Source organism: Talpa occidentalis, unplaced genomic scaffold (genome assembly GCF_014898055.3).
Source record: "Talpa occidentalis isolate TD23 unplaced genomic scaffold, MPIMG_talOcc4v2.1 talOcc4.6, whole genome shotgun sequence".
Taxonomy (NCBI): Eukaryota; Metazoa; Chordata; class Mammalia; order Eulipotyphla; family Talpidae; genus Talpa; species Talpa occidentalis.
This window is the reverse complement of record NW_023604972.1, coordinates 39,717,220-39,788,470: the sequence shown is the minus strand read 5'-3', so window position 1 is coordinate 39,788,470 and position 71,251 is coordinate 39,717,220. Positions and strand designations below refer to the sequence as shown.

Here is a 71,251-nt window from a genome sequence, read left to right as displayed (position 1 = left end):
AAAGATACCACAAAAAGAGGAAATGATAGGCTATGTCGTTGATGAATAAAGATGGAAATATCCAAAAAGAAAATGCCAACAAGTTACATTAAAAATAGCATGATCAACTGGGAGTTATTCCAGGGATGAACTATGGCTCAACATCTGCAAATAAGTCAACATGTTATATTCCATCAACAAATGGATGTATAAAAACCATATGATCACCTCATTAGGTGCAGAAAAAGTACCTGATATAGCTCAACATCTACTTGATTAAACACTCTCAATAAAGTGGGAAAATTAAGGTCATACGGCAGGACACAGTCAAAGTGAAAAACTGAAAACTTCTTTTAAGAAGAAGAACGATAAAAGAATGCTCTCTTGCCACTTTTATTCAACGTGTTATTACAAGTCACAACCAGAGCATTGAGGCAAGGAAAAAATGCAAAGTCATTCAAGTTGGCAGGGGGAAGTAAATCTGTCATGATTTTTAGATAACATGATCTGATTCATAAAACCTTTTAGGAAATATTGATGAATTCAGTGTAGTTGCCTGAGGCAAAACCAACATGCAAAATTTTGTTGTTTCTACACACTAGTAACAAACAATCAGAAAGAAAAATTAACAAAGCAGTTTCACTTGCGGCTCCATCAAAAAAGAATAAAATATGAGAGAAAAAGTTTAACAGAGTAAAGTAATTGCATACTAAGAACTCAAAGGAATTGATGAAAGAGAAATAAGGCACCCAAAATGGTAGGATTCTATGCTCAATGAATGGAATATCATTATTAGTAAAATATCCATGGGCTTATTGTCATTTGTAAGAAAGCTTTGCCTCTCAATGTCCCTGGGATTTACTAAAACTTTCTTAAGGGCATTTTATCATTACATATCTGTCTGTGAAAAGAGTTTACCTGGTAGTGAAACCACCAGATCTTACTTTAATACAGTGAGAAACCTCCACGTTGTTTTCCATAGGTGGGGGATCTGTCTACATCTCCACCAACTGTATATGAGAGTTCCTTTTTTTTTTTTTTTTTTTTAATTCACATCCTCTTCCTCACTTGTTGTTTCTGGTATTTTTTTATGGACCACTCTCACAAGTGTGAGATGGTATCCTAGTGTGATTTTAATTTTCATTTCCCTGATGATAACAATGAAGAGCATTTTTCATGTATCTGTTTACTATTTCTGTGTCTTCTTTGGAGAAATGGCAAATTAACTCTCTGCCCTTTTTGGGATTGGGTTAATTGTTTTCTTTTTATTGAGTTGCAGGAGTGGTTTATGTACTTTGGAATGTTAGTCCTTTTTCACATATATGGCATGCAAATATTTTCTCCCTTTCAGTATGGTATCATTATGTTTTACTGATAGTTTCTGTTACTTTTAGTTTGATGTAATTCCTTCTTTCACATTTGCTTTGTTTTCCTTGACTTTGTAGACAAATCCCCCAAAACATCTCTGAAGTCACGTCCTTGAGAGTTTTGTCCACTTTTCCTAAAACAACAGAATTTGAATCAGCTATTACAAAATGATTTTTCGCCATTTGTGACAATTTGGATGGAACTAAGCAGGATAATCCTAATCCTAAGTAAAATGATTCAGGAGAAAGACAAGTGCAGATGGTTTCATTTATAAGTGTAACATACAGAAATGAAATGAAGGATAACACAAAACAAAGCCAATAACAAACTCTTGCCATCTGACTGCAAAACTGAAACAACAAGAAAGGGAGTATGGAGGGAAGTGAAACTGGAAGGTAGGGAGTCCAATGGAACATATTATATCAACAGTATTGTTTGGTCTATGGTGGAGGGAATGGTGTGAAAACATCATTTGAAGATGCTTGAATCAATAGCCCCTAAACGAATTCAATGTTGTAAACCAACTTCAAATCAATGAATGTAATTGGTAGGAACAAAATGTGTAATTACATACAGATCAATTTTAAATACTATTGAGAGTCTAGAAATCAGTCTTATGATCAATGGATTCTTTTTTTTTTTTTGACAAGAGTACAAAGCAATTCATTAGGAAAAGCATTGTCTTTGCAAGAAATGGTGCTCGGAGACAACTGGATATCCACAGGCAAGAACAATTTTGAACACTGCTGTTCAACCATAACCCAAAATTAACTAAAAAATGGATAAAGTACGTAACTGTATCAGCTGAAATGATATAGTTCCCTTAAGAAAGTTTTAGCAACGCTAGTGACATTGAGAGGCAAAGCTTTCTTACAAATGACAATAAAACACATCAAGAAAGTAAAGAAAACCCACAAATAGAAATCATTAAAGAACTTCTTTTTTTAAAGATTATATTTATTTATTTATTTATACAAGAACCGGGGTACAGGCCAGATATGCAGGAGGGTAGAGGATTCACCAGAGACAGGGCAGGGAACAGAACAGGCAGGCTGACGAAATACACTGTTGAGGGGAGCAAGCGGGTGAGACAGGAGGGGTCTGCTGCACCATGTGGGACCTTCGCGGCAGGGCGGGATGGAACCACCACTGCAGAGGCTGTGGGCAGCATCACAGTGTGGTGCTCAACCGCCTGGGCCACCAGGGCATGCCCCGTTAAGGAACTTCTATCTAGGACAAATAAAGAAGTATTACAACTTAGTAATAAAAACTACAAGGTAATTTAAATAAATAAATGGTTATATCATTATAAATATTTCATTTATAATAACTTTACCCTACAATGCCTCTCCTCTTAACAAGTATTTATGGATAACTAAATTTCAATGTGAAAGCAACACTTAAGAAGCACCAAAAAAAGCTAGTACTCTCTGAAATTCCATGACAGACATTTATTTATTTATTTGTTTTTGTTTATTTTTAGGTAACATTGAGATGCAACATTGTATATGATCCAGGCTAATAGGTTTTCTTGTCAAAAGAACATATATTGCATGATTCCATTTAATGTTTTTGGGTTTTTTTTAGATTATTTATTTTTATACAAGAACCTGGGTACAGGCCAGATGCACAGGAGGGTGAGAGGATTCACCGGACAGAGAGCAGGAATAGAACAGGCAGACTGAAGACATACACTGCTGAGGGGAGCAGCGGGCGACACAGGAGGGGTCTGCCTCGCCACGTGGGACCCTCAAGGCAGGCCGGGATCCAAAACACACTGCAGAGGCTGCGACTGCTTCACAGTGTGGCGCTCAACGCCTGCGCCACCAGGGAGGCCCTGCGTGATACCATTTAAGAAATTGTTCAGATGACACAAATCTATAGAGACAAAACCACATGATTCTTGGCTAGAAAGGAGAGACACAGAAATTAGGCAGTTCCAGACAAAGCATAAAGGCTTCTTTTTGGAATGATAAAATTCTCTGAATTTAATATCATGGAAGCTGCAAAATTCTCTGCATATACTACAAAGGACTGAATTCTACATTTTAAATCAGCAAATAAGTGGTATTAGAATTAAATATTAAGAAAGCTTTTATAAAACCAAACAAAAACAATCTCTTAAACGATTCCAGGTCAATTGGAATTGGTTGCGCAAGAGTTTTCTCTTTATTTCTTCTGGCAGCAGAAGGCAGACAGTCATCACTCCCTTTCCATTGTTCTTGATACGCTTCTAAAATATACTGTGTATTTTAGGTGACTTACACTTATAAGGTCATTAACTAAAGAAATTGGACCCATTTGTCTACGAACAATGTCATGTGCTTTTGCTTTCTTCACATGTCACACCAATAGCCTGATTGTTAACTTATGTTGTCTTTGAGGTGTGGCAGCTATAGTTTAACTTTCTGGTTGATTTCTCCAGCATATAAATGTGAGCAACGCCAGAAAGGAGAAAACAATATTAAAAGGAGCTTCACATTTCACCAGGATGTCTATGAAATGGACTTCAGCTCTCCTGCTGCTTCAACTGGCTTGTTACTTTAGCTCTGGGAGTTGTGGAAAGGTGCTGGTGTGGCCCACCGAATACAGCCATTGGATAAATATAAAAACAATCCTGGATGAACTTGTTGAGAGAGTTCACAAAGTGGTTGTTCTGACATCTTCAGCTTCCATGCTTATTGATCCCAACCAACCATCTGCCATTAAATTTGAGATTTATCCTACATATATCTCTAAAAATGATTTTGAAAGTATTTTCAAGACTATGGTGGATGACTGGACATATGTTGTGCCTAAAGACTCCTTTTGGCCATGGTTTGCAAAAGTACAAAATATCCTTTGGAGATATTATGATGTTATTCAACAGTTTTGTGCAGATGTAGTCAAGAACAAGAAACTAATGAAAAAACTCCAAGAATCAAGATTTGATCTCATTCTTGCAGATGCTGTGGGACCCTGTGGTGAGCTACTCTCAGAGCTGCTTAAAGTACCTTTTGTGTACACTCTACGCTTCACACCAGGATATGAATTTGAAAAGCATGTTGGAAAACTTCCAATCCCACCTTCCTATGCACCTGTTGTTTTGTCAGAATTAAGTGATCAAATGACATTCATGGAAAGGGTAAAAAATATGATATATGAGCTCTACTTTGACTTTTGGTTCCAAGGAATAAATTACAGGCAGTGGAATGAGTTTTACAATGAAATACTGGGTAAGTCATGTTTTTAGTTGGTAGAGTTATGTCTTACCTTCCAGTATAGTGGAAGGTAATGTTTTATAATTATATAGTCAAAGGAATTTGTCCATTATGAGTGAAGTGATGATTGCTAATAGGAATGATCACTCAATCTCAAAACTATCATGGAAAAGTTTATATTACAGGATAAATTGGAACCCTGTGTTCCATGATTATTGTAAGACACCTAAGGGATTCAAGAAACTCAAACTAAATACTGAGTATTTCTTGCCATATCATATCCAGTCTTGCTTATCTCTTTGAAACCTTGCTTTTTTTAAACAGAATTTTTAAGTCCACAACAATATTGATTGCACATTTTGCATATAATCTCTGCATACATTGATGAGTAGTTCCCCATTATCAACATTTCAAGAGAAGTGGTTCACTTTTACAGCTGATAATCCTATACACCACATCATTTAAACTTCACCTTCCTCTGTAATGGTGTTGTACATACTATGGATTGACAACTTCTAATAATATGTATTGACCTTTATTATAAAATACAAAGTAGTTTCACTACTAATAAAAATCCTCTATGTTGTACCTTTTTATCCTACATATTTATGAAATACACTATTATTCATCATAGAGAAAGACATTACAAATTTTATTAACTAATCAAAACAGACAGTAGATGTTACATATTTCTGGCAAGCATTCCATGGAGCATTGAAGAGACTGTTTCTTCTGATTTTTTTCTCAGTCTATTTATATGAAAAATCAGCTCTTTTCCCATATATTCTGGAGAACTGTTTTTAACAATAAAGAGATAGTGGCACTATCAAAAACTCAGACCTATAATTTGAATTTTTGCAATTACTACACATTCTAGGCGCTTACAAATCATCCCATCGAAAGCTTAAAACCTGGCTGTGAAATGGAGATAGAAGTTTCCAGCCTTTTTTGAGAACTGTGCTTCTCATCAAAGAGACAGTGAACAAAATTAAGATCACCACTTATTTTTCCATCCATCTTAAAAATTTCCAGTTTTGATTTGCTATTATCATTAATTCTTTGAAAAATGTTATTAAAATACTAACATGAGCCAAATACAGCAGTAAGTACAAAAAATCAAAATGAACAGCTTAATAGGGAAAACTGATTCAAGGGAACTGGTTTCTAACTGTAGAAACTCAACTTACAACGAAAAGTGCTTCCATTTGTTAATCGATGGAGCTCAAATAATAAAGTACATTTTACCTCTGCTACATATGCAGCTTTACAAATTAAACAACTGCAAGCTTAATTCCATGTTTATTTAGGTTGAGTAATCATTTGTGCTCATGAATGTGCTAATGTAATAGGAGAGATAAAAGTGTTGACATACAAATTGTTGTTCCAACAACAAAATCCATTTATCCAGAAACAAAAATCCCAAAAAGAGTGCACCAAAAATGGTCCTGATATATCAACATATACACCTTGACAGTGTATTTGAGAAATGCATAAAAAGGTTCATAACTCTCTGTATGTCTTTGGAAGGACCTCCACTCAGTCCTGCCAGAGGGTGAAACAACCTGAATTCCTTTGGGAGAAGTAAGGCTCCTGTGATTTTCTGTACTTGCTGGGACACATTAGGGGCACAGTCTTTCTAGGCCCTTGACCATTTTATTGACCTTATATAAGTTTGTTAAATAGAATACATATAAAATAACAGTGTTCATTTATTTTGCACAAAAGTATCTTAAGCTTATATGTAATCTATACATATTTACATAGGCATAACAAGTACATTTTTATATATTAAATTTTTATCATATATAGCTTTAGTATACTACACACATGGTACACAATTTTACGTCTTTGTCTACACCATTCCAAGCCCCTTTCAGAAACTTACCAGGTATTTAAATTAAAATATACTCATTTCCTTTACCTTTGTTTATTTCACCCTTCCAGGGAGACCCACTACATTAGCTGAGACCATGGGGAAAGCTGAAATGTGGCTCATTAAACCTACTGGGATTTTGAGTTTTCTTGCCCATTCTTACCAAATTTTGAGTTTGTTGGAGGACTCCACTGCAAACCTGCCAAACCCCTGCCTAAGGTAACCTAGTACACTTTGTTTTACTTTTTCTTGCTTGAAGCTCTTCACTAATATTTGATATTACAAGGAACATCACTCCTGAAAAAGAAAAATTTCCATCCCAACAATATTTGCAGCCAACCCTATTTGTTTCCCGCTGTCACTGTAGCAACTGCTCATTTGATATTCGAGAGTTTGACATCTTAGAGCACCTACTAAACAGGTCTTTCTTGCCACACCACAAGTCTGTACAAAATCTTGTCCAAGACTTACAGAACGTTGGCTGACAAAATAAGCACAGAGAAAATGCACACTGCATATATAAGAAAGACCATCAATTCTGCATTTTTGTTCAACACTGGATAATTTCTACCATCTAGTATCTGAAAACTGCCCTTAGTATAAAAATGAAAAAGAAATATGTTAGCGTAAAGATGATATTCCTTATGAAGGAAAACAAAGGCTAATACATTGTAAATTGATATCATTTCAGGCAAAATTTAAAAACAAACATCCTTTCCGAAATAGTTTTATGAACTTTTGGACATCCTGTTGCTTTCCAATGGGTAGCAACATAAAATGATGATCATATTCAAGGCTTATACTCTCACCAAATTGAAATACAAATATTAACTATGTAAAGAATCTTTCATAAACTCTAGCGCCTGATGTATAATTTCTATAACAAAATTTCATTTTTTCAACTTTATTGTGGTATAAAGGATATGTAAAACTGTAGGACTTTTAAAGTATAAACCATAATTATCTAGCTTACATATATATTGTAAGAGGTTTCCCTTTGCGTTAATTAACACATTCATCACTTCACAAATGTGAATGTGTGTGTGTGTGTGTGTGTGTGTGTATCCACTCCAGCCCATTCATGAATGCTGATTAAAGAACATCTGTAATTTCAAGTTTTATTTTGTTAAACTTACTCTTACTTGATATTTACGTAGGAATATATGTTACCTCCTCCTTCAAATTGAGACCTCCTTAAGCTTACAAATGTGTCATTCATGGTTTGTTTGCTTGTTTGTTTGTTTGTTTTTGCAAAATTCAGTAAGGATTCTTCCACATAGGAGACACTCAATTAGCTGTCCTTTTTTAATAAAGGTGTGTTCTTTTTTTGTTTGAGTTAGTTATGTTTAGGACATCAATCCCTTGTCTGATATATAGTTTACAAATAGCTTGAATATAATAATGATTTTCTTTTTCATTTTGCCATGTAGCAGATTTAGATCAATATAGTCCATTTGTTAATATTCTTTTTTGATTCCTTTGTTATAGGAGACAAATCCACAAAGATCACTGAGGTCAATGTCAAAGAGATTATAATTTGTTTATTTTCAATGTATCTGATGGTTTCATTTCTTATATATTTACTATTTTGAATGAAATTTTGTATATGGCTTAAGATATTGGCATGGATTCATTCTTCTGCATATTGCTGTCCAGTTTCCCACACTATTTGTTATTTCCTTTCTCCCTTCCTCTTTTTTTATTTATTTTTATATCATTTTTCATTTTTGCACAATATATGCATTTTCAGCTTGGTTAAACCCACATACAATTCCATCCTCCTTATTTTGACACTAATCTCTCTTCACCCCCTCCCCACCATATTATGTCTCTGGTTTATAGTTGCTTGTTGATTTGGATTTTTACTTTATTATAATTAGGCTTTTTCCTGGTCCCTTATTTAGGTTTTCTAAATTCCTGCTATGAGTGAGATGATCTGGTATTTTTCTTTTTCTTTCTGACTTATTTCTCTGAGCATGATCCCTTCCAGCTCCATCCATGTTGCTGCAAATTGCATGAGTTTGTCTTTTTTGATTGCTGAGTTATAGTCCATTGCATATATTCCATTGCATATATTCCATTGCATATTCCACACTTGATCCAGTCATCAATTTTGGGCATTTGGGTTGTTTCCAGATCTTAGCCATTGCGAATAGTGCTGCTATAAACATAGGGGTGCAGGTGCCCTTTTCCTCAACCTACTAAAGATGGAACTTCCATATGATCCAGCAATTCCACTCATAGGTATTTACCCAATGGACACAGAAACTTTCTACCTTGCTCTTGATTCCTTTGTTATGTATTAATTGCCCATACATCTGAGTTTATTTCAGGAATCTCTATTGTTTCTGTTGATTTGAGTGCCTCTTACTCAATTATCATTCAATTATCATTCAGTTCTCCTGAATCCACTGATATAATTATTCTTGATTTGTTGTATAGTTTGATATTATAAAACGTGGCACCTTCATTTTTGTTCTGTTTTCTCAGGTGTTTTAGGCAAATGTGGTTTTTCATGGACCAAAAACATGGGTATTTTTTTTTCTATTTCTGTGAAAATCATCATTGAGAGCTTAATAGTGATTGTATTAAACTACCTGTTCCTTTGGTAAAATATAGTCATTTGAACAATGCTGATTTTTCCCATGCACAAGCACAGATATCTTTCCATTTGTTTGTGTCTCCCCTATTTTAAGTGGATAACAGCACAAGAGTTTGAAAGCATTCTAAACTCCATGTTTTTACTCTCCTTTATAGACCTGTTAAGTTTCTGCTGCCGCAGTATTTTCTGTGCCTCAAAATTTCAGTCATTATTTCTTTGAATAAACTTTCTTCTTTTTACTCTCCTACTGGGAGCCACATTATGCATGTTTGCCTGAATGACAGTGTTTCACATGTTCCCAAGACTTTTTTCACTCTGTCTCACTCCTTTTTTTATATATAATCTGATTGTATGGCACTCACGGTATTGTCTTAGAATTTCTTGATCCTTTTGCACTTTCTCTAGTTGGATTTCGAACCATTTTGAAATTCTCATAGCTATTATGTCTTAATTCTTTGACTTCTGTTGGGTCTTATGTGCTATTTTCTAAGTCTTTTGAAATTCTCCTGTAGCTCATGCATTGTTTTTATGAACAGGATAGCACTATATGACCATTATTTTGACAAATTATATCCAGTAAGTCAATTAAGTCCACTTTATTAATATCTGCCCAGAGTTTGGTCATTTTTTAAAAAGTACTTCTCAGTTGCTTCATTTTCTGTGACTTTTCATTTTGGTTTTTAGACATTAGATAATATAGCCAAGTCTTGAAATCTGACACAGGGGTCTCCTATAGGAGATGAAGATTTCCAGACTTGTGTACAAGTTCCTTCCAAGGATAGCTTTATAGTTAGATGTATGCTGTTTGTTGGGAGGATGCAGCTGGTGTCAGCTGGCTTACCTGAAGGATTTCAGTCAGGAGGATTTCAGTCAGCTCCTGCATGTTTGTCCAATTAGAACCTCACCTTGAGCCACAGCTTTTACTATATGCAAATAGGCCCTTTTCAGGAAAGGACTTGGTGTTGGACAATCCTTTCTGTTCCCTGAGATATGAGCCTTAGATAGTGAGCTGTGGTTGTCCGGGCCAGCCGGGCAGATCAATGGGGTACCCGGGGGAGGAAGCAGGGGCTTGGTATGGGACAGGGGTATGCAAGGAGTGGAGACAAAGCCAGGATCATCACCAGTCTCATTTATTCAGGAATGTGTACAATGTTATATAGGGTTCAGAGGAGGAGGTCTCTCGTTATCTCTAGCAAGGAGAGACCACCAATGCAAACAAGCCACAGTAGCAAGCAGGGGGAAAGGTTCAGTCGTCACAATAGGAAACTTGAAACCTTCCCTGGAGCTAACATTCAGTACCTGCTTCAGGCAAGAACCCGGATGTTCAGGTCTGGGCCTCAGGTCTGGGCCCCAACATGTGGTAAGTTGAATCCACTGAGAACTGACTTTTTTGTTTACCAAGGTATTATGATCAAAATAATCATTAATAGTAGTTATTGTTTTAAGTTGCAAAAAAATTACTTGAACCCTTCAGAATGATGTGAAATTTTCTGATTATTACATAAAGAAAGATTGCTCAAAAATTACTTGCTTTCATTAATTATTAGATACTCTCATAATAACTGTATTTCCTTTATGAGAAAAAAGACATTTAGCAGATTGTATCATGGTTCTTAAAATGTGTATAATCTTTTACTTCATAATATATACAAGTGAAACTACATAAGAAAAAAGTAATGAAGATACAGAAACAAAAATGCAAAAACAATAAATGATGGTAAAAGAAAGATGGATCTATACTATTTAAAGAACTATGGAATCATTAAATGACTGATATGCACATGAAATCTAATAAGACAATTTTCCTTTTGGATGGAAAGAAATATACTTTGGGATTATAATTTTCTGAATATATATTATATATGAATATTTAGTTATGCAAATAGAACAAAACACTGGAATGAAAACTTGAACATTTGCAATGAGGTTATTTCTGGGTAGAATATTGGTATTTTCTTTCTGTTTCTTTTTTTCATGCTTTTCCAAATGTTCTTAAAATGAGCATGAGTTATTTTCACAAGGATATCACAGTATGATCAGTTCATGTCAATGTTAATCTGTATATGGAGCTTGTATTACATAACACTGTAGGGACAATCTACCACAGCATGACTTTAAGAATGCAATTTGGGGCCCCCCTGGTGGCGAAGGTGGTTGAACTCAGTGCTCAGTGCTGTGAATCTGTCCTCAGCCTCTACAATGCTGGTTCGATCCCACCAGCCTCAGAGAAACACATATGACAAGCAGACCTCTTCTGTCTCGCCCGCTGCTCCCCTCAGCAGTGTATTTCGTCAGTCTTCCTGTTCTGTTCCCTCTCTACCTCTGGTGAATCCTCTCACACTCCCACGCATCTGGCCTGTACCCTGGTTCTTGTATAAATAAATAAACATAAATCTTTAAAAAAAAAAGAAAAGAAATTATTGTGGTGCAGCATTGGGGAAAATATGACAAAATTTATGGTAAAGATTAAAGGGATATAGGACAGAAAGACATATACAGTCATGCATATAATTAACATTCTTATTGCTCATATAGGGAAATAAAATATCAAAAATCCGGGCCTCCCCAGGTGGCGCATGCGGATGAGCGCCGCACTGTGAAGCTGTCAGCAACCTCTGCAGAGCTGGTTCATTCCCCGGCCGCCTGCAAGGGTCCCATAAAAAAAAAATCAAAAAGCCAAATAAACTAATTCCTTAGGAAATGAATTTAGAATAAATACAAGTGATTAGTTGACTGATAATAATAAGGAATTAAAGAGTTAATACCTTGATGTATGTCTTCTTTCCAGAATCTACATTAGCAATTCTAATGGTGTGAATGAAGAGCCTGGGTCTATATTGTCTAACAGCTTCTACACTGCTGTGCCCTTCCCTCATAAATTACTCATACTAGTAACAAAAAGTGAGAGTTCCTCCAAACTGAAAATACAATTACCATATGTCCCAGCAATGCCACTTTTTCATATATATCAATGCCACTTTTGGTATACTTAATTCAAAGCAAGATCTCAATGAGGTTGCTGCGCATCCATCCTCATAGTAACTCTATTCACAGCAGTCAGTGGAAACAACCCAAGTATACAAAGTCCTGAGTCAACAAACATAATGCTGTTCACACACAAGATTCTATGAACTTTGAGCATACAATGCTGAGTGAAATGGGCCATTTAAAATATGACAATTACTTAAATGATTCCAATTATATGAACTCTAGAGGAAGCAAATCCATAGAAAAAGAGTACAGTGATGGTTACCAGTGGCTGGTAAAGGGTCAAAGGGAGATCTATTATGTAATGCCTAGAGAATTTCAGTTTTGCAAGAGGAAAAATGTCTGCAGATTGTACAACCATGGGAAGATACTTACACCACTAAACTAAAATCTTAGATATTATCAAAAAGTAAATGTTATGTTATTTATACTTTGCCACTTTTTGTAAAAGGCACTGTTCTAGTAAGGATTGCTGAGCAATCCTTCTAGTACGGTTGCTGTGCTGTTGCTCTTTTGTGATGCAGCAAATTTTTCCTTCACAAGAAATGGAAGAGTTTGCACAGAGCTCTGGAGAAAATGGTATTGTGGTGTTTACTCTGGGCTCAATGGTCAGTAACATGCCAGAAGAAAGAGCGAATGCAATTGCATCGGCCCTGGCCCAGATTCCACAAAAGGTTAGATAAAGTATCTTAATATTGGACAACTAAATGTGACCATTAACTCTGCAGTGGATGTGGATTTATGCATGAATGGTAAATTATGAAGATAACTCTGCTTTCTTGCTGACATAAGCTCAAACCAAAATATACATGGCAGGTGTTAACACAGTAAGAAGTATGTTTCATGTGGCATTACTGTTAGGGTTGAAATTAAATGTAGGTAAGAGGCACAGAGTGAAGATTTGCTATTATAATGGTATTGTGTGAAGATATTGGAAACAGAAATTCTACACTGTCATTTGTTACTTTTGCAAGAATTCTGAGTGCAGGGTACATAACCGATGTTATCAGAAAGGATTAAATTTTAACTGCAACCTGAAGCAGAAAAGCAATAAAGTTTGAAGGCATCATGCAATTTGGGCTTCTCAGTAATTCAGGCATCTTTCCCCTAAAACTTTTGGAACTAGCCTGTTTGGGGTACTGGTCATGGCACTATTCAGATGAACAATGGCCAGGCTTCACAAGCTATTTCCACATATACTCTAGCCAGACACAGTGACTAAGAATATGAAGAAGAGGATATTATAAGGTGAACCCTACATCACCTGGGCAGGAAAAATGGTACCTCTACTCGTGAGACATACAAGTAATTTCCTTTCCATTTTATAATTTCCTTTCCTTTATATTTTATAGAACACACCTCATTCTCTGTGTCTTTGTGGAGTATTGTTAGTTTTCTACTGGAACAACTTCTACTTAGCGCCTGAGCTAAATTTTTGCCAGAATCAGAAGTTGCTTTAAAAATGCATAGCAAAACTATGTAAAACACTTGTAAAGTATAATGCAAGTTAAGAGTTTGGCTGGGGAATTCCAAAATCAGAATCACTGTTAATAGCGGTGGAAATCCTGAGTTATAGGTCTCATGTTAATCAATGTTGTTGATGCCATGTAGTCCTCACTGATATATTAACAACCAGTAAAAAAAAATTTAATACATCACAATTTTGGTTTATTTCACCATCTCTGCTGTTATTTAATATAGCCAGCAGGCTCCTCTTTTCTCCATTTAAGAATTTCCAAACTGAAAGCAGAAATAACACTCTAGGTTAGAGTGAAATATTACCTCTTGAAATTTTTCTTGTTATCGGTACCAAAAATAAGTTACTGTATTTTCTACCAGAGAAAATTTGTAATACACGGAATTATTTAGTTCTCTGAATAAGTAGAGTGCATAAATTGGCCACTCACCTCCACCAACACTCCCCCTTCCTTTTGTACCCCTGCCTTCCTCCCTCTCCTCATTGCCACTGGAAACCAGGATGTTTTTCACCTGGATTATCTGCTGCCTAGTTCTCCCACCTTATTTCTACTTTTTCCTTTCCATACCAGTATTCAGTGAAAATGAAAAACAATAGTACCTTTTGCATATAAAAAGATGTAAAGTGCCATAAAATAACTTATGGAACAAGTAGACATAAGTAAACTTCATTCTGTGACACACAGAAGAAAGAAATACTGAAATGCCACACTGGAAGATGACAATTATATAATAAATAGATAAAAACAAGTAAGTGTGACGATTGTAGCAATGTCCTGCTCTTTCTGCCCTAAAATTATACTGACTAAATATCTCTAAAATACTTGAATTGATCCAATATAGACAAATATTTGTCTAATACAGACACCACAATGTGTGAAACATCATGATTGTATCCATTCTTGAATGAATATTAATGCCAATGTGGTCTATCTATTATTCCAGTTTTAATAGTATACTCATATTTAATGCTTCTTCTCCTATTGCATACCTTGAGAAATGCACCTAACTAGATAATTCCTTAACTTCTGCAGAATTCAATCATGCTCTAATGTTGTAATCTGACTATTGAAGTAAGATATTTTCTTTACCTTAACAGGTTCTATGGAGATTTGATGGCAAGAGGCCAGATACCTTAGGGGCAAATACGCGACTATATAAGTGGATCCCTCAGAATGACCTTCTTGGTAAGACTCTGAAAGCAAGCACTGAAATAAGGGTAACTACAACCAGAGTGCTATTTCACATGGAAAGAAATATATGGAACATTGTTATTGCATAATATAAATATAAAATTTAAGTGCTTTATTTTTATATTGCAGTCTTATATGGAAAAAAATAAGACCTAACGGTTGGAAATTTATGATAAACATATTCATTTCTTTTTTTTTTTTAAAGATTTATTTATTTATACAAGCACTGGGTACAGTCAGAAGCGCGGTAGGGTGAGAGAATTCACGGAGCCAGAGCGGGGAACAGAACAGGCAGACTGACCAAGAAATACACTGCGGAGCAACAGGCTAGGCAGGAGAGGTCTGTCGCACCATGTGGGACCCTAGCCCGCCCAGCGGCTGGGGATCAAATCCCCTTCCCAGCCCAGCACTCAACCACTGCGCCACCAGGGGAGGTCAAACATATTCATTTCTTATGGCCAGAATCAAAGTATCTTTATTTCAAGTGTGATTTTCATAGAAAATTTTATAAAAACTATGTGGATTATTCATTTTTTTGCTCATTTTAGTAATTTGTCAGCTGTTTACACGTCATACTATTTGCAGGATCGATTCTCACACCTGCATATGTGCACATGCTTCACTCACCTCCACCAACACTCCCCCTTCCTTTTCTACCCCTGCCTTCCTCCCTCCCCTCATTGCCACTGGAAACCAGGATGTTTTTCACCTGGATTATCTGCTGCCTAGTTCTCCCACCTTATTTCTACTTTTTCCTTTCCATACCAGTATTCAGTGAAAATGAAAAACAATAGTACCTCTTCTATTACCAGTGACTCTAAAGGAAATCAGATTTTAAAAATTCTCTAATTTTTATGGGAAAATAACCATAGAATTAAAATATCTCATTGTCATCTTTTCTTCTGATGACTCCAGTGTCACCAGAGTCAAACTTCCTGCAAACTTGATGTCTGCATATTTGAACTAGTGATTTCACTCTTTGTTTTCATGGACTATGTCCTAATATGTCATCTTTAGTTCTTTATTTCTCACAGGCTATTTTTTTAATCCACGTTGTTCTTGTGAATGTGTTCAATGCCAAATTTGTTCACCCACAAATCATCAACATTGCTAATTTACTTCTCTGAAAGGTAAAAATGCTTCTTGCTCTGAGATCTGAAAACCTTCATGAATTTTATATGTAATGTGTTATCTACACTATCATGAAACTTTCAGTGCCATATATTACCATAATCTCACTTTATCTCTCAGACTTGTAGTTAATAATATTCTGAAATCTGTGCTCAATTTTAGGTCATCCTAAAACCAAAGCCTTCATTACCCATGGTGGAACCAATGGCATCTATGAGGCGATCTACCATGGTGTCCCGATGGTGGGCATTCCCCTGTTTGCAGATCAACCTGACAATATTGCTCATATGATGGCAAAGGGGGCAGCTGTCAGAGTGGACTTTGACAAACTGTCAAGCACAGACTTGCTCAATGCTTTGAAGAAAGTCATTAACAACCCTTTGTGAGTATCACAATTTTTTAATGGACAGTATTTGTACATAGGTTCTTTTGTCACCTATAAATACGAGTTTCACATTTTTATGTAATAATTAGGAAACTATCAGTATGATATTACCACCAGAGATCAAATATTTTTCAAGTAGACATTTAGTTTTTTAAATGTATTTTTTGTTGTGCTTTAAGCAATCTTGTTTATTTTTTCACAATATAGGATTTCTTCCCTCAGGGGTGACCACTATTGTTTTCCCACCGCTTACAATCCTCTACCATGCTGTGCTCTCTTCCCCACCTTTTCTCTACTCTATGCCTCTCCCTCCATCTCCCTGCCTGAGCAGAGGCACAATTAATACAGCCTGCTACGGGAACAAAACACACAGACCAATAGAACAGATTTGCATGACCAGAAATAAACTCACATATATATGCAAGTGAATCTAGGACAAAAGAGTCAAAACTATACCCCAGAACAAGGAAATCCTCTTCAATAAGTGGTGTTGGGGAAACTGGACAACTACATGCAAGATAATACAAGATGTTGCCAAAGTATTGAACATGTAGAGGCACATAGTCCAAACACCATATCTGAATTTAATTCTAAACACGATAGGAAACAGTTGGAAATTTTGAGCAGGGGTGTGTCCTCACTGCACATTTATTTCAAAGCCATTCTGATGGCATTATGGGAAATATCAATAGAGGGAGAAAAGAGAGCAACACAGGGAATCAGTGAAGAGTCATTTCACACATGATAATTCTAGAAATGCTTAATAAGGATCAATCTAAAAGTTTGTTTCGACATATTTGTGTATGTTTTTCTTGGTAAAAAGATTTAATTATGCCTCCTTATATGATATTTTCCCTTTTGGAAATAGTTCTCATTCTGAATATTCTAATTTTAAAGTGAAGCTCTTCTGTGAAGACCCAATAAAACAAATACTTCATTGCAATGACATTTATTTTGACTCATATGTATGGATTTCAAAAACTTTTAAGAAATGATATCTTAGGCAAATTAGCTTCTTTCCAATATCTATAAATTTATGTTTCTCTCTAGGTATAAGGAAAATGTTATCAAATTATCAAGGATACAGCATGATCAGCCAATGAAGTCTCTGGATAGAGCGGCCTTCTGGATTGAGTTTGTCATGCGTAATAAGGGAGCCAAGCACCTGCGGCCAGCCTCCCATGACCTCACCTGGGTCCAGTACCACTCCTTGGATGTGTCGGGTTCCTGCTGGCCTGTGTGGCAACTGCTATGTATGTTATCACAAAATGTTGTCTGTTTTGTTACCAGAAGTTTGTCAAAACCAGAAAGGACAAAAGGGAATAGTTGCTTCTCAGTTGGTATGTCTCACACAGGGTGCTCTAGTTTATTCCTGCAAGGAATTGAGGGATAAGTGTCCCTTTTTCTTGTTATGTTTGATTTTTTCTTCTAATTTTATGTCTCAGACCAAAATTGTTTTTGAGAGATTTATTACCCAATTGAGAGTTAGAGATAAGTCATTCCAAAGAGAAAATAGCTGGAGAAGACTAAAGAAATATAAAAATGCATGAGTTACATTATACAAAAATGAAAAATGATGTAAAATATAGAAAATAAAATTATTGAAAAGATAAACTCATGCCATTCGCAGCAACATGGATGGAGCTGAAGGGATTATACTCAGTGAAATAAGTCAGAAGGAAAAAGATGAATATCGGTTGGTTTCACTTACAGGAGGATCATAGGGGAACCAAATAAGGGACCAGGAAAAAAATAAAAATAAATGAATAAAGTTAACAGGCAACTATAAGTCAGAGACATTCTGTAGGAGAGGGAAAGGGATCAAAACAGGGGAGGAAAGAGCACAAAGGACTATGGTGATGGTGCACGCCTGAATTAGTGGTGGGAATTCTATAGGGACTACACCTGAGAGGAGAAAGATTACAAGGCACAAAAATGAACAATGATGTAAAATATATATAAATAAATAATTTTAAAAAAATAAATATTTTTTAAATATATGTGTGATGTGATGGTGGGAGACTTAGTAGGGACCACACATGAGCGGAGATATCAAATATTGTACAAAAATAAAAAAGCAAAATAAGAAAATAAAAAAGGTTAATTAAAATAAACACTCATTTTGCTATATCCTCACGTGGTAGAAGGGACAAATGAAATCTCTGAAGTCTTTTTCTGTAAGGGCAATAATCCCATTCACAAGGACTCCAGTCCATAACCTATCACCTAGCAGAGGACCCACCTCTAATACCATCATATTAGGAACAAGGTTTCAGCCATCTGTGCTCTGGAGTGATATAAATGTGCAGTAAAGGCAAATACTGTACTATACAATTAGAATAGTTTAGTTATAAAATGAGCGCTTAAATAGATACTTTTATAGGCTCCATTAAAAGTATTCTTACATTTAACAAATAATTCATAAAAAAAACAAAACTTTGTACCTCAAAAGGATACTATCACAAAATAGAAAATATTTCAGTCTTATCTAATATCTATAATATATAAAGCACTATTACAGCTTAATAATAAAGACAAATAAGTTAATTTAAATAAATTAATAAAAGCTTATTGCCATTATTTCATGTGGAATAATCCTATCTTACATTTTTATAAACATTTATCGAGGCCTATATTCCAATGTGAAAGCAACTATCTAAGAAGAATCAAATAAAATAAAATAAAAACACTCGATGGAGCAACATGGCGGCGAGGAGACACTGCGAGTAAGATCTCCCATTAAAAAAAGTTAATAGGGAGGAAAAGCGGCAGGTCCCAGTGAGAACTGCGACACGGAAGATAAACGGGTGACTCCAGCAAACTACCCGAAGAAGAAAGTGGCCATAAAAGAGGACGAGAAGGGAGGGAAGCGCAGAACCCTGCTCCCCTCCCCCGCCCACAGAGGCGGCACTCTCCGACTGGCAGAGAGGAGGAAACAACAAACCAAAACAACCCACAAGAACAGACGCAGCAAGCTGGACCGTGAGTGGAAAGGAACTATTGCAGCCACCACACCCCGTGAACGGGAGCTGAGGCGAACCCTGCAGGATCCGCCGCGGCGGTGAGTGAAAGGCTCCGGGCGCCATTAGAGAAGAACAAAGACCCCGGGAGACGCGCACACAGCCCGGGCTGCCGGTAAGCTGGCGCGGGAAAGCGGCACTCTCGGCGCGCTTGAAAAGCAAGTGCAGACCTGTATCGCGGCTGCCCAGGTCCCCGCGCCTGCGACCTAGGCTTGCGGGGAGACGACCTAGGCTTGCGGGGAGACGCGCGGAGGTCCTCACTGAGGTGAAGGTCCCTCCCTGAGTGAGCAGGAACCAGGCGCCCAGGCACGGGAGCCGGGTGCAAATGGCGCCATTCCTGCGCCACTGAACTGGGCTACAGCCCGCGTCCTGGAACTGAGGGCTTTGAACTGAGACCCGGGGCACGAAAATTCAGGGCGTGGGTTCTCCACGATGGTGGGGCACAAGGCAGACACAGCACCCCAAAGCTGTTGAGGTGTACCCTACCATTCCCGCTCTGTTCCCTGTCCCACGGGGTGGGGGGGGCGAAAAACAGCCCCCCAAGGACAATAGGAGAGATCTCTGGCGCCACCTAGTGACCAAGAAAAAAAAAAGTCACTAACACCCCATAGAACAGGATTTCTTAAGACTGCTTGAAAAGGGCAGAAGGCTTCTGCAGTGGCCAGCCGGGAAGTTATTCCACGCCAGGCCCCTTCCGACCAACAGTCTGAGCCCACAGAGGGAGCAGGCACCCACGTCCGGGGCAGACCGGGGGAGCAGAAGAGTGTGCCTGAAACCGGAGGCGCAGGGACTGCATCCCGCTTCGCCATTTGAGAACAGGGACATTTCTTCAGTAAAAACTGCCTAAAACCAGCAGAAAGCTCCCCCAGAAGGCAGAGATGGCTCCTGGAAGAGCCAGAGGGGAGCGGAGAAGTTCACCCAAGATGCCAGTCATTCCGAGCATCACAGTGTCCCAACACATACGACAAATTAGAAAACAGACAGTAGGGAGTAGAAGAACCACACGCAACCTAACAACTCCTCAGGAAAGAAGCACACCACAAAAAGAAAACCACTCCCCAGATTGCAACGACAGCAACTTGGAAGAACTTCTGAGCCTTCCAGAAAGAGAATTTAAAATTGCCATGATTAAAAAAGTGATAGATCAGAAGAAGGAAATTGAGTCCCTAAAGAGGGAAAACAATGGTCAGAAGAATGAAATTGAGTCCCTAAAGAGGGAAGTAAAAGAAATGCAGGAGATCAAAGAATTAATGGAGGAACTAAAGAACTCCGGGAAAAGCAAGGAAAGCAGAATAGAAGAAATGGAAGAACGAATAAGTTCTCTTGAAGACACAGAAATAAAAAGAACCAAAACAGAAAAGGAAAGAGAAGTACGAAGGAAAAAGAATGAAGAAAGACTTCGAGAACTATCTGACTCCATGAGGAAAGGAAATATAAGAGTTATAGGAATTCCAGAAGGAGAGGAGAGAGATGTAGGAACAGAGAAAATATTCCAGGAGATAATTGAAGAGAACTTCCCAAATGCGAAGAAGGAGCTGAAAATTGATATACAAGAAGCAAGAAGAACACCAAACTTCCACGACGAAAGGAAAAACACAGCAAGACACATAATAGTAAAGCTCCCAAGAATCCAGGACAAGGAAAAAATAATGAAGCTGACAAGAGGGAAGAAACAGATAACATTCAAACGAAAACCAATCAGGCTGACATCAGACTTCTCTGAAGAAACACTACGGGCAAGGAGAGAGTGGAGGGACATAGTCAACAGACTCCAAGAAAACAGATGCCAACCAAGAATACTCTATCCCGCAAAGCTCTCCTTCCTCTTTGAAGAAAGAATATGGACTTTCCCAGACAAACAGAAACTCCGGAATTTCATTACGAATAAACCCCCACTCCAAAAAATACTACAAGGAATCCTAAAGCCAGAACCTCAGAGGGACGAATAACAACGAAAGAAGACCAAAAAAAAAAAAAAAAGTTATTAAAAGAATAAATAAAATCAAAGGAAAGACAAACATAATGGCAAATACAGATGCTAACATATCAATATTAACTCTAAATGTAAATGGACTAAACTCTTCAATAAAAAGACACAGAGTTGCAGCCTGGATTAAGAAACAAAACCCAACCTTTTGCTGTCTCCAGGAAACACATTTAGCTACAAAGGATAAAAATAGGCTCAAAGTCAAAGGATGGAAAACAATCCTACAAGCAAATGGGCCAAAAAAGAAAGCAGGAACAGCTATACTTATATCAGATAAAACAGACTTCAAACTCAAAAAAATAAAAAGAGACCCCAATGGTCACTACATTATGATTAAGGGGACAATACTTCAAGAAGAAATAACACTCATGAACATATACTCACCAAACGAAAGAGCACCAAAATATATCAGACAACTGTTGTCCTCTCTGAAAACAGACATCAGAGAAAACACATACGTAGTGGGAGACTTCAACACACCACTATCAACAATGGATAGATCAACAAGACAAAAAATAAGTAAAGAAACTAAAGCTCTAAATAAGGACCTAGAGCATTTGGGCTTAACAGACATCTATAGAACACTAAACCCAAAAAAAACGGAGTACACATTTTTCTCAAGCGCACACGGATCATTCTCCAGGATCGATCACATACTGGGGCACAAGACAAACATCAACAGATACACCAAGATTGAAATCATACCAACCATCTTTTCTGACCACGAAGGCATCAAACTAGAAATAAATCATAAAAAGAAGGCAAGGAACTATCCTACCTCATGGAGATTAAAAGCCACACTACTGGAAGACCACTGGACTAATGAGGAGATCAAAGAAGAAATTAAAAAATTCTTTGAATTGAATGACAAGGAGGACACCAATATCCTAAATGTATGGGATGCAGCAAAAGCAGTAATAAGAGGAAAATATATAGCAATAGAAGCTCACATCAAAAAACAAGAAAGAACTCAAAGAAACAACCTAATCTCGAAGCTCAAAGATCTAGAAAAAGAACAACAAAAAAACCCCAAATCCAGTAGAAGAAAAGAAATAATAAAAACCAAAGCAGAAATAAATGAAATTGAAACTAAAAAAACAATCCAAAAGATCAATGAAACCAAGAGCTGGTTCTTTGAAAAAATCAATAAAATAGACAAACCCCTAGCCAGGCTCACAAAGGAAAAAAGGGAGAAAGCACAAATACACAGGATCATAAATGAAAGAGGAGAAATCACAACGGACACAGCAGAAATCAAAAGAATAATCAGTAACTACTATGAACAGTTATATGGAAACAAGTTCAACAATCTAGAGGAGATGGACAAATTCCTACAACTCTACAATCACCCAAAGCTAGATAAAGAAGAAATAGAACACCTAAACAGACCAATTACAAGCAGCGAAATTGAAATGGTAATCAAAAACCTCCCCAAAAACAAAAGCCCAGGACCTGATGGATTTACAAATGAATTCTACCAAACATTCAGAGACGAATTAGTGCCTATCCTTCACAAACTCTTCCAAAAAATTGAGAAGGAAGGGACAATACCAAACACGTTCTATGAAGCCAATATTACACTAATACCAAAACCGAATAAGGACAACACAAAAAAGGAAAACTATAGGCCAATCTCCCTAATGAACACTGATGCAAAAATACTCAATAAAATTTTAGCTATCAGAATCCAACAATGCATCCATAAGATAATTCACCACGACCAAGTTGGATTCATTCCAGGGGCACAAGGATGGTTTAACATCCGAAAATCAATCAACGTTATCCAACACATCAACAAAAAGAAATATAAAAACCATATGATAATATCAATAGATGCTGAGAAAGCTTTCGACAAAGTGCAACACCCATTCATGATAAAAGCCCTTGAAATTCTTGGGATACAAAGAACATACCTCAACATCATAAAGGCCATCTATGACAAGCCAACAGCCAGTATCATTCTCAATGGTGAAAAGCTGAAAGCAATTCCATTAAGATCTGGAACAAGACAAGGATGTCCACTCTCACCACTGCTTTTCAATATAATACTGGAAGTCCTAGCCAGGGCAATAAGACAAGAGAAAGACATCCAAGGAATCCAAATAGGAAAAGAAGAAGTCAAACTATCACTATTTGCAGATGATATGATAATATACATAGAGAACCCCAAAATCTCCACAGAAAAACTAATTCAACTCATCAGTCAGTTCAGTAAAGTGACAGGATACAAAATCAACACGCAAAAGTCAGTAGCCTTCCTATACACAAACAATAAATCTGAAGAAGAAGAAATCAAAAAAACCACCCCTTTTATTATTGAAACAAAAAAAATCAAATATTTGGGAATAAATCTAACAAAAGAGGTAAAGGACCTATACAAAGAAAACTATAAAACACTGTTAAAAGAAATAGAAGAAGACACAAAGAAATGGAAAGACATCCCCTGCTCATGGATTGGAAGAATAAACATTATTAAAATGGCCATCCTACCAAAAGCAATATACAGATTCAATGCTATTCCAATCAAAATCTCAATGGCATTCTTCAAAGAAATAGAACAATTATTGATGAAATTCATATGGAATCACCAAAAACCCCGAATAGCCAAAGCTCTACTGAAAAAAAAAGAAGGAAATGGAGGCATCACACTCCCAGACTTCAAACTATACTACAAAGCCATAATCATCAAAACTGCATGGTATTGGAACAAGAACAGACATACAGACCAATGGAATCGAATAGAAAATCCAGAAATAAACCCACAGATTTATGGTCAACTAATCTTTGACAAAGGAGCAAAGACTATGCATTGGAGCAAAGAAAGTTTGTTCAATAAATGGTGCTGGGAAAACTGGGTCGCTACATGCAAAAGAATGAAGCTTGACCACTACCTCACACCATACACAAAAATCAACTCAAAATGGATTAAAGAACTAGACATAAGACCTGAAACCATAAAATACATAGAAGGAAATATAGGCGAAACACTACGGGATTTGCACATCAAAGACATCTTTACAGACACATCACCCAAAGCAGTGATAGTGAAGAGAAAGATAAACAGCTGGGACTACATCAAATTAAAGAGCTTCTGCACAGCAAAAGAGACAATAACAAAAACAAAGAGAAACCCCACCAAGTGGGAGAACATTTTTGCACCCAACACTAATGATAAAGGACTGATCACAAAAATCTGCAAAGAGCTGATGAGACTCAGCAACAACAAAGAAAATAACCCAGTCAAAAAATGGGCAGAAGAGCTAAAAAGAAACTTCTCTGAAGAGGAAATGCAAATGGCCAACAGACATATGAAAAAATGTTCAACATCACTTGCAATCAGGGAAATGCAAATCAAAACTACCATGAGATACCATCTCACACCAGTGAGAATGGCACATATTAAAAAAACTAGCAACAACAAATGTTGGCGAGGATGTGGAGAAAAAGGAACTCTTCTGCACTGTTGGTGGGAGTGCAAACTGGTCCAACCACTATGCAGAGCTGTGTGGAGATTTCTGGACCTACTAAACATAGAGCTTCCATATGATCCAGCAATTCCACTCCTAGGTATTTACCCAAAGGACACAGAAACATCAATTCCAAAGAGCACCTGCACTCCTATGTTTATAGCAGCACTGTTTACAATAGCTAAGCTTTGGAAACAACCCAAATGCCCAAAAGTAGATGACTGGATCAAGAAGATGTGGTACATATATACCATGGAATATTACTCAGCATTCAAAAAAGATAAACACATGCAATTTGCAGCAACATGGATGGCGCTGGAAGGGATCATGCTCAGCGAAATAAGCCAAAAAGAAAAAGAAAAATACCGGATGGTCTCACTCATAGCAGGAATCTAGAAAACTTAAATAAGGGACCAGGAAAATGAATATAAGAAAGTGAAAATCAAAATCAACAAAAAACTATGAACCAGAGACACTTTTTGGGGGGTGGGGGGCGGGAGGGGAAGGATTGGGGTCAGAATGGGGCGTTTGCAATTGTATGGGGGAATATAAAAATAAAATTTAAGATTAAAAAAAAAAAAAAAAAAAAAAATATAAGATGCTATTCAGCACTATTTACAATAGCTAAGCTTTGGAAACAGCCCAAATGCCCAAAAATAGATGACTGGATCAAGAAGATGTGGTACATATATACCATGGAATATTACTCAGCATTCAAAAAAGATAAACACATGCAATTTGCAGCAACATGGATGGCGCTGGAAAGGATCATGCTCAGCGAAATAAGCCAAAAAGAAAAAGAAAAATACCGGATGGTCTCACTCATAGCAGGAATCTAGAAAACTTAAATAAGGGATCAGGAAAATGAATAACTATAAGAAAGTGAAAATCAAAATCAACAAAAAACTATGAACCAGAGACACTTTTTGGGGGGGGGGTGGGAGGGGAGGGATTGGGGTCAGAATGGGGCATGGGCAGTTGTATGGGGGAATATAAAAATAAAATTTATTATAAAAAAAAAATAAAATAAAAAATAAAAACACTCATTTGAATTCCATCACACCTATTTTTGTTATTCATTTATTTATTTGTTCATTCATTCACTGTTCATTACTCATTCATTCGTGTGTTGCAACACTGCATACCATCTAAGCCAATAGGTTTGCATGTCAAAAGAACATATATTTCATGATTCCCTTACAGAAATTGTTCAGATAAGGAAAATCTATAGAGAATAAAACTAGCTGTATTCTTGGATAGAACGTGGGTAAAAGAGAATTTAGGAAGATCCAGCAAAAGTGTAAAGGTTTCTGTTGATGAAGGTAAAATGCTCTGAATTTGATATCATGGAAGGTGCAAATTTCTATGAATATACTATAAAAACTGAATTCTACATTTTAAATGCAGCAAGAAAATAGAATGTGAATTAAATATTAAGAAAACCCTTATTAAAAACAAACAATATCTTATTCCAAGTAATTTGCACTCAGCTGCACAAGAGTTTTCTTTTTATTCTTCTACCAGCAGATGGCAAACTGGACCTTTTCGCCCTTTCCACTGTTCTTGACATTCTTCCAATTCTATAATTTTGTAAATAATTATTAATTCTTTAATTAATTCTTCTATATACGAATCTATCATTAATTCTTACCTGGCGATAACACTACTAATATTCAAAAAGATACTGAACCTATTTGTATACAAACAAGGTCATATATACTTTTTTTTTTAAATAATAAATTTTATTTTTATATTCCCCATACAATTGCAGCCCCCCCATTCTGACCCCAATCCCTCCCCTCCCGCCCTCACCCCCAAAAAGTGTCACTGGTTCATAGTTTTTTGTTGATTTTGATTTTCACTTTCTTATAGTTATTCATTTTCCTGGTCCCTTATTTAAGTTTTCTAGATTCCTGCTATGAGTGAGAGCATCCGGTATTTTTCTTTTTATTTTTGGCTTATTTCGCTGAGCATGATCCCTTCCAGCACCATCCATGTTGCTGCAAATTGCATGTGTTTATCTTTTTTGAATGCTGAGTAATATTCCATGGTATATATGTACCACATCTTCTTGATCCAGTCATCTATTTTTGGGCATTTGGGCTGTTTCCAAAGCTTAGATATTGTAAATAGTGCTGCTATAAACATAGGGGTGCAGGTGTTCTTTGGAATGGATGTTTCTGTGTCCTTTGTGTAAAGACCTAGGAGTGGAATTGCTGGATCATATGGAAGCTCTATGTTTAGTAGGTCAAGAAATCTCCACCAGCTCTCCATAGTGGTTGGACCAGTTTGCACTCCCACCAGCAGTGCAGAAGAGTTCCTTTTTCTCCACACCCTCGCCAACATTTGTTGTTGCTAGTTTTTTTAATATGTGCCATTCTCACTGGTGTAAGATGGTATCTCATGGTAGTTTTGATTTGCATTTCCCTGATTACAAGTGATGTTGAACATTTTTTCATATGCCTGTTGGCCATTTGCATTTCCTCTTCAGAGAAGTTTCTTTTTAGCTCTTCTGCCCATTTTTTGACTGGGTTATTTTCTTTGTTGTTGCTGAGTCTCATCAGCTCTTTGCAGATTTTTGTGATCAGTCCTTTATCATTAGTGTTGGGTGCAAAAATGTTCTCCCACTTGGTGGGGTTTCTCTTTGTTTTTGTTATTATCTCTTTTGCTGTACAGAAGCTCTTTAATTGGATGTAGTCCCCGCTGTTTATCTTTGCCTTCACTATCACTGCTTTGGGTGATGTGTCTGTAAAGATGTCTTTGATGTGCAAATCACGTAGTGTTTCACCTATATTTCCTTCTATATATTTTATGGTTTCAGGTCTTATGTCTAGTTCTTTAATCCATTTTGAGTTGATTTTTGTGTATGGTGTGAGGTAGTGGTCAAGCTTCATTCTTTTGCATGTAGTGACCCAGTTTTCCCAGCACCATTTATTGAACAAACTTTCTTTGCTCCAATGCATAGTCTTTGCTCCTTTGTCAAAGATTAGTTGATCATAAATCTGTGGTTTATTTCTGCATTTTCTATTCGATTCCATTGGTCTGTATGTCTGTTCTTGTTCCAATACCATGCAGTTTTGATGATTATGGCTTTGTAGTATAGTTTGAAGTCTGGGAGTGTGATGCCTCCATTTCCTTCCTTTTTTTGCAGGAGAGCTTTGGCTATTCGGGGTTTTTTGTGATTCCATATGAATTTCATCAATAATTGTTCTATTTCTTTGAAAAATGACATTGAAATTTTGATTGGAATAGCATGGAATCTGTATATTGCTTTTGGTATGATGGCCTTTATAATAATGTTTATTCTTCCAATCCATGAGCAGGGGATGTCTTTCCATTTCTTTGTGTCTTCTTCTATTTCTTTTAACAGTGTTTTATAGTTTTCTTTGTATAGGTCCTTTACCTCTTGTTAGATTTATGCCCAAATACTTGATTTTTTTTGTTTTGATAATAAAAGGGATGGTTTTTTAATTTCTTCTTCTTCAGATTTATTGTTTGTGTATAGGAAGGCTACTGACTTTTGCGTGTTGATTTTGTATCCTGCCACTTTACTGAACTGATTGATGAATTAAATTAGTGTTTCTGTGGAATTTTTGGGGTTCTCTATGTATATTATCATATCATCTGCAAATAGTGATAGTTTGACTTCTTCTTTTCCTATTTGGATTCCTTGTATGTCTTTCTCTTGTCTCATTGCTCTGGCTAGGACTTCCAGTATTATATTGAAGAGCAGTGGTAAGAGTGGACATCCTTGTCTTGTTCCAGATCTTAATGGAATTGCTTTCAGCTTTTCACCATTGAGAATGATACTGTCTCTTGGCTTGTCATAGATGGCCTTTATGATGTTGAGGTATGTTCCTTGTATCCCAAGAAGTTAAAGGGCTTTCATCATGAATGCGTGTTGCACTTTGTCAAAAGCTTTCTCACCATCTATTGATATTATCATATGGTTTTTATATTTCGTTTTGTTGATGTGTTGGATAACGTTGATTGATTTTCGGATGTTGAACCATCCTTGTGTCCCTGGAATGAATCCTACTTGGTCGTGGTGAATTATCTTATGGATACATTGTTGCATTCTGATAGCTAAAATTTTGTTGAGGATTTTTCCATCATTGTTCATTAGGGACATTGGCCTGTAGTTTTCCTTTTTTTGTGTTGTCCTTATTCGGTTTTGGTATTAGTGTAATGTTGGCTTCATAGAACGTGTTTGGTATTGTCCCTTCCTTCTCAATTTTTTGGAAGAATTTGTGAAGGATAGGTACTAATTCATCTCTTAATGTTTGGTAGAATTCATTTGGAAATCCATCAGGTCCTGGGCTTTTGTTTTTGGGGAGGTTTTTGATTACCATTTCAATCTTGCTGCTCGTAATTGGTCTGTTTAGGTGTTCTATTTCTTCTTTATCTAGCTTTGGGTGATTGTAGAGTTGTAGGAATTTGTCCATCTCCTCTAGATTGTTGAACTTGTTTCCATATAACTGTTCATAGTAGTTACTGATTATTCTTTTGATTTCTGCTGTGTCTGTTGTGATTTCTCCTCTTTCATTTATGATCCTGTGTATTTGTGCTTTCTCCCTTTTTTCCTTTGTGAGCCTGGCTAGGGGTTTGTCTATTTTATTGATTTTTTTCAAAGAACCAGCTCTTGGTTTCATTAATCTTTTGGATTGTTTTTTTAGTTTCAATTTCATTTATTTCTGCTTTGGTTTTTATTATTTCTTTTCTTCTACTGGTTTTGGGGTTTTTTTGTTGTTCTTTTTCTAGATCTTTGAGCTTTGAGATAGGCTGTTTCTATGAGTTCTTTCTTGTTTCTTGATGTGAGCTTCTATTGCAATATATTTTCCTCTTATTACTGCTTTTGCTGCGTCCCATACATTTAGGATATTGGTGTCCTCCTTGTCATTCAATTCAAAGAATTTTTTAATTTCTTCTTTGATGTCCTCATTAGTCCAGTGGTCTTCCAGTAGTGTGGTTTTTAATCTCCATGAGGTAGGAAAGTTCATTGCCTTCTTTTTATGGTTTATTTCTAGTTTGATGCCTTCATGGTCAGAAAAGATGGTTGATATGATTTCAATCTTGGTGTATCTGTTGATGTTTGTCTTGTGCCCCAGTATGTGATCGATCCTGGAGAATGATCCGTGTGCGCTTGAGAAAAATGTGTACTCCATTTTTTTTGGGTTTAGTGTTCTATAGATGTCTGTTAAGCCCAAATGCTCTAGGTCCTTATTTAGAGCTTTAGTTTCTTTACTTATTTTTTGTCTTGTTGATCTATCCATTGTTGATAGTGGTGTGTTGCAATCTCCCACTACGTATGTGTTTTCTCTGATATCTGTTTTCAGAGAGGACAACAGTTGTCTGATATATTTTGGTGCTCCTTCGTTAGGTGAGTATATGTTAATGAGTGTTATTTCTTCTTGAAGTATTGTCCCCTTGATCATAATGTAGTGACCATTGGGGTCTCTTTTTATTTTTTTGACTTTGAAGTCTGTTTTATCTGATATAAGTATAGCTGTTCCTGCTTTCTTTTTTGGTCCATTTGCTTGTAGGATTGTTTTCCATCCTTTAACTTTGAGCCTATTTTTATCTTTTGTAGCTAAATGTGTTTCCTGGAGACAGCAAAAGGTTGGGTTTTGTTTCTTAATCCAGGCTGCAACTCTGTGTCTTTTTATAGAAGAGTTTAGTCCATTTACATTTAGGGTTAATATTGATATGTTAGCATCTGTATTTGCCATTGTGTTTTTCTTTCCTTTAATATTATTTATTTATTCTTTTAATAACTTTTTTTTTTTTTGGCCTTCTTTCGTTGTTATTCGTCCCTCTGAGGTTCTGGCTTTTGGATTCCTTGTAGTATTTTTTAGAGTGGGGGTTTAGTCGTAATGAAATTCCAGAGTTTCTCTTTGTCTGGGAAGGTCCTTATTCTTTCTTCATAGAGGAAGGAGAGCTTTGCGGCATAGAGTGTTCTTGGTTGATATCTGTTTTCTTGGAGTCTGTTGACTATGTCCCTCCACTCTCTCCTTGCCCGTAGTGTTTCTTCAGAGAAGTCTGATGTCAGCCTGATTGGTTTTCCTTTGAATGTTATCTGTTTCTTCCCTCTTGTCAGCTTCATTATTTTTTCCTTGTCCTGGATTCTTGGGAGCTTTACTATTATGTGTCTTGCTGTATTTTTCCTTTCGTCGTGGAAGTTTGGTGTTCTTCTTGCTTCTTGTATATCAATTTTCAGCTCCTTCTTCGTGTTTGGGAAGTTCTGTTCAATTATCTCCTGGAATATTTCCTCTGTTCCTACATCTCTCTCCTCTCCTTCTGGTATTCCTATAAGTCTTATATTTCCTTTCCTCATGGAGTCAGATAGTTCCCGAAGTTTTTCTTCATTCTTTTTCCTTCGTACTTCTCTTTCCTTTTCTGTTTTGGTTCTTTTTATTTCTGTGTCTTCAAGAGTACTTATTCGTTCTTCCATTTCATCTATTCTGCTTTCATTGCTTTTCCCAGAGTTCTTTAGTTCCTCCATTAATTCTTTGATCCCTGCGTTTCTTTTGCTTCCCTCTTTAGGGACTCAATTTCATTCTTCTGAGCATTGTTTTCCCTCTTTAGGGACTCAATTTCCTTCATGAGTTCTGTCATTTTTTTAATCATGGCAAATTTAAATTCTCCTTCTGGAAGGCTCAAAAGTTCTTCCAAGTTACTGTCGTTGCAATCTGGGGGGTGGTTTTCTTTTTGTGGTGTGCTTTTTTCCAGAGGGGTTGTTCGGTTGCGTGTGGTTCTTCTACTCCCTACTGTCTGTTTTCTAATTTGTTGTATGCATTGGGATACTGTGTTGCTGGGACTGGCTGGCATCTTGGGTGAGCTTCTCCGCTCCCTTCTGGCTTCTCCAGGAGCCATCTGTCGGTTTCAAGCAGTCTTTACTGAAGAAGGGTCCCTGTTCTAAAATACCGATGTGGGGACACACTCCTCTGTGTGCTTGGTCTGCCCCAGTGGTGGGTTCCCGTTCCCCCTCTGGGTTTGGACTGCAGGCCAGACGGGGCCTGGCGTGGGCGAGCTTCCCCGCTCACCTCTGGCTCCTGAGGGAGCCTTCTGCAGGCAGTCTTTACTGAAGAAATGTCCCTGTTCTAAAATGGCGATGCGGGATGCACTCCCTGCGCGTCCGGTCTCAGGCACACTCTTCTGCGCACCCGGTTTGCCCTGGTCGTGGGTGCCTGCTATCCCTGTGGGCTCAGACTGCTGGTCTGAAGGGGCCTAGGGTGGGCTAACTTCCCAGCTGGCCACGGGCTCCGCCTTCTGCCTGTCAAGTGGTCTTTTCTGAAGAAAGGTGTTAGTGACTTTTTTTCTGGTCGCTAGGTGGCGCCAGAGATCTCACCTAGAGCCCTTGGGGAGCTGTGTTTTTCACCCCATGTGGCAGGGAACAGAGTGGGAATGGTAAGGAAAACCTCAATGGCTTTGGGGTGCTGTGTCTGCCTTGTGCCCCACCGTCATGGAGAGCCCATGCCCCGAATTTTGTGCCCCGGGTCTCAGTTCCGAAGCCCTCAGGTCCAGGACGCGGGCTGTAGCCCAGTTCAGTGGCCGCAGCAATGGCGCCTTTTGCACCCCGCTCCCATGTCTGGGCGCCTGGTTTCTGATTACTCAGTGAGGGACTTTCACCTCAGTGAGGGACCCCGTGCGTCTCCCCACAAGCCTAGGTCTCAGGCGTGGGGACCTGGGCAGCCGCGATCCCGATCCGCGTTTGCTTTTCCAGAGCACCACTTTTCCAAGCTAGCTTACAGGCCGGCCTGGGCTGGGTGCGGGTCTCCCGCGGTCTCTGCTGTTCTCTAATGGCGCCTGGAGCTCACCGCCACGCGAATCCTGCAGGGTTCTCCACAGCTCCCGTTCACGGGGTGTGGTGGCTGCAATAGTTCCTTTCCACTCACAGTCCGGCTTGCTGCGTAGTTTGTTCTTGTTGGTCGTTTTAGTTTGTTGTTTTCCTCCTCTCTGCTGGTGAGAGAGTGCCGCCTCTGTGGGTGGGGGAGGGGAGCAGGGTTCTGCACTTTCCTCCCTTCTAGTCCTCTTTTATGGCCACTTTCTTCTTCGGGTAGTTTGCTGGAGTCGTCCTTTTATCTTCCGTGTACCAGTTCTCACTGGGACCTGCCGCTTTTCCTCCCTATTAACTTTTTTTAATGGGAGATCTTACTCGCAGCGTCTCCTCGCTGCCATGTTGCTCCGCCCCTCCACCAGTCATGTTTTTCACACAAAATACATCATGGTGTCTTTCATAGGAGACACTCAAATACAAATATTTGTTGAGTCAATGAATACAAGTTCTCACAAAGCAAATTTCAATTATACAATATATTGTTATCAAACAAGCTCAGTAGGAATTATATTAGGTTATATAATATATTAGATCTAATGCCAAATTTTTCCTATTTACTCCACTGCAATTGCCTGGGTTTGTTGGTGATTTCCTTTGCTATTCAAAAACTCTTTTGTGTGAGGATTCCCACTTGTTATTTCAGCATTTGTTGCCTGAGTATTTGGTGTTCTATAAAATATCATTGCCAAGACAATTATTAAGGATTTTTTTTTTCCTTTCTGATAGCTCATTGTAAATATATATATACACAGGTGAACCTTTCAAAGACAATTAACAGATGCGTAAAAAGTATATGGCAGTTATTAAGAAAAGAAAATGTTGGATCTATACTAAATTTCCAAAACTAGGGAGTCATTAAAAGATCTATATGTATATTAAACTAACATAAAAAGGGCCTCCCTGATGGTGCAGCTTTGAGCATTGTGCTGAGAGGCTGCTTGCAGCCTCTGCAGCATTGGTTTGTTTCCCAGCCACAAGTGAGGATCCCACAGAAAAAAAAAAAAAACCCTAACATGAAAATTTCATTTGTTGGAAGGAAAGAAATGTATTTTAAGAAGCAATTTTATGAATACACATTATATACTTATATTTAGTTATATAAACAGAACAAAACACTAGAATGAAAACAAGCAAATTCATAGAAATAAATAGAATGATGGTTGCCAGGGACCGGTGAAGGGAAAAGGAAGAATTATTGTGTAATTGTTAGAGAATTTCAGTTTTGTAAGACAAAAACTTCTGAAGATTGTTTGCAAAACAGCAGGAATATACTTACATTTGGAAATTGCTAAAAAGTAAATGTTGTGTAATTGTATTTTGCCACTTTTTGTAAAAGCCACTATTCTAGTAATTCCTAGTCCTGATGGTCTCTTTTTAGTTTTAAACAATCTTGTTAGTACTGTTTATTGTGCTGTTGCTCTTTTGTGATGGAGCAAATTTTCCTTTACAGGAAGGGGAAGAGTTTGCACAGAGCTCTGGAGGAAATGGTATTGTGGTGTTTACTCTGGGCTCAATGGTCAGTAACATGCCAGAAGAAAGAGCGAATGCGATTGCATAGGCAGATACCACAAAAGGTTAAATAAAGTATCTTCATAGTGGACAACAACTAAATGTAACCATTAACTCTGCAGTAGATGTGGATTTATGCATGCATGCCTAATTATAAAGAAGGTTCTGCTTTATCTCCCCCATAAGCTCAAACCAAAATATACATGACAAGGATTAAAGCAGTAAGAAGGGTATTTTTATGATAATCACCTGGCATTAACTTTGTAATTGAAATTAAATATAGTTAAGGGGCACAAAGTGTAGATTTGCTATTGTAATGGTATTTGGGGAAGTATCTGAAACAAAATTCTGCTCTGTCCTTTCTTCTCTTTTCCATGCAAGAATGCTGAGGGCATAGTACATGCCACAGTACACATGTCATCAAAGGATTAAATGTTAACTGTAAACTTAAGCAGAAGGTAATAAAGTTTGAAGGTATCATGCCATTTTGGCTTGTCAGAAATCCATGCCTCTCTCCTCTAAAACTTTTGGAACTAGCCTGGTGAGTTCAGTTTACTGTTCAGCTTACTATTCAGATAAAGAATGGCCAGGCTTTACCGAGCTGTTTCCATGTACCTGAGCCAAACACAACGACTAACATATGAGTAAGAAAAGAGAGGATTACAAGGAGTGAACCTGAAGTCACCTGAGTTAGAAAAAATATCATATGCACCTCTATTGAGGAGACATACAAATAATTGCTTCCCATTTTATAGAACAAACCTCATTCTCCCTGTCTTTGTGGAATACTTGTTAGTTTTCTAACTGGAACAGTTTCTACTTATCACCTGAGCAAAATTTTTGCTGGAATCTGAGTTGTTTTGTCGTCACATAGCAAAACTAAGTAAAACACGTGGAAATTATACTCCAGATTATGAGCTTTGTTGGAGAATTCCAAAATCAGAATCATTGTTACTGGACATGAAAATCCTATGTTGTAGGTCTCATGGTAATCAATGCTGTTGATGCCTTGTGTAGCCTCACTGACGTATTAACATCCAGTAGAATAAAATTTGATATATCACAATTTTGGTTCATTTCATCATCTCTGCTGTTGTTTATAGCCAGCAGACTCCTCTTATCTCCATTTAAGAATTTCCAAGCTGAATGCAGAAATAACACTCTAGGTTAGAGTAAAAAAATACCTCTTAAATTGTTCTTCCAAGTGTCCTTAGAATTAATATCGAAAAATAAGTTACTGCAATTTCTAGCAGAGAAAATTTGTATTATTAAAAATGTCAATACAGGGCCTCTCCGGTGGCGCAGCGGTTGAGCGCTGGGTTGCAAAGCTGCTCGCAGCCTCTGCAGCATGGGTTTGATCCCCAGTTGCTCCCCAGCCACCGAAGGAGGGTCCCACATGGCTCTGGCTCTGGTGAATTCACTCACCCTCCTGCGCTTCTGACTGCACCCAGTGCTTGTATAAATAAATAAATAAATAAATAAATAAACAAATAAATCTTTAAAAAAAAAAATGTCAATACACAGAATTATTTATTTCTCTAGAATTGTTGCGTAGATAAACGTTTTGCAAACGAAACTATATGAAGTGCTGAAAATAACTTATGGAACAAGTAGATTATATAAATTCCATTCTGTCACACGTTGAAGAATGAAATACTGTAATGCCACATTGGAAGATGACATGTATATAATAAATACATAAAACAAATAACTCTGAAATTTATAGCAATGTAGTATTCTTTCTGCCCTAAAATTATCTGACTAAAAATTTCTAAAAATTTGAATTGGTCATTGAAAATTTAATTTGTCTACTATAGACAATTATTCATATAGGCAAAGTGTGAAATATCATGATTACATCATGTTTGAATCAACACAGAAGAAATACACAAATTTCTCTTGATATCATTGCAGATATAAAAGCACACATATTTGACACCTCCAGTCCTCATTATCTATTCTCTGAGAAATGTACTTAACTAGATTATTCCTTTAGTTCTGTAGAATTCAAGCATGCTCTAACGATGAAATTTGACTAATGCCATAAGACCTTTTCTTTTCTCTAACAGGTTCTATGGAGATTTGATGGCAAGAGGCCAGATACCTTAGAGGCAAACACTCAACTGTATAAATGGATCCCTCAGAATGACCTTGGCAAGACTCTAAAGACCAAACACTGAAATAAGAGTAACTACCACCAGAGTGATAGTATTTCACAAGGAAATATAGTCAACATTTATTATTCCACAACATGGAAGGTAAAATTTAACTTGCTTGTGTTTATGTTGCAGTCCTTTGTAGAAAAGGATAAGATGTAGCAGTTAGTTACCAAATTAGTATAAACAGTTGCTTTCATTATGATCAGAATAACAATCTCTTTATTTCAAGTATAATTACCTCTCATAGAGAATTTTTCAACCACAATGTGGATTTTCTCAATTTTTCCTCAAATTTTAGTAATTTGTCAGCTGATTACACATCTAAACCATTTGGAGCAAATATTCTTACACCTTCATTTGTGCATCTGCTTCACTGTCCTCCACCAACACTTCCCTTCCCACATCCTATCCCCTCCATGCTCTCTTCCACCATTTGCACCAGAAACTAGTATGTTTTTCCCCTGGACTATCTGCCTCTCAATACACACTCCTCATTTCTAACTTTTCCCTTCTATAGCAGCATTCACTGATAGTGAAAAAAGTAACAGTCCTTCTTTGATGACCAATGACTCTAAAAGAAAATACATCTCAGGACATTTTTTCTTCTGATGATTCCAGTGCCACCACTGTCAGACTCCCTGAAGTCCTTCCCTCTGCTGTTTTAGAATCTGTGACTTCAGTTTGATGGGCTGTTTTCTAACATGTCATCTTAAATTCTTAGTTTTTCAGACTCTTTTTTACCCATGACAATTTTATGAATTTTTTCACCAGAGAAACGTATTAATTTTCAACCTAAAAATCACACAATGATGTTAATTTACCTCTCTAGAGGTAAATTGCTCAAGATCTGAAAAACTACAATGAATTTTATATGTAATCTGTTATCCACAACACAATGACACTCTCAGTTTCTTGTGTTGCCATTATCTCATTTTAGCTCTCAGATTAGAAGTTAATGATATTCTGAAATCCATGCTAAATTTTAGGTCATACAACACCCAAGCTTTCATAACTCATGGTACAACCAATGGAGTCTATGAGGCAATCTACCATGGCATCCCGATGGTGGGCATTGCCCTGTTTGCAGATCAACCTGATAATATTGCTCATATGAAGGCAAAGGGAGCAGCTATCAATTGGACTTTGAAATAATGTCAAGAACAGACTTGCTTTCTGCATTGAAGAAAGTCATTAACGATCCTTCATGTCATATATTTTTAATAGATAGTAGTTATGCATAGGTCTTTTGTCACTGATAAATATGAATTTCATATTTTTAGATATTACTTATGAAACTATTAGCATGATAGTACCACCAGAGATCCAATATCTTTCAATTAAACATTTATTGTTTTTTAAATTTTATTATTTTTTTATGTTCTAAAAATGTTTGGTGATTTTTCACGATATAGGATTTTCCCAGTGGGTGCAGTCACAATAAACCGGCAGAACTACGTCAAACTATAAAACCCGTGAAATGAAGGAAACCAAAGCTAAAACAGAAAGACACCCTACTGAATGGGAGAGAATACTTGCATACCATACATCAGACAAAGGACTGATGTCAAAGATATACAAAGAACACAAAACTCTACAAAAACAAAACAAAAATCCAATCAAAAGATTGCCCAAAGAACTAAACGGACACCTCTCCAAGGAAACATAAAGGCAGCAAAAAAGCACAGGGGTAATGTTCACCATCACCTATTATTAGAGAAATACAAATAAACACCACAATGAATTACTATCTCATACCTGTGAGAATGGCCATATTGAAAGAGGAGAAAGAATAGGTGCTGACAAGGATGTAGACAAAAGGGAACCCTGGGACTCTCCAGTGAGATTGCAAACTAGTCCAGCCCTGCTGAAAGAGTCAAAGGGGTCTCAAAAGATGAAACTTGCATCTTACATTTGACCCAGTAACCTCACAACTAGGCATCTGTCAAAAAATTGAAAATCACGAATTTGAAAGCAAACTTACATTTATCACGAAAATTTAACTTTTGTGAACACTGGCACAAGAACATAGGAGTGCATGTAGCACTTTGGATTACTGTTTTGTGTTTTTCAAGTTGATCCCTAGGAAAGGAATCACTGGGTCATATGGTAAATGAATTTTAATATTTGGAGTAATCTCCATTCTATGTGCCATCAACTGGACCATGCTACATCCCCACCAATGGTGTAGATGAGTTCCTTACCCCACATCGTTGCCATAGCTTATTGTTCCTGATGATTTTGATATGGGTTACTGTTCTAGATATGAGCAAGTATGTCATTATGGTTTTAATTATTATATTCCTAATAAGCTTTAGTGAAAATGTTTATGTGTTTGTTGGGCATTTGTATGTTGTCTTTGGAGACATTTCTATTTAGCTTCAATGTCCATTTTAATTGGTTTATTTGATTTCCCTGTGTTGATTTGTATATGTCTCTTGTAGATCTTCATTTTTAGCATTTTGTCAGATATATTATGGACAATTATTTTCACCAATTCTTAAAGTATCTTTTCATTTTAATGATTATTTCCTTCCCCGTGCAGAAACTATTAAGTTTAAGAGCACCCAGTTGCTTAGTTTTGCTTGTTATTCCCTCATTTTGCATTTCCATCCCCAAAGGCATCATTGAGTCTAATGTAGTGAGTGCTTTGCCTGATTTTTTGTTTATTTATTAGTAGTTTTCAGGTCTCATATCCTACTACTGTGTATGGCTTTATCTGCTCACTCTTCTGCATGGTTGAGATAGTGTTCTCCATTCAGTGTCTTGGGTTTGGTCATCTAGTTTTACCCAAACCATTTGTTATAGAGACTCTTCTTTCTCCATTGTGTACTTGTGGCTCCTCTGTAATAGATTAACTGTTGAAATAAGTGTGGCTTTATTTCTGTACTACCAACTCTATGTCATTTCTCATTTTTCTATTTTTATTACAATATCATACTTTTTTTTTTTTTAATAGAGGCATGTTTTTTATTTATTTATTAGTTTGTTTGTTTGTTGTTTTGGTTATACATGCACTGGGTACAGTCAGAAGCGCGGGAGGGTGAGAGAATTCACCAGAGCCAGAGCGGGAAGCAGAGCAGGCAGAAGGACCAAAGTACAATGCTGAGGGGAGAAGCGGGCGGCAGGAGAGGTCTGCGCGCCACGTGGGACCATCCTCCGGTGGCCAGGGAGCAGCCGGGGATCGAACCAGTGCCCAGAGGCCGCGGGCAGCTTCGCAACCCACCGCTCAACTGCTGAGCCACCGGGGAGGCCCTATCATACTGTTTTGATTACAGTACTTTTGGAATCGGGGAGAGTTTGAAATCTGGGAAAGTGAAACAGGAGACAACAATTTGCCAAGGTAATGAGCATGTATGTTCCCATAGTCCAAACTCCATATCAGAATTAATTCTAAATGTGATGAGAAATGACATAGAAATTTTGAAAAGAAGTGTGTCCTAATAGCAAACTTGTTTCAAAGTCATTCTGATTGCATGATGGAAAATAAGAAATAGAGAGCTCAAAATAGAAAGATATAGAAAATTAGTGAGTAGTGATTTCACACACAATGAGATGAATCTTCTATAAATAAAAAGGATGGATGTAAATGTTTTTTTGATCTTATATATACGTGTGTGTGTGTGTGTGTATTCCTTGATAGAAAATATTTAACTATGCATCTTTTTGGGTATTTTCATTTTTTGAAATATTTGTCAATCAGAACATTCCCAGATTAAAGATAAGCTATCTAGAGAGACCAAATAAAGCACAGTACTTCAATTCTATGACATACACTTTGAATCATATTTAAAAACTTTCAGTAAGAGACATATTTAGGCAAATTAGCTTACTTTCAAAATCTATGTTTATGGTTCCTGCCTAGACATAAGGGAAATGTTATGAAATTATCAAGAATACAGCACAATCAACCAATGAAGCTTCTAGACAGAACTGTCTTCTGGATCGAGTTTGTCCTGCGAAATAAGGCAGCCAAACACCTGAGGCCAGCATCCCAAGACCTTACCTGGGTCCATTACCACTCCTTGGATGTGACTGGGTGCCTGCTGGCCTGGGTGCCAACCCCTATGTATGTCGTCAGAAAATATCTGTTTTGTTGCCACAAGTTAGTAAGAAAAGGAAAGCTTAAAAGTGACTAGTTACCTTTGAGTTCTTGGCTGGTTTGTCTCACAGATGGGGCTACTCTAGCTGATTACTGCAAGAAATTGTATACCCTTGGCTTTTTCTTCTAATTTCACTTCTCAGATCAAGATTTGTTTTTGAGAGATTTACTAACCTCATTGAGATGTCTCTCTCACTACTTGGACTTTGAGTTTCTTTTACTTCATCCCATGCTGCTCCAAAGATTGCCACCCCACAAGGTGACAAAAGGGGTCTTCTCAATCACTCAAGGAAAAACTGAAGGAGTTTGCAAAAACTAAACCCACCTCACACAGCAACCAAAACTGATTAATCAAGTAATTTTAAAAAACTGAACTTACAGATACTAGTAATAAAATCGAAGTAGTAAACAAATCCTCCACAAAGCCAATGTCCAGGGCCAGGTAGTTTCACTGGTGAATTCTCCCAAACATTAGAGCAACCTACTCACACTTTTCTTATGAGACCAGAATGACCCTGATACTAAAACCAGATAAAGATACCACAAAAAGAGGAAATGATAGGCAATATCTCTGATGAATAAAGATGGAAATATCCAAAAAGAAAATGCCAACAAGTTACATTAAAAATAGCATGATCAACTGGGAGTTATTCCAGAAATGAAGTATGGCTCAACATCTGCAAATAAGTCAACATGCTATAATCCATCAACAAATAGATGTATAAAAATGATATGATCACCTCATTAGGTGCAGAAAAAGTACCTGATATAGCTCAACATCTACTTGATTAAACACTCTCAATAAAGTGGGAAAATTAAGGTCATATGGCAGGACACAGTCAAAGTGAAAAACTGAAAACTTCTTTTAAGAAGAAAAACAATAAAAGAATGCTCTCTTGCCACTTTTATTCAACGTGTTATTACAAGTCACAACCAGAGCATTGAGGCAAGGAAAAAATGCAAAGTCATTCAAGTTGGAAGGGGGAAGTAAATCTGTCATGATTTTTAGATAACATGATCTGATTCATAGAAAAACCTTTTAGAAAATATTAATGAATTCCGTGAAGTTGCCTGAGACAAAACCAACATACAAAATTTTGTTGTTTCTACACAAAAATAACAAACAATCAGAAAGAAAAATTAACAAAGCAGTTTCACTTGCGGCTCCATCAAAAAAGAATAAAATATGAGAGAAAAAGTTTAACAGAGTAAAGTAAATGCATACTAAGAACTCAAAGGAATTGATGAAAGGGAAATAAGGCACCCAAAATGGTAGGATTCTATGCTCAAGGAATGGAATATCAATATTAGTAAAATGTCCATAGGCTTTGTTGTTATTTGTAAGAAAGCTTTGCCTCTCAATGTCACTGGGATTTACTAAATCTTTCTTAAGGGCATTTTATCATTACCTATCTATCTATGAAAAGAGTTTACCTGGTAGTGAAACCACCAGATCTTACTTTAATACAATGAGAAACCTCTACGTTGTTTTCCATAGGTGGTGGATCTGTCTACATCTCCACCTACTGTATATGAGAGTTACTTTTTTTTTTTTTTTTAATTCACATCCTCTTCCTCACTTGTTGTTTCTGGTATTTTTTTATGGACCACTCTCACAAGTGTGAGATGGTATCCTAGTGTGATTTCAATTTTCATTTCCCTGATGATAACAATGAAGAGCATTTTTCATGTATCTGTTAACTATTTCTGTGTCTTCTTTGGAGAAATGGCAAGTTAACTCTCTGTCTGCCCTTTTTGGGATTGGGTTAATTGTTTTCTCTTTATTGAGTTGGAGGAGTGGTTTACATACTTTGGAATATTAGTCCTTTTTCAGATATATGGCATGCAAATATTTTCTCCCTTTGAGTATGGTATCATTTTGTTTTAATGATAGTTTCTGTTACTTTTAGTTTGATGTAATTCCTTCTTTCACATTTGCTTTGTTTTCCCTGACTTTGTAGACAAATCCCCCAAAACATCTCTGAAGCCATGTCCTTGAGAGTTTTGTCCACTTTTCCTTAAACAATGGAATTTGAATCAGCTATTACAAAATGATTTTTTGCCATTTGTGACAATTTGAATGGAACTAAGCAGGATAATCCTAATCCTAAGTAAAATGATTCAGGAGAAAGACAAGTACAGATGATTTCATTTATAAGTGTAACATACGGAAATGAAAAGAAGGATAACACAAAACAAAGCCAATAACAAACTCTTGCCATCTGACTGCAAAACTGAAACAACCAGAAAGGGAGTATGGAGGGATGGGAAACTGGAAGGTAGGGAGTCCAATATAACATGTTATATCAACAGGATTGTTGGGTCTATGGTGGAGGGAATGGTGTGAAAACATCTATTTGAGGATGCTTGAATCAATAGCCCCTAAATGAATTCAATGTTGTAAACCAACTTCAAATCAATGAATGTAATTGGTGGGAACAAAATGTGTAAATACATACAGATCAATTTTAAATACTATTAGAGTCTAGAAATCAGTCTTATGATCAATGGATTCCTTTTTTTTATTTTTTTTTTTTGACAAGAGTACAAAGCAATTCAGTAGGAAAAGCATAGTCTTTGCAAGAAATGGTGCTAGGAGACACCTGGATATCCATAGGCAAGAACAATTTTGAACACTGCTGTTCAACCATACCTAAAAAAACTAACTAAAAAATGGATAAAGTACGTAACTGTGTCAGCTGAAATGATAAAGTTCCCTTAAGAAAGTTTTAGCAACGCTAGTGACATTGAGAGGCAAAGCTTTCTTACAAATGAAAATAAAACACACCAAGAAAGTGAAGAAAACCCACAAATAGAAATCATTAAAGAACTTTTTTTAAAGATTGTATTTATTTATTTATACAAGAATGGGGTACAGGCCAGATATGCAGGAGGGTAGAGGATTCACCAGAGACAGGGCAGGGAACAGAACAGGCAGACTGACGAAATACACTGTTGAGGGGAGCAGCGGTGAGACAGGAGTGGTCTGCTGCACCATGTGGGACCATCGCGGCAGGGCGGGATGGAACCACCACTGCAGAGGCTGTGGGCAGCTTCACAGTGTGGTGCTCAACCGCCTGGGCCACCAGGGGATGCCCCGTTAAGGAACTTCTATCTAGGACAAATAAAGAAGTATTACAACTTAGTAATAAAAACTACAAGGTAATTTAAATAAATAAATGGTTATATCATTATAAATGTTTCATTTATAATAAATTTACCCTACATTGCCTCTCCTCTTAACAAGTATTTATGGATAACTAAATTTCAATGTGAAAGCAACTGTTAAGAAGCACCAAAAAAAGCTAATATTCTCTGAAATTTCATGACAGACATTTATTTATTTGTTTGTTTATTTTTAGGTAACATTGAGTTGCAACATTGTATATGATCCAAGCTAATAGGTTATCTTGTCAAAAGAACATATATTGTATGATTCCATTTAATGTTTTTGGGTTTTTTTTAGATTATTTATTTTTATACAAGAACCTGGGTACAGGCCAGATGCACGGGAGGGTGAGAGGATTCACCGGACACAGAGCAGGAATAGAACAGGCAGACTGAAGACATACACTGCTGAGGGGAGCAGCGGGCGACACAGGAGGAGTCTGCCTCGCCACGTGGGACCCTCGTTGGCGGGCGGGATCCAACACACACTGCAGAGGCTGCGGACTGCTTCACAGTGTGGCGCTCAACGCCTGCGCCACCAGGGAGGCCCTGCGTGATACCATTTAGAGAAATTGTTCAGATGACACAAATCTATAGAGACAAAACCACATGATTCTTGGCTAGAATAGGAGAGACACAGAAATTAGGCAGATCCAGCCAAGGCATAAAGGCTTCTTTTGGGAATGATAAAATTCTCTGAATTTAATATCATGGAAGCTGCAAAATTCTCTGCATATACTACAAAGGACTGAATTCTACATTTTAAATCAGCAAATAAGTGGTATTAGAATTAAATATTAAGAAAGCTTTTATAAAACCAAACAAAACTATCTCTTAAACAACGATTCCAAGTCAATTGGAACTGGTTGCACAAGAGTTTTCTCTTTATTTCTTCTGGCAGCAGAAGGCAGCCAGTCATCACCCCCTTTCCATTGTTCTTGATACGCTTCTAAAATATATTGTGTATTTTAGGTGATTTACACTTATAAGGTCATTAACTAGAGAAATTGGACCTATTTGTCTACAAACAAGGTCATGTGCTTTTGCTTTGTTCACATGCCACTCCAATAGCCTGATTGTTAACATATGATGACTTTGAGTGTGGCAGTTATAGTTTAACTTTCTGGTTGATTTCTCCAGCATATAAATGTGAGCAACTCCAAAAGGAGAAAACAATTTTAAAAGCAGCTTCACATTTCACCAGGATGTCTATGAAATGGACTTCAGCTCTCCTGCTGCTTCAACTGGCTTGTAACGTTAGCTCTGGGAGTTGTGGAAAGGTGCTGGTGTGGCCCACTGAATACAGCCATTGGATGAATATAAAAACAATCCTGGATGAACTTGTTGAGAGAGGTCACGAAGTGGTTGTTCTGACATCTTCAGCTTCCATTCTTATTGATCCCAACCAACCATCTGCCATTAAATTTGAGATTTATCCTACATCTATCTCTAAAAATGATTTTGAAAGTGCTTTCAAAGCTATACTGGATGCTTGGACATATGATCTGCCTAAAGACTCCTTTTGGTCATACTTTGCAAAAGTACAAAATATCCTTTGGAGTTATTTTGATGTTATTCAACAGTTTTGTGCAGATGCAGTCAAGAACAAGAAACTAATGAAAAAACTCCAAGAATCAAGATTTGATCTCATTCTTGCAGATGCCATTGGACCCTGTGGTGATCTGCTGGCAGAGATGCTTAGAGTACCTTTTGTGTACACTCTACGCTTCACACCTGGATATGAATTTGAAAAGCATGTTGGAAAACTTCCAATCCCACCTTCCTATGCACCTGTTGTTTTGTCAGAATTAAGTGATCAAATGACATTCATGGAAAGGGTAAAAAATGTGATATATGTGCTCTACTTTGACTTTTGGTTCCAAACAATAAATCACAGGAAGTGGAATGAGTTTTACAGTGAAATACTGGGTAAGTCATGTTTTTAGTTGGTAGAGTTATGTCTTACCTTCCAGTATCTTGGAAGGTAATTTTTATAATTATATGGTCAAAGGGATTTGTCCATTATGAGTAAGTGATGATTGTTAATAAGAATGATCACTCAATCTCAAAACTATTATGGAAAAGTTTATATTACAGGATAAATTGGAACCCTGTGTTCCATGATTATTGTAAGACACCTAAGGGATTCAAGAAACTCAAACTAAATACTGAGTATTTCTTGCCATATCATATCCAGTCTTGCTTATCGCTTTGAAACCTTGCTCATTTTAAACAGAATTTTTAAGTCCACAGCAATATTGATTGCACTTTTTGCATATAATCTCTGCATACATTGATGAGTAGTTCCCCATTATCAACATTTCAAGAGAAGTGGTTCACTTTTACAGCTGATAATCCTATACACCACATCATTTAAACTTCACCTTCCTCTGTAATGGTGTTGTACATACTATGGATTTTGACAACTTCTAATAATATGTATTGACCTTTATTATAAAATACAAAGTAGTTTCACTACTAATAAAAATCCTCTATGTTGTACCTTTTTATCCTACATATTCATGAAATACACTATTATTCATCATAGAGAAAGACATTAGAAATTTTATTAACTAATCAAAACAGACAGTAGATGTTACATGTTTCTGGCAAGCATTCCATGGAGTATAGAAGAGACTGTTTCTTCTGATTTTTTTCTCAGTCTATTTATATGAAAAATCAGCTCTTTTCCCATATATTCTGGAGAACTGTTTTTAACAATAAAGAAATAGTGGCACTATCAAAAACTCAGGCCTATAATTTGAATTTTTGCAATTACTACACATTCTAAGTGCTTACAAATCATCCCATCGAAAGCTTAAAATCTGGCTGTGACATGGAGATAGAAGTTTCTAGCCTTTTTGAGAACTGTGCTTCTCATCAAAGAGACAGTGAACAAAATTAAGATCACCACTTATTTTTCCATATATCTTAAAAATTTCCAGTTTTGATTTGCTGTTATCATTAATTCTTTGAAAAATGTCATTAAAATTCTAACATGAGCCAAATACAGTAGTAAGTACAATAAATCAAAATGAACAGCTTAATAAGGAAAACTGATTCAAGGAAAAATGTTTCTAACTGTAGAAACTCAACTTACAAGGAAAAGTGGTTCCATTTGTTAATCGATGGAGCTCAAATAATAAAGTACATTTTACCTCTGCTACATATGCAGCTTTACAAATTAAACAACTGCAAGCTTAATTCCATGTTTATTTAGGTTGAGTAATCATTTGTGCTCATGAATGTGCTAATGTAATATGAGAGATAAAAGTGTTGACATACAAATTGTTCCAACAACAAAATCCATTTATCCAGAAACAAAAATCCCAAAAAGAGTGCACCAAAAATGGTCCTGATATATCAACATATACACTTTGACAGTGTATTTGAGAAATGCATAAAAAGGTTCATAACTCTCTGTATGTCTTTGGAAGGACATCCACTCAGTCTTGCCAGAGGGTGAAGCAACCTGAATTCCTCTGGGAGAAGTAAGGCCCCTGTGAAATCCTGTACTTGCTGATGGACACATTCAGGGGCACAGACTTTCTAGGCCCTTGACCATTTAATTGACCTTATATAAGTTTGTTAAATAGAATACATATAAAATAATAGTGTTCATTTATTTTGCACAAAAGTATCGTAAGCGTATATGTAATCTATACATATTTACATAGGCATAACAAGTACATTTTTATATATTAAATTTTTATCATATGTAGCTTTCCTATACTACACACATGGTACATATACTGGTATTATCAGACCACAAACAGTTTTACGTCTTTGTCTACACCATTCCAAGCCCCTTTAAGAAACTTACCAGGTATTTAAATTAAAATATACTCATTTCCTTTACCTTTGTTTATTTCCCTTCCAGGGAGACCCACTACATTAGCTGAGACCATGGGGAAAGCTGAAATGTGGCTCATTCGAACCTACTGGGATTTTGAGTTTCCTCGCCCATTCTTACCAAATTTTGAGTTTGTTGGAGGACTCCACTGCAAACCTGCCAAACCCCTGCCTAAGGTAACCTGGTACACTGTTTTGCTTTTTCTTGCTTTGAAGCTCTTCACTAATATTTGATATTACAAGGAACATCACTCCTAAAAAAGAAAAATTTCCATCCCAACAATATTTGCAGCCAACCCCATTTGTTTCCCGCTGTCACTGTAGCAACTGCTCATTTGATATTCAAGAGTTTGACATCTTAGAGCACCTACTAAACAGGTCTTTCTTGCCACACCACAAGTCTGTACAAAATCTTGTCCAAGACTTACAGAACGATGGCTGACAAAATAAGCACAGAGAAAAGGCACACTGCATATATAAGAAAGACCATCAATTCTGCATTTTTGTTCAACACTGGATAATTTCTACCATCTAGTATCTGAAAACTGCCCTTAGTATAAAAATGAAAAAGAAATATGTTAGCGTAAAGATGATATTCTTTATGAAGGAAAACAAAAGCTAATACATTCTAAATTGATATCATTTCAGGCAAAATTTAAAAACAATCCTTTACGAAATAATTTTATGAACTTTTCGACATCCTGTTTGCTTGGGTAGCAACATAAAATGACGATAATATTCAAGGCTTATACTCTCACCAAATTGAATTACAAATATTAACTATGTAAAGAATCTTTCATACGCTCTAGAGCCTGATGTATAATTTTCCTTCAACAAAACTTCATTTTTTTAACTTTATTGTGGTATGAAGGATATGTAAAACTGTAAGACTTTTAAAGTATAAACCGTTATTACTTAGCTTACATATATATTGTAAGAGGTTTCCCTTATGTGCTAATTAACACATTCATCACTTCACAAATGAGAATTTGTGTGTGTGTGTGTGTGTGTGTGTATGCACTCCAGCCCATTCATGAATGCTGATTAAAGAACATCTGTAATTGCAAGTTTTATCTTTGTTAAACTGACTCTTACTTGATACTTACATAGGAATATGTTACCTCCTCCTTCAAATTGAGACCTCCTTAAGCTTAGAAAGGTGCCATTCATGGTTTGTTTTTTTTTTGCAAAATTCAGTAAGGATTCTTCCACATAGGAGACACTCAATTTGCTGTCCTTTTTTAATCAAGTTGTGTCCTTTTTTTTGTTTGAGTCAGTTATGTTTAGACATCAATCCCTTGTCTGATATATAGTTTACAAATAGCTTGAATATAATAATGGTTTTCTTTTTCATTTTGCCATAGAAGATTTTAGATCTATATAGTCCATTTGTTAATATTCTTTTTTGAGTCCTTTGTTATAGGAGACAAATCCATAAAGACATCACTGAGGTCAATGTCAGAGAGATTATAATTTGTTTGTTTTCTATGTATCATATGGTTTCATTTCTTATATATTTACTATCTTGAATGAAATTTTGTATATGGCCTAAGATATTGGCGTGGATTCATTCTTCTGCATATTGCTGTCCATTTTCTCACACCATTAGTTATTTCCTTTCCCCCTTGTTCTTTTTTATATTATTTTTTATTATTAATTTAATATATAAAATTAATATTATTAATTTATTAATTTAAATACCTTATTTTATATAATTCTTACATCTTTTTTCATCTTTGCACAATGTATGCATTTTCATTTTGGTTATATTCCCCATACAAGTGCACCCCCCCTTATTTTGACTCTAGTCCTTCCTTTCCCCACCGCCCCCCAGTAGTGTGTCTCTGTTTGTTTTTTTTTTCTTCTTGAAATTTACTATTTTTTCATTTAAATATTTTATTTTATATAATTCTTACATCTTTTTTCATCTTTGCACAATGTATGCATTTTCATTTTGGTTATATTCCCCATACAATTGCACCCCCCCTTACTTCGACACTAGTCCTTCCTATCCCCTCCATCCCTCCTCCCCTCCACCGTAGTGTGTCTCTGGTTTATAGTTGCTTCTTGATTTTGATTTTTACTTTGTATTGATTAGTCTTTTTCCTGATCTCCTATTTAAGTTTTCTAAATTCCTGCTATGAGTGAGACCATCCGGTATTTTCTTTTTCTGACTTATTTCGCTGAGCATGATCCCTTCTAGCTCCATCCATGTTGCTGCAAACTGCATGTGTTTATCTTTTTTGACTGCTGAGTAATATTACATGGTGTATATGTACCACATCTTCTTGATCCAGTCATCTTTTTTGAGCATTTGGGTTGTTTCCATAGCTTAGCTTTGTAAATAGTGCTGCTATAAACATAGGGGTGCAGGTACCCTTTGAAATTACTGTTTCTGTGTCATTTGGGTAAATACCTAGGAGTGGAATTGCTGGATCATATGGAAGCTCTATGTTTAGTAGGTCAAGAAATCTCCACACAGCTCTCCGTAGTGGTTGGACCAGTTTGCACTCCCACCAACAGTGCAGAAGAGTTCCTTTTTCTCCACAACCTCGCCAACATTTGTTGTTGCTAGATTTTTTAATATGTGCCATTCTCACTGGTGTAAGATGGTGTCTCATTGTAGTTTTGATTTGCATTTCCCTGATGACAAGTGATGTTGAACATTTTTTCATATGCCTGTTGGCCATTTGCATTTCCTCTTGGGTGAAGTTTCTTTTTAGCACTTCTGCCCATTTTTTGACTGGATTATTTTCTTTGTTTTTGTTGAGTGTCATCAGCTCTTTGCAGATTTTTGTGATCAGTCCTTTAATGTTAGTTTGTGTGCAAAAATGTTCTCCCAGTCGGTGGGGTTTCTCTTTGTTTTGGTTATTGTCTCTTTTGCTGTGCAGAAATTCTTTAATTTGATGTAGTCCCAGCTGTGTATCTTTGCCTTACTATCACTGCTTTGGGTGATGTGTCTGTAAAGATGTCTTTGATGTGCATATCACGTAGTGTTTTGCCTATATTTCCTTCTATATATTTTATGGTTTCAGGTCTTATGTCTAGTTCTTTAATCCATTTTGAGTTGGTTTTTGTGTATGGTGTGAGGTAGTGGTCAAGCTTCATTCTTTTGCATGTAGCGACCCAGTTTTCCCAGCACCATTTATTGAACAAACTTTCTTTGCTCCAATGCATATTCTTTGCTCCTTTGTCAAAGATTAGTTGACCATAAATCTGTGGGTTTATTTCTGGATTTTCTATTTGATTCCATTGGTCTGTGTGTCTGTTCTTGTTCCAATACCATGCATTTTTGATGATTATGGCTTTGTAGTATAGTTTGAAGTCCTGACGTGTGATAACTCCATTCCCTTCTTTTTTTCATACTTTCTATAACTCTCACACTGTCATTAATGTACTTCCAGTGGAATGAGGAGAGTTACCTACATCTAGTTACACACCACACATTCTAATGACACATCAACTTTACAATATGAATTCAGAGTAAAGGTGTTATAAGTAAAAAAGACTGGTTAATACAGACACTTGGATGATAACTTTACATATATCATTCTGGATGATACACAAGACTCTCAACGATTATTTCTTAGAAAACCAGAGTTCTGAATATTTGCAGTGACTAATGGTCAAACATTAAGAAATTATTTAGGGGCCTCCCCTCATAGCACAGGGGATTGAGTGGCGCACTGTGAAGCTGTCAGGAGCCTCTGCAGCGATGGTTCAATCCTGGGTGGCCAGCGAGGGTCCCACATGGTGTAGCAGACCTCTCCTGTCATGCCTGCTGCTCCCCTCAGCAGTGTACTTCATCAGTCTGCCTGTTCTGTTCCCCCCTCTGGCTCTGGTGAATCCTCTCACCCTCCCGCGCATCTGGCCTGTACCCCGGTTCTTGTATAAATAAATAAACAAATAAATCTTTAAACAAAAAACAAAAAAAAGAAAATAAATTATTGTGGTGCAGTATTGGGGAAAATATGACAAAATTTATGGAAAATATTGAAGGGATATAGGACAGAAAGACATATACAGTCATGCATATAATTAACATTCTTATTGCTCATATAGGGAAATAAAATATCAAAAAGCCAAATAAACTAATTCCCTAGGAAATGAATTTAGAATAAATACAAGTGATTAGTTCACTGATATTGATAAGGAATTACAGAGTTAATATCTTGCTGTGTGTCTTCTTTCCAGAATCTACATTAGCAATTCTAATGGTGTGAATGAAGAGCCTGGGTCTATATTGTCTAACAGCTTATCCTCTTCACTGCTGTGTGCTGCCCCTCATAAATTACTCGTACTAGTAATAACAAGTGAGGGTTCCTCCAAACTGAAAATAGAACTACCATATGGCCCAGCAACGCCACATTTGGGTATACATCAAAGTACTTAATTCAAAGCAAGATCTCAATTAGTTTGCTGCATATCCATCCTCATAGCAACTCTATTCACAGCAGTGGAAACAACCCAAGTATACAAAGACCTGAGTCAACAAACATAATGCTGTTCACACACAAGGTTCTATGAACTTTGAGCATACAATGCTGAGTGAAATGGGCCATTTAAAATATGACAATTACTTAAATGATTCCAATTATATGAACTCTAGAGGAAGCAAATCCATAGAAAAAGAGTACAGTGATGGTTACCAGTGGCTGGTAAAGGGTCAAAGGGAGATCTATTATGTAATGCCTAGAGAATTTCAGTTTTGCAAGAGGAAAAATGTCTGCAGATTGTACAACCATGGGAAGATACTTACACCACTAAACTAAAATCTTAGATATTATCAAAAAGTAAATGTTATGTTATATATACTTTGCCACTTTTTGTAAAAGGCACTGTTCTAGTAATTTCTAAAGTCCATGATGGTCTCTCCTTAGCTATTTGAGCAATCCTTCTAGTACGGTTGCTGTGCTGTTGCTCTTTTGTGATGCAGCAAATTTTTCCTTCACAGGAAATGGAAGAGTTTGCACAGAGCTCTGGAGAAAATGGTATTGTGGTGTTTACTCTGGGCTCAATGGTCAGTAACATGCCAGAAGAAAGAGCGAATGCAATTGCATCGGCCCTATCCCAGATTCCACAAAAGGTTAGATAAAGTATCTTAATATTGGACAACTAAATGTGACCATTAACTCTGCAGTGGATGTGGATTTATGCATGAATGGTAAATTATGAAGATAACTCTGCTTTCTTGCTGACATAAGCTCAAACCAAAATATACATGGCAGGTGTTAACACAGTAAGAAGTATGTTTCATGTGGCATTACTGTTAGGGTTGAAATTAAATGTAGGTAAGAGGCACAGAGTGAAGATTTGCTATTATAATGGTATTGTGTGAAGATATTGGAAACAGAAATTCTACACTGTCATTTGTTACTTTTGCAAGAATTCTGAGTGCAGGGTACATAACCGATGTTATCAGAAAGGATTAAATTTTAACTGCAACCTGAAGCAGAAAAGCAATAAAGTTTGAAGGCATCATGCAATTTGGGCTTCTCAGTAATTCAGGCATCTTTCCCCTAAAACTTTTGGAACTAGCCTGTTTGGGGTACTGGTCATGGCACTATTCAGATGAACAATGGCCAGGCTTCACAAGCTATTTCCACATATACTCTAGCCAGACACAGTGACTAAGAATATGAAGAAGAGGATATTATAAGGTGAACCCTACATCACCTGGGCAGGAAAAATGGTACCTCTACTCGTGAGACATACAAGTAATTTCCTTTCCATTTTATAGAACACACCTCATTCTCTGTGTCTTTGTGGAGTATTGTTAGTTTTCTACTGGAACAGCTTCTACTTAGCGCCTGAGCTAAATTTTTGCCAGAATCAGAAGTTGCTTTAAAAATGCATAGCAAAACTATGTAAAACACTTGTAAAGTATAATGCAAGTTAAGAGTTTGGCTGGGGAATTCCAAAATCAGAATCACTGTTAATAGCGGTGGAAATCCTGAGTTATAGGTCTCATGTTAATCAATGTTGTTGATGCCATGTAGTCCTCACTGATATATTAACAACCAGTAAAAAAAAAAAAATTAATATTTCACAATTTTGGTTTATTTCACCATCTCTGCTGTTATTTAATATAGCCAGCAGGCTCCTCTTTTCTCCATTTAAGAATTTCCAAACTGAAAGCAGAAATAACACTCTAAGTTAGAGTGAAATATTACCTCTTGAAATTTTTCCTATTATCGGTACCAAAAATAAGTTACTGTATTTTCTACCAGAGAAAATTTGTAATACACGGAATTATTTAGTTCTCTGAATAAGTAGAGTGGATAAATTAGCCTTTTGCATATAAAAAGATGTAAAGTGCCATAAAATAAATTATGGAACAAGTAGACATAAGTAAACGTCATTCTGTGACACACAGAAGAAAGAAATACTGAAATGCCACACTGGAAGATGACAATTATATAATAAATAGATAAAAACAAGTAAGTGTGAAGATTGTAGCAATGTCCTGTTCTTTCTGCCCTAAAATTATACTGACTAAATATCTCTGAAATACTTGAATTGATCCAATATAGACAAATATTTGTCTAATACAGACACCACAATGTGTGAAACATCATGATTGTATCCATTCTTGAATGAATATTAATGCCAATGTGGTCTATCTATTATTCCAGTTTTAATAGTATACTCATATTTAATGCCTCTTTTCCTATTGCATACCTTGAGAAATGCACCTAACTAGATTATTCCTTATTTGTGCAGAATTCAAACATGCTCTAATATTGAAATCCAACTACTGAAATAAGATATTTTCTTTACCTTAACAGGTTCTATGGAGATTTGATGGCAAGAGGCCAGATACCTTAGGGGCAAATACACGACTGTATAAGTGGATCCCTCAGAATGACCTTCTTGGTAAGACTCTGGAAAGCAAACACTGAAATAAGGGTAGCTACAAGCAGAGTGCTTTTTCACAAGGAAAGAAATAATGGAACATTGTTATTGCATAACATGAATATAAAATTTAAGTGCTTTATTTTTATATTGCAGTCTTACGTGGAAAACAATAAGATCTAACTTTTGGAAATTTATGATTAACATAAATTTCATTTATGATAAAAATAAATTTCATTTCAAACATAAAATTCATTTCTTATGGCCATAATCAAAATATCTTTATTTCAAGTGTAATTCTCAGAGAGAATTTTATAAAAACTATGAGGATTATTCATTTTTTTTCCTTTTCTTTTTTTAATATTTATTCATTTATTTATACAAGCACTGGGTATCGTCAGAAGTGCAGGAGGGTGAGAGAGTTTACCAGAGCCAGAGCAGGGAACAGAACAGGCAGACCGACAAAATACACTGCTAGGAGAGCAGCGGGCCAGGCAGGAGAGGTCTGAGCGCCATGTGTGACCCTCGCCGGCGGCCGGGGATCGAACCGGTGCTGCAGAGGCTGCAGGCAGCTTCACAGCCCAGTGATCAACTGCTGCGCCACCAGGGGAGACCCTGGATTATTCATTTTTTCACTCAAATTTTAGTAATTTGTCAGCTGTTTACACTTCGTACAATTTGGGGGATAGATTCTCCCACCTGCTTATATGCACATGCTTCACTCACCCCCACCAACACACCCCCATCCTTTTCTACCCCTGCCTTCCTCCCTCCCCTCATTACCACTGGAAACGAGTATGTTTTTCACCTGGATTATCCGCCGCCTAGTTCTCCCACCTTATTTCTACCTTTTCCCTTCTATACCAGTATTAAGTGACAATGAAAAACAATAGTACCTCTTTTATTACCAGTGACTCTAAAGGAAATTAGATTTTAAAAATTCTCTAATTTTTATAGGAAATAACCATAGCATTAAAATATCTCATTGTCATCTTTTCTTCTGATGACTCCAGTGTCACCAGAGTCAAACTTCCTGCAAACTTGATGTCTGCATATTTGAACTAGTGATTTCACTCTTTGTTTCATGGACTATGTCCTAATATGTCATCTTTAGTTCTTTATTTCTCACAGGCAATTTTTTTAATCCCCGTTGTTCTTATGAATGTGTTCAATGCCAAATTTGTTCACCCACAATCATACAACATTGCTAATTTACTTCTCTGAAAGGTGAAAAAGCTTCTTACTCTGAGATCTGAAAACCTTCATGAATTTTATATGTAATCTGTTATCTACACTATCATGAAACTTTCAGTGCCATATATTACCATAATCTCACTTTATCTCTCAGACTTGTAGTTAATAATATTCTGAAATCTGTGCTCAATTTTAGGTCATCCTAAAACCAAAGCCTTCATAACCCATGGTGGAACCAATGGCATCTATGAGGCGATCTACCATGGTGTCCCGATGGTGGGCATTCCCCTGTTTGCAGATCAACCTGATAATATTGCTCATATGATAGCAAAGGGGGCAGCTGTCAGAGTGGACTTTGACAAACTGTCAAGTACAGACTTGCTCAACGCATTGAAGAAAGTCATTAACGACCCTTCGTGAGTATCACAATTTTTTAATGAATAGTATTTATACACCGGTCCTTTTGTCACCAATAAATTTGAGTTTCACATTTTTATATATTAATTATGAAACTATCAGTATGATATTACCACCAGAGATCAAATATTTTTCAAGTAGACATTTAGTTTTTTTTAAATGTATTTTTTTGTTGTGCTTTAAGCAATCTTGTTTATTTTTTCACGATATAGGATTTCTTCCCTCAGGTGTGACCACTATTGTTTTCCCACTGCTTACAGTCCTCTACCATGCTGTGCTCTCTTCCCCACCTTTTCTCTGCTCTATGCCTCTCCCTCCCTTTCCCTGCTTGAGCAGAGGCACATTTAATACAGCCTGGTGCAGGAACAAAAGCACACAGACCAACAGAATGGATTTGCATGACCAGAAATAAACTCACATATATATGCAAGTTAATCTAGGACAAAGGAGTCAAAATTATACACCAGAACAAGGAAATCCTCTTCAACAAGTGGTGTTGGGGAAACTGGACAACTACATGCAAGAAAATGAAACTAGACCACAATCTCACACCATATACCGAAATCAACTCAAAATAGATTGAAGACTTGGATGTAAAGTCTAAAACAGTAAACTACAACGAAGAGAATATATACAAAACATTTCATGAGATATGCTTCAGTGATGACTTTAGCGATTCATCCCCAACAACAAAGGAGAAAAAGAACATAAACATCTAGCAACACATCAAACTAAAAGGCTTCTGCACAGTGAAAGAAATCACAACTTGAACGAAAAGACAGCCTCCTGAGTAGGAGAAAATGTTTGCATACCATACATCAGGCAAAGGACTGATTTCAAATATAGACAAAGAACTCATAAAACTCTACAAAAATAAAATAAGTAAGCCAATCAAAAAATGGGCTTAACAGACACCTCTCCAAAGGAGACATTAAAATCCCACCAGGTTCATGCAAAAAGGCTCACCATTACTTATTATTAGGTAGTGCAAATCAAGAGCACAATGAGATACCATCTTACACCTGTCAGAATGGACATACTGGGCTGGCAGGGGGTGGGAAGAAACAGAAATAAGTGCTGGCAAGGATGTAGAGAAAAAGGAACACTCCTAACTACTGGAGGGAATGCAAACTAGTCCTGCCGTCATCGAAAGCAGAATGTAAGTGCCTCAAAACATTAAACATGGATATGCCATTTGACCACAGTGAATCCATTCCTAGGAATCTATCAAAAAATTTCAAAATCAGACAACATGCCAGAATAGAGAGGCTGAGATCAATTTCTCTACTAAAAACAACTTAAAAAAAAAAAAAGGACTGATAACAAGCTCTTAGCAAACCCTCGGAGCTCTGAACAAGCTATATCACATGAGCAATTTTCCTGGATGCCCAAGAATCAAAAAGGGGCCAAAAAAAGGAGTCCATTCTCCATGGGCTGTATGGAGAAGCCCATTCCCAAGCTGGCCAACATCTTTGAGCATAATCCGAAACTCCTTGTACCCCATCCCATAGCTGGAATCTTCAGGTGAGCAACTTAGATCTCAGCACCAGCCACCAGCTCCAAAGGTGCAGACACATTCTTCCTTTTTTTTTTTTTTTCTTTTCCCTGCGGCACAACTCGAGAGTAACCTACTCAGCCCTCTGGCGCCACCTACTGACCAGATCCAGAATACCAGCCTCTAGCACTTCTGGAGCAGAGAGAACTTGAAAGGCCAGGCACCAGCCACACCACTCAACATGCCCATGTCCCCAAGCAGATCAGGCCACAATTGGAACCTTACAGTTGCTGCTCCCTGCATTGGGGATCCGCAGCTGGCTTCAGTGACACCAGGAAGTGTGTCCCACTCAGCCTGCTGCACCCAATAGCCGACAAGGCCAGAGCTGAGCTTGTGATGCCAGGCCCTATATCGGGGACCTTTGGATACACCAAGCGGTCTGGTCGACAGAAACCACAGGAGCCCCTGTCCCCACAGCAGGCCAGACAGTGTACAGATCCATTCACACCAAGGTAAGAGTACTGGGATGTCCAACTGGCTAGCAGCAGCAGTCTGGTGAACAGGTGCCATGGGAAACCCAGCCGCCAAACCCACCCAGCTGCCACAACAGCCCAAGCAGCATGGAGATCCATCCACTGGACATCAGAAGATGTTTGGTAGGCGATACCCAAGGGGAGAGCAACAGGAGAACTGCCCAACCTCCATCCACCACCCACAGTGGCCCAAGCTCCAAGCAAATCCATACACGCCTTGGTAAAAGCACACAGAAATCATGCCAGTGGGCACTAGCAGCCACATGGCCCTATCCCAAGAACAAACATGAAAGCAAACAATGAGGAGAAAGAAAACTACCAGTGATCAAACCAGCCATCCTAGGAACAATGCACCACAGAAAGAAAATCAGCTTCCAGAACACAACACTTACATGGTAGAATTTCTCTGTGACGGATAAAGAATTCAGAGTCATCTTCATTAAAAAACTAAAAGAAGTAGGCCTCCTGGTGGCACAGGGGTTAAAGTCTCAGCACTATTAAGTTATTGGCAGCCACTGTGGCATGAGTTTGATCCCCAGCCAGGGACCTGACCCACATGGTGCAACAGACCTCTCCTGTCTCGCATGCTGCTCCCCTCAGCAGTGTATTTCAGTTGATCTGCCTATTCTGCTCCCCACTCTGTTTCTGGTGAATCCTTCTGCCACCCACTGCACCTCTGGCTTGCACCCCAGTTCTTGTATGCATAAATAAATCAAAATAAATCTTAAGAAAGGAAGAAATTTCAGAAACCATCCACTTACAATTTTACCCAAAAAAGTAAATACCTGGGAATAACCTTAACTATATACATGAAAGACCTATACAAGGAAAACTGCAAAGCACTTTTATTTTTTTAAGTATTTTTTTAATAGAGGCATGTTTTTATTTATTTGTTTGTTTGTTTGTTTGTTTTGTCTATACATGCACTGGGTACAGTCAGAAGCGCGGGAGGGTGAGAGAATTCACCAGAGCCAGAGCGGGGAGCAGAGCAGGCAGAAGGACCGAAGTACACTGCTGAGAGGAGCAGCGGGCGGCAGGAGAGGTCTGCACGCCATGTGGGACCCTCCTCCAGTGGCCGGGGAGCAGCTGGGGATCGAACCCGTGCCGCAGAGGCCGCAGGCAGCTTCTCAACCCAGCGCTCAACCGCTGCGCCACTGGGGAGGCCCTGCAAAGCACTTTTGAAAGAAATGGAAAGCAGAAAGAAATGGAAGGATAGTCCCTGCTCATGGATTGGAAGAATTAGCATTATAAAAATGACCATCCTACCAAAAGCAATTTATAGATTCAATGCAACTCTAATAAAAAGCTTGATCACAGTCTTCAAAGAAACAGAACAAATATTGTTGAAATTCATATGGAACCACATGAAACCCCAAATAGCAAAAGTTCTAACTGAAAGGGGCATTACACCCAGACTTCAAACAATACTACAAGGCCATTATAATAAAAACAGCATGGTGCTGGAACAAAAACAGACACACAGACCAATGGAATAGAATTGAAAGCCCAGAAATAAAGCCACACATATAATGCCAACTAATCTACAACAAAGGAGCAAAGAATATACACTGAAAAAAGGAAAGCTTCTTCAATAAATGATGTTGGGAAAGCTGGATTGCCATATGCAAAACAATGAAACTAGACTACTATTTCACACCATGCACAAAAATCAACTCAAAATGTAGAAAAGACTTGAACATAAGACCTGACGCCATAACATAAATAGAAGAAAACATAGGCAAAACACTCCATGACATACACCTCAGAAATATCTTTTAGAATTATTCTCCAGAAGCAAGGCAAACAGAAAAGATTAACAGCTGGGACTACATTAAACTAAAAAAAAATCTGTGCAGCAAAAGACATAATAATCAAAACAGAGATATCCAACTAAATGGAAGAAAATATTTGCATACCATACCACCCATAAGGAACTGAAATCAAAGATTTATAAAGAATTTACATGACTCAACCAAATCAAAGCAAACAACCCCATCAAAAAATGGGCAGAACTAAAAAGACACTTGTCCAAAGAAGAAGTGCAAATGGTCAACAAGGATATGAAAAAATGTTCAACATCACCAGGTATCAGGGAAATGCAAATCAAAAGCACAAAGAGATCCTTCCTCACTCCAGCAAGAATGGCCCACATTAAAAAAAATAATAATAATGGAAACAACAAATGCTGGATTGGATATGGAGGAGATTCCTCAGAACACTAATAATGAATCTACCATATGATTCAGTGATTCCATTCCTAGGAATCTACCTACGATACAACAAGACTATTCAAAAGGAAACCTGCACTCCTATGTTTATTGCAGTACTATTTATAACAGCCAAGATATGGAAACAACACAAATGCCCCAAAATAGACAAATGGATCAAAAAGTCGTGGTATATTCATACAAGAGAATATTACTCAGCAATCAAAAGACACTCATGCCATTTGAGGCAACATGGATGGAGCTCATTATGTTAGCCGAAATCAGTCAGTAAGAAAAAGATAAATACCAGATGGTCTCACTAATATGTAGAATATAGAGAAACCAAACAAAAGGTCAAGAGAAAGTCAAAACCAGCAAGCTGACCGTAGAACAGTCATACAGCAGAGGAGAGGGACAGAGGGGGTGCAAAACATGGGACATGGGAAGGTTGAACACAGGGAATATGGTGATGGTTCAAGGGTGATATGGTGGCAGGAGAACTATGGAGACTACAATGATGTAAGAAAAAAATTAATTAATAAAAACGATTTTTTAATTCAAAATAACTAATTTGAAAGGAAACATACAATTTTCTAGAACTTGGCTATTGTAAATATAGCTGCATAGGCATGTATGTATCACTTTAGATTTCTGTTTTTGTATTTTCCATGTTGACACTTAGGAGTAGAATCGATGGAGCATATGGAAAATGAATTTTAATATTTTGAGAAACTGCATACAATTTTCCTTTAACTGGACCACTTTGCATCCCCACCAAAGATGTAGAACAGTTCCTTTCTTCCATATCATTGCCATAACTTAATGTTTCTGATGTTTTTGATATGGGCTATTCTCCCAGGTATGAGGTAGTATGTCATTGTGGTTTTAATTATCATTTTCATAATAAGTGTTAGTGAACATTTTTTATGTGTCTGTTGAGCAAATGTATGTTTTCTTTGGAGAAGTTTCTATTTAGCTCAAATGCCCGTTTTTGATTGGATTGTTTGCCATCTGTTGATTTGTATGAGGTCTTTGTCAATCTTGGTTTTTAGCCCTTTGTCAGATGTATTATAGACAAATATTTTCCCCAATTCATAGAGTATCATTTCTTTTTTTTTAACCGTATAGTTTTTATTTTTAATTTTCTTTTTATTTATATATTTTTTACATCATTGCTCATTCTTAAACAATGTTTGCTTCCCCCTCCCCACCCCCAGGTGTAGTCCCCACAGAATTTCCTTCACCAATTCCCCCAGGGCACCATCACCACAGTCCCCTGTGCTCCTACCTCCCTCCTTTTGATCCCTCTCCCTCCTCCTCCCCTGCAGGTTGTGTCATGGAGTCTCTTTTCATTTTAATGATTATTTCTTTCCCTGTGTAGAAGCTATTTAGTTTGATGGAGGCCCATTTGTTTATTTTGGCTATATTTCCCTTGTTTTTGGCTTCCATACCCAAGGCATCACTGAAGCTAAAGTTGTAGAGAGTTTTGTCTACATTTTCTTCTATTTATTCTAAGGTTTTATCAATACCATTTTTGAAGTGATTCTTCTTTCTCCACCATACACTCATGGGGCTCTTTTGTCATATATAAAATATTTCAATAGGTGTGGGTTCATTTCTGGGCTCTCAATTCTATGCCATTTTTTGTTTCTCTATTTTTATTATAATATACTGTCATGATTACAATTGCTTTGTAGTCTAGTCGGAATTCTGGGCAAGTGATACATGAGACAAATTGATAATGTAAGATGTTGCCATGTCTGAATTTAATTCTAAAAGTGATAGGAATCAGTTGGAAATATTGAGCATGGGTGTGTCCTCACTGCACATTTATTTCAAAGTCATTCTGATGGCATTATGGGAAATTACAATAGAGGGAGAAAAGAGAGGAACACAGGGACACAGTGAGGAGTCATTGCACACATAAAACTCTAGAAATGCTTAATAAGAATCAACCTAAAAGTTTGTTTTGACATTTTCATATATTTTTTTCATAAAAAGATTTAATTATCCCTCTTTATATGATATTTTCACTTTTGGAAATAGTTCTCATTCTGAATATTCTAATTTTAAAGTGAAACTCTTCTGTGAAGACCCAATAAAACAAATACTTCATTGCAATGACATTTATTTTGACTCACATGTGTGAATTTTAAAAACTTTTAAGTAATGATATCTTAGGCAAATTAGCTTCCTTCCAATATCTATAAATTTGTGTTTCTCTCCAGGTATAAGGAAAATGTTATCAAATTATCAAGGATACAGCATGATCAGCCAATGAAGCCTCTGGATAGAGCGGCCTTCTGGATTGAGTTTGTCATGCGTAATAAGGGAGCCAAGCACCTGCGGCCAGCCTCCCATGACCTCACCTGGGTCCAGTACCACTCCTTGGATGTGATCGGGTTCCTGCTGGCCTGTGTGGCAACTGCTGTGTATATTATCACAAAATGTTCTCTGTTTTGTTACCAGAAGGTTGTCAAAACCAGAAAGGACAAAAGGGAATAGTTGCTTCTCAGTCCTGAAGCTGGTATGTCTCACACAGGGTTCTCTAGTTTATTCCTGCAAGGAATTGAAGTATAAGTGTCCCTTTTTCCTGTTACGTTTGATTTTTTTCTTCTAATTTCATGTCTCAGACCAAAATTGTTTTTGAGAGATTTATTACCCAATTGAGAGTTAGAGATAAGTCATTCCAAAGAGAAAATAGCTGGAGAAGACTAAAGAAATATAAAAATGTATGAGTTACATTGTACAAAAATGAAAAATGATGTAAAATATATAAAACAAAATTTTTTTATTAAATATTTTATTTCATATAATTCTTACATCTTTTTTCATCTTTGCACAATGTATGCATTTTCATTTTGGTTATAGTCCCCATACAGTTGCACCTCCCCCCTTATTTTGACTCTAGTCCTTCCTTTCCCCTCCCCTCGCACCCCCCCATAAAACAAAATTTAATGAAAATATAAACTCATGCCATTCGCAGCAACATGGATGGAGCTGAAGGGATTATACTCAGTGAAATAAATCAGAAGAAAAAGGTAAATATCGGATGGTTTCACTTACAGGAGGAACATAGGGGAACCAAATAAGGGACCAGGAAAAAATAATAATAAATAAATAAAGTTTCGCAAAAGTCAGTAGCCTTCCTATACACAAACAACAAATCTGAAGAAGAAGAAATCAAAAAAACCATCCCTTTTATTATCGAAACAAAAAAAATCAAATATTTGGGAATAAATCTAACAAAGAGGTAAAGGACCTATACAAAGAAAACTATAAAACACTGTTAAAAGAAATAGAAGAAGACACAAAGAAATGGAAAGACATCCCCTGCTCATGGGTTGGAAGAATAAACATTATTAAAATAGCCATCCTACCAAAAGCAATATACAGATTCAATGCTATTCCAATCAAAATTTCAATGTCATTCTTCAAAGAAATAGAACAATTATTGATGAAATTCATATGGAATCACCAAAAACCCCAACTAGCCAAAGCTCTACTGAAAAAAAAAAGAAGGAAATGGAGGCATCACACTTCCAGACTTCAAACTATACTACAAAGCCATAATCATCAAAACTGCATGGTATTGGAACAAGAACAGACATACAGACCAATGGAATCGAATAGAATATCCAGAAATAAACCCACAGATTTATGGTCAACTAATCTTTGACAAAGGAGCAAAGACTATGCATTGGAGCAAAGAAAGTTTGTTCAATAAATGGTGCTGGGAAAACTGGGTCGCTACATGCAAAAGAATGAAGCTTGACCACTACCTCACACCATACACAAAAATCAACTCAAAATGGATTAAAGAACTAGACATAAGACCTGAAACCATAAAATACATAGAAGGAAATATAGGCGAAACACTACGGGATTTGCACATCAAAGACATCTTTACAGACACATCACCCAAAGCAGTGATAGTGAAGGCGAAGATAAACAGCTGGGACTACATCAAATTAAAGAGCTTCTGCACAGCAAAAGAGACAATAACAAAAACAAAGAGAAACCCCACCAACTGGGAGAACATTTTTGCACCCAACACTAATGATAAAGGACTGATCACAAAAATCTGCAAAGAGCTGATGAGACTCAACAACAACAAAGAAAATAATCCAGTCAAAAAATGGGCAGAAGAGCTAAAAAGAAACTTCTCTGAAGAGGAAATGCAAATGGCCAACAGACATATGAAAAAATGTTCAACATCACTTGTAATCAGGGAAATGCAAATCAAAACTACCATGAGATACCATCTCACACAAGTGAGAATGGCACATATTAAAAAAACTAGCAACAACAAATGTTGGCGAGGGTGTGGAGAAAAAGGAACTCTTCTGCACTGTTGGTGGGAGTGCAAACTGGTCCAACCACTATGGAGAGCTGTGTGGAGATTTCTGGACCTACTAAACATAGAGCTTCCATATGATCCAGCAATTCCACTCCTAGGTATTTACCCAAAGGACACAGAAACATCAATTCCAAAGAACACCTGCACCCCTATGTTTATAGCAGCACTGTTTACAATAGCTAAGCTTTGGAAACAACCCAAATGTCCAAAAATAGATGACTGGATCAAGAAGATGTGGTACATATATACCATGGAATATTACTCAGCATTCAAAAAAGATAAACACATGCAATTTGCAGCAACATGGATGGCTCTGGAAGGGATCATGCTCAGCGAAATAAGCCAGAAAGAAAAAGAAAAATACCGGATGGTCTCACTCATAGCAGGAATCTAGAAAACTTAAATAAGGGACCAGGAAAATGAATATAAGAAAGTGAAAATCAAAATCAACAAAAAATATGAACCAGAGACACTTTTTGGGGGTTGGGGGGCGGGAGGGGAAGGATTGGGGTCAGAATGGGGCGTTTGCAATTGTATGGGGGAATATAAAAATAAAATTTATTGGGGGGCGGAGCAACATGGCAGCGAGGAGACGCTGCCAGTAAGATCTCCCATTAAAAAAAGTGAATAGGGAGGAAAAGCGGCAGGTCCCAGTGAGAACTGGGACACGGAAGATAAATGGGTGACGCCAGCGAACTGCCGGAAGAAGAAAGTGGCCATAAAAGAGGACTAGAAGGGAGGGAAGCGCAGAACCCTGCTCCCCTCCCCCGCCCACAGAGGCGGCACTCTCCAACCAGCAGAGAGGAGGAAACAACAAACCAAAACGGCCCACAAGAACAAACGACGCAGCAAGCGGGACTGTGAGTGGAAAGGAACTATTGCAGCCACCACACCCCGTGAACGGGAGCTGAGGCGAACCCTGCAGGATCCGCCACAGCGGTGAGCGAACGGCTCCGGGCGCCATTAGAGAAGAACAAAGACCCCGGGAGACGCGCACACAGCCCGGGCTGCCGGTAAGCTGGCGCAGAGAGCGGCGCGCTCGGCGGGCTTGAAAAGCAAGTGCAGACCTGGATCGCGGCTGCCCAGGTCCCCACGCCTGCGACCTAGGCTTGCGGGGAGATGACCTAGGCTTGCGGGGAGACGCGCGGAGGTCCTCACTGAGGTGAAGGTCCCTCCCTGAGTGAGCAGGAACCAGGCGCCCAGGCACGGGAGCTGTGCAAAAGGCGCCATTCCCGCGCCACTGAACTGGGCTACAGCCCGCATCCTGGAACTGAGGGCTTTGAACTGAGACCCGGGGCACGAAAATTCGGGGCGTGGGTTCTCCATGACGGTGGGGCACAAGGCAGACACAGCACCCCAAAGCTGTTGAGGTGTACCCTACCATTCCCGCTCAGTTCTCTGTCCCACGGGGTGGGGGGAGGCGAAAAACAGCCCCCCAAGGACAATAGGAGAGATCTCTGGCGCCACCTAGCGACCAGGAAAAAAAAAGTCACTAACACCCTATAAAACAGGACATTTCTTAAGACTGCTTGAAAAGGGCAGAAGGTTTCTGGAGGACCCAGTGGCCAGCCGGGAAGTTATTCCACGCCAGGCCCCTTCCGACCAGCAGTCTGAGCCCACAGAGGGAGCAGGCACCCACGTCCGGGGCAGACCGGGTGCGCAGAAGAGTGTGCCTGAAACCGGAGGTGCAGGGACTGCATCCCGCTTCGCCATTTGAGAACAGGGACATTTCTTCAGTAAAAACTGCCGAAAACCAGCAGAAAGCTCCCCCAGAAGACAGAGATGGCTCCTGGAAGAGCCAGAGGGGAGCGGAGAAGTTCACCCAAGATGTCAGTCAGTCCGAGCAACACAGTGTCCCAACGCATACGACAAATTAGAAAACAGACAGTAGGGAGTAGAAGAACCACACGCCCTAAAAACTCCTCAGGAAGAAGCACACCACAAAAAGAAAACCACTCCCCAGATTGCAACGACAGCAACTTGGAAGAACTTCTGAGCCTTCCAGAAAGAGAATTTAAAATTGCCATGATTAAAAAAGTGATAGATCAGAAGAAGGAAATTGAGTCCCTAAAGAGGGAAGTAAGAGAAATGCAGGAGATCAAAGAATTAATGGAGGAACTAAAGAATTCTGGGAAAAGCAATGAAAGCAGAATAGATGAAATGGAAGAACGAATAAGTAATCTTGAAGACACAGAAATAAAAAGAACCAAAACAGAAAAGGAAAGAGAAGTACGAAGGAAAAAGAATGAAGAAAGACTTCGGGAACTATCTGACTCCATGAGGAAAGGAAATATAAGAGTTATAGGAATTCCAGAAGGAGAGGAGAGAGATGTAGGAACAGAGAAATATTCATGGATATAATTGAAGAGAACTTCCCAAATGAGAAGAAGGAGCTGAAAATTGATATACAAGAAGCAAGAAGAACACCAAACTTCCACGACGAAAGGAAAAACACAGCAAGACACATAATAGTAAAGCTCCCAAGAATCCAGGACAAGGAAAAAATAATGAAGCTGACAAGAGGGAAGAAACAGATAACATTCAAAGGAAAACCAATCAGGCTGACATCAGACTTCTCTGAAGAAACACTACGGGCAAGGAGAGAGTGGAGGGACATAGTCAACAGACTCCAAGAAAACAGATGCCAACCAAGAATACTCTATCCCGCAAAGCTCTCTTTCCTCCAAGAAGAAAGAATATGGACCTTCCCAGACAAAGAGAAACTCCGGAATTTCATTGCGACTAAACCCCCACTCCAAAAAATACTACAAGGAATCCTAAAGCCAGAACCTCAGAGGGACGAATAACAACGAAAGAAGACCAAAAAAAAAAAAAGTTATTAAAAGAATAAATAAATAAAATCAAAGGAAAGACAAACATAATGGCAAATACAGATGCTAACATATCAATATTAACTCTAAATGTAAATGGACTAAACTCTTCAATAAAAAGACACAGAGTTGCAGCCTGGATTAAGAAACAAAACCCAACCTTTTGCTGTCTCCAGGAAACACATTTAGCTACAAAAGATAAAAATAGGCTCAAAGTCAAAGGATGGAAAACAATCCTACAAGCAAATGGCCAAAAAAGAAAGCAGGAACAGCTATACTTATATCAGATAAAACAGACTTCAAACTCAAAAAAATAAAAAGAGACCCCAATGGTCACTACATTATGATCAAGGGGACAATACTTCAAGAAGAAATAACACTCATTAACATATACTCACCAAACGAAAGAGCACCAAAATATATCAGACAACTGTTGTCCTCTCTGAAAACAGACATCAGAGAAAACACATATGTAGTGGGAGACTTCAACACACACACTATCAACAATGGATAGATCAACAAGACAAAAAATAAGTAAAGAACTAAAGCTCTAAATAAGGACCTAGAGCATTTGGGCTTAACAGACATCTATAGAACACTAACCCAAAAAAAACGGGAGTACACATTTTTCTCAAGCGCACATGGATCATTCTCCAGGATCGATCACATACTGGGGCACAAGACAAACATCAACAGATACACCAAGATTGAAATCATACCAACCATCTTTTCTGACCACGAAGGCATCAAACTAGAAATAAATCATAAAAAGAAGGCAAGGAACTATCCTACCTCATGGAGATTAAAAGCCACACTACTGGAAGACACTGGACTAACGAGGAGATCAAAGAAGAAATTAAAAAATTCTTTGAATTGAATGACAAGGAGGACACAATATCCTAAATGTATGGGATGCAGCAAAAGCAGTAATAAGAGGAAAATATATAGCAATAGAAGCTCACATCAAAAAACAAGAAAGAACTCAAAGAAACAACCTAATCTCGAAGCTCAAAGATCTAGAAAAAGAACAACAAAAAACCCAGAACAGAACCAGTAGAGAAGAAATAATAAAACCAAACAAAGCAGAAATAAATGAAATTGAAACTAAAAAACAATCCAAAAGATCAATGAAACCAAGAGCTGGTTCTTTGAAAAATAAATAAAATAGACAAACCCTAGCCAGGCTCACAAAGGAAAAAAGGGAGAAAACACAAATACACAGGATCATAAATGAAAGAGGAGAAATCACAACGGACACAGCAGAAATCAAAAGAATAATCAGACTAACTATGAAACAGTTATATGGAACAAGTTCAACAATCTAGAGGAGATGGACAAATTCCTACAACTCTACAATCACCCAAAGCTAGATAAAGAAGAAATAGAACACCTAAACCGACCAATTACAAGCAGCGAAATTGAAATGGTAATTAAAAACCTCCCCCAAAAACAAAAAGCCCAGGACCTGATGGATTTACAAATGAATTCTACCAAACATTCAGAGACGAATTAGTGCCTATCCTTCACAAACTCTTCCAAAAATTGAGAAGGAAGGGACAATACCAAACACGTTCTATGAAGCCAATATTACACTAATACCAAAACCGAATAAGGACAACACAAAAAAGGAAAAACTAAGGCCAATCTCCCTAATGAACACTGATGCAAAATCCTCAATAAAATTTTAGCTATCAGAATCCAACAATGTATCCATAAGATAATTCACCACGACCAAGTTGGATTCATTCCAGGGGCACAAGGATGGTTTAACATCGAAAATCAATCAACGTTATCCAACACATCAACAAAAGAAATATAAAAACCATCCATATGATAATATCAATAGATGCTGAGAAAGCTTTCGACAAAGTACAACACCCATTCATGATAAAAGCCCTTGAAATTCTTGGGATACAAGGACATACCTCAACATCGTAAAGGCCATCTATGACAAGCCAACAGCCAGTATCATTCTCAATGGTGAAAAGCTGAAAGCAATTCCATTAAGATCTGGAACAAGACAAGGATGTCCACTCTCACCACTGCTCTTCAATATAATACTGGAAGTCCTAGCCAGAGCAATAAGACAAGAGAAGACATCCAAGGAATCCAAATAGGAAAAGAAGAAGTCAAACTATCACTATTTGCAGATGATATGATAATATACATAGAGAACCCCAAAATCTCCACAGAAAAACTAATTCAACTCATCAATCAATTCAGTAAAGTGGCAGGATACAAAATCAACATGCAAAAGTCAGTAGCCTTCCTATACACAAACAATAAATCTGAAGAAGAAGAAATCAAAAAAACCACCCCTTTTATTATCGAAACAAAAAAAATCAAATATTTGGGAATAAATCTAACAAAGAGGTAAAGGACCTATACAAAGAAAACTATAAAACACTGTTAAAAGAAATAGAAGAAGACACAAAGAAATGGAAAGACATCCCCTGCTCATGGATTGGAAGAATAAACATTATTAAAATGGCCATCCTACCAAAAGCAATATACAGATTCAATGCTATTCCAATCAAAATCTCAATGGCATTCTTCAAAGAAATAGAACAATTATTGATGAAATTCATATGGAATCACCAAAAACCCCGAATAGCCAAAGCTCTACTGAAAAAAAAGAAGGAAATGGAGGCATCACACTCCCAGACTTCAAACTATACTACAAAGCCATAATCATCAAAACTGCATGGTATTGGAACAAGAACAGACATACAGACCAATGGAATCGAATAGAAAATCCAGAAATAAACCCACAGATTTATGGTCAACTAATCTTTGACAAAGGAGCAAAGACTATGCATTGGAGCAAAGAAAGTTTGTTCAATAAATGGTGCTGGGAAAACTGGGTCGCTACATGCAAAAGAATGAAGCTTGACCACTACCTCACACCATACACAAAAATCAACTCAAAATGGATTAAAGAACTAGACATAAGACCTGAAACCATAAAATACATAGAAGGAAATATAGGCGAAACACTACGGGATTTGCACATCAAAGACATCTTTACAGACACATCACCCAAAGCAGTGATAGTGAAGAGAAAGATAAACAGCTGGGACTACATCAAATTAAAGAGCTTCTGCACAGCAAAAGAGACAATAACAAAAACAAAGAGAAACCCCACCAACTGGGAGAACATTTTTGCACCCAACACTAATGATAAAGGACTGATCACAAAAATCTGCAAAGAGCTGATGAGACTCAGCAACAACAAAGAAAATAATCCAGTCAAAAAATGGGCAGAAGAGCTAAAAAGAAACTTCTCTGAAGAGGAAATGCAAATGGCCAACAGACATATGAAAAAATGTTCAACATCACTTGTCATCAGGGAAATGCAAATCAAAACTACCATGAGATACCATCTCACACCAGTGAGAATGGCACATATTAAAAAAACTAGCAACAACAAATGTTGGCGAGGATGTGGAGAAAAAGGAACTCTTGTGCACTGTTGGTGGGAGTGCAAACTGGTCCAACCACTATGGAGAGCTCTGTGGAGATTTCTGGACCTACTAAACATAGAGCTTCCATATGATCCAGCAATTCCACTCCTAGGTATTTACCCAAAGGACACAGAAACATCAATTCCAAAGAGCACCTGCACTCCTATGTTTATAGCAGCACTGTTTACAATAGCTAAGCTTTGGAAACAACCCAAATGCCCAAAAATAGATGACTGGATCAAGAAGATGTGGTACATATATACCATGGAATATTACTCAGCATTCAAAAAAGATAAACACATGCAATTTGCAGCAACATGGATGGCACTGGAAGGGATCATGCTCAGCGAAATAAGCCAAAAAGAAAAAGAAAAATACCGTATGGTCTCACTCATAGCAGGAATCTAGAAAACTTAAATAAGGGACCAGGAAAATGAATATAAGAAAGTGAAAATCAAAATCAACAAAAAACTATGAACCAGAGACACTTTTTGGGGGGTGGGGGCGGGAGGGGAAGGATTGGGGTCAGAATGGGGCGTTTGCAATTGTATGGGGGAATATAAAAATAAAATTTAATATTAAAAAAAATAAAAAAAAAAATA

The 71,251-nt window shown here is 37.4% G+C and overlaps 2 protein-coding genes and 1 pseudogene across 2 annotated transcripts; all 3 read left to right on the top strand.

Moving 5' to 3' along the window:
• Nucleotides 1–3,838: 3,838 nt before the first annotated feature.
• LOC119260523 (UDP-glucuronosyltransferase 2B4-like) lies at nt 3,839–17,521 on the top strand. Its single transcript, XM_037529474.1, is given in 9 exon segments — nt 3,839–4,562; nt 6,492–6,545; nt 6,548–6,639; nt 10,183; nt 12,554–12,684; nt 14,586–14,673; nt 15,973–16,192; nt 17,246–17,412; nt 17,415–17,521. Coding segments are annotated over 9 exon segments (1,584 nt in total).
• A 15,763-nt stretch (nt 17,522–33,284) lies between these two features.
• On the top strand, nt 33,285–40,310 carry LOC119260311 (UDP-glucuronosyltransferase 2B18-like; annotated as a pseudogene).
• A 4,336-nt stretch (nt 40,311–44,646) lies between these two features.
• Nucleotides 44,647–62,571, top strand: LOC119260854 (UDP-glucuronosyltransferase 2B31-like). Its single transcript, XM_037529959.1, has 6 exons — nt 44,647–45,370; nt 47,322–47,470; nt 52,248–52,379; nt 54,082–54,169; nt 55,539–55,758; nt 62,223–62,571. Exons 1-6 carry the CDS (start codon nt 44,647–44,649, stop codon nt 62,497–62,499), a joined length of 1,590 nt encoding a protein of 529 aa, XP_037385856.1. The 3' UTR covers nt 62,500–62,571.
• The last annotated feature ends 8,680 nt before the right edge of the window (nt 62,572–71,251 follow it).

Excerpts from the sequence above, each read along its gene's own strand:
- LOC119260854 (XM_037529959.1), top strand. The coding sequence starts at position 44,647 with ATGTCTATGAAATGGACTTCAGCTCTCCTGCTGCTTCAACTGGCTTGT. Across the intron at positions 45,371-47,321 it reads GTTTTACAGTGAAATACTGG|GGAGACCCACTACATTAGCT; the intron begins GTAAGTCATGTT and ends TTTCCCTTCCAG. Across the intron at positions 54,170-55,538 it reads CCCTCAGAATGACCTTCTTG|GTCATCCTAAAACCAAAGCC; the intron begins GTAAGACTCTGG and ends GCTCAATTTTAG.